Source organism: Silene latifolia, chromosome 11, assembly GCF_048544455.1.
Source record: "Silene latifolia isolate original U9 population chromosome 11, ASM4854445v1, whole genome shotgun sequence".
Taxonomy (NCBI): Eukaryota; Viridiplantae; Streptophyta; class Magnoliopsida; order Caryophyllales; family Caryophyllaceae; genus Silene; species Silene latifolia.
The window spans coordinates 100,510,123-100,582,211 of record NC_133536.1 but is presented as its reverse complement, the minus strand read 5'-3'; the positions used below and the strand labels follow the sequence as shown (position 1 = coordinate 100,582,211).

General features: G+C 40.0%; 1 pseudogene; it reads left to right on the top strand.

Moving 5' to 3' along the window:
• Positions 1 to 54,752: 54,752 nt before the first annotated feature.
• On the top strand, positions 54,753 to 54,851 carry LOC141616167 (small nucleolar RNA R71; annotated as a pseudogene).
• Positions 54,852 to 72,089: the final 17,238 nt, after the last annotated feature.

Here is a 72,089-nt window from a genome sequence, read left to right as displayed (position 1 = left end):
ACCCCTTGCCCATATTCACTTACCTTTACATTACTCAAACTCGCGATTATATCACTCGCAACATCTCACAAAACATGCTCCTTGCCTCGATAAACTCACCAATCTTCCCTTTCTTTTCCAGTATCCCTCACAACCACATATAACTCATGTCCTCCCCACCAAACTCATGTCCACCATAAGGTGCTACTCCTTACATCATAAAATTGGGTAACTTACGCATCAGGACCAACACATATGTAAAACAATGCATAAAGAAACAAAATAACATCTTTGAAATAATTATGTCATGCAGGGAGGTCAAAAAGATAAGCATAAGACCAATACAGGGGTCACTAGATCGAGTACGGCCTACTCGATCGAGTAGGTGAAGATAAGAAGCACGTATAATAAATTACCAGGGCTACTCGATCGAGTAAGTGGTACTCGATCGAGTACCAAGAAGTGTACTCGATCGAGTAAGGGTTGCTCGATCGAGTACCCTACGCAGCTCTCAACACTGTCCAATTTTCGTAAAACGGTCATATCTCACTCGTTTCTTGGTCATTTTGGACGTGTGACCTATCGTTAGAATCGTAAGAGGATAAGCTATCTTGAAATCACGTCAATATCATATATGCATCTCAAGTTATAACAGTTTAAATACAACTTCTCTGTAATCGGACAACATAACTACTTGATTTTTCCTTTCTAGCAACTTAAACAACAACAACAAAGCAAACAAAAGCGACTCGATACTTGTAATACCAGTATCCCTAATCACATGTTACTATCTACAAAAGCCAAACAATAACATCCATCATGCTCATACAATATTCAACTTATCAAACATGTACTATCCGCATGTTTTTATAACTTTACGTAAACAAAATCATAAATATATAACATCACATCCCCTAATCACATGTTGCTAATATAACCACAACATAAATTCACTTTGTCACATGGACATGCTCCAAACATAAATTCCATATCCTCATGCAATTACTAATTCCATCTTTTCCAACCAATTCATCCATCATATTCATCCAACGTATTCCTCCAACGTATTCATCCAACATATTCATCCAACATACTCATCCAACATCTTCATCCAACCTATTCATCCTACATATGCACATGAACAATAGTAAACACGTAACTGTTCCAAATCCAAAAACTAACTAAAGTAACTATAAAGTGTTTGACATAACAGCGGAAGACTTCTAAACAATTCGTGATTACTCAAGCCCAGCAATTCCTCGCGCATCCATATCATACCTGCTCACCATCCTCGAATGGATCACCACAGTTTTGAAAATAATTAAACGGGGTCAATTACTAATTACACAATATACGATAATGCAACAACAACAATACATACAATCCTCCAACACCGTCACAACACCAATCACCTGACTAGCATGAAGGTCTAGTCCTGCCAGATTACGGCCGCACCCAGTAATCCACATCGCCACTGAGGGACCGCAGTCGTTCCCACCTAAGCGCCGCTCATCTACACCGAGCGCAAACCCATGTTCCTTAATGTGCACATCCCCTCTTGTGGCGGGTTCCACAAGGGGCGAATCAGGGGCGTGAAGCCACTCCCGAAAGTGACTCCACTCAGCCGAGGGCGCACCTCCCGAACCACAGACAATAACGACAACCAACAACAACATCAACAATTACTAATTCAAATATGATATAGACAAATGCCAGTAACCAACAATCAACAACCAATCAACCAACACTATCTTAAAATCACGTAAACAATAACTGAGTAGGAAACCCTACCTGGAAATCCAATCACCACAACCGTCACAACAACAAATCAGAAACGCTCCTCTACGAATTCACCTCCCATCAATAATACAATCATACAATCACCATCTAATACTACAAATACTCCCAAAACCCCCAAATTACCCAATTAGGGTTTAAACCAAAATCAACGAAATGATATAAAAACTGTACTAGAATCTTACCCATAACGCGGCCGTCTAAACGGTGTAAAGAACTCTGGAATACGACGACTCTAGCCCTTTGATTTGATAGCAATGAGAGAAGAAGAATCGACGTTGTTTGTATTCTTTGTAAAAGGTTTAGAGAATAAGAATAAAAGTAAAAAGGAATTGTCGAAATAGGTTTATATAACTCTTCACGCATTACTATCGAACCCGGCTGAAAACCCGTAAAACACGAGTTACTCGATCGAGTAATTAGCGTACTCGATCGAGTACTGTAGATACCCAGTATATGCTGAGACTCCAACAAACACCTGATGATTATCGGACTACAACATGTTTTGGAATCGCGGCGTTTGATCGACAGTTTGTGTACAACTTTACGTCGGAAAACTTAAAACGATTTCGAAAATAAAACATTTCAAAACATTTTAAAAATACCTGGAGTGTTTAATGCATGACGACGGGGTCGCAATGACACTAACTAGAGTCAAAACCGGCACCGGACCAAAAACCGACTCAAAAATTCAAATCCCGACTCCAACAACGAGTCAAACCGAGTCAACCACAAAAAACAAACATTTCAAACCTTCTACCTTAAGTTTTCCCGGATTCATGAATGGTCAAGTACCAAACATGTGACTACAAAACCTAGGATAGAACAAATCATGATTGCGTTTGTTGTGAAAGTGACAACACAACTCGAAGAACCGCGACGTGGCTCGCGCCTCTTTGAGCAGCCCAAGTGGCCACGTCGCTCAAAACTCACACAACCACTCATTCTCCTATAAATACCCCTCAAATGCCACCCATTTGAGACTTACGCGAGTGTCCGCCCCCTTTTTTCTCCCTTAAAATTCTCAACTCGACTTCTTAAGTCACAATCCGATGCGTATTTACGACCTACCGATCGTAAACACGAGCCTTACACATTGTTTGGTACCGTCATCGTGCATTAAACCACTTGACCGACCACTTCGACCACTACACCATCACTAACCTTTTAAAACACTCTTTTTACTTACCAAAACGGTTTTAAACCGAGTTTTTTCCGATCAAACGAGTTATTACACTTACGTCGGTCACTCGCCATAACCAAACATGTAAGTATGAGGGTGTAAAAATCCTCTTTTATTATGTTTTCATTTGTTTCATGACTCTAACATGCTAAAACATGCATAATATGAACCAAAACATGGAATAAACGAGCCAAAACTGAGTTTTGGTCTGAGGCAGAAGCCCCTTAGGTCGCCAACTAGCCCGCGCCTAAACGGGGTATTCACACCAGAAGTCAACCGTGTTTGTTCTCGTCATTTACCTTAATCCATTTTTCATATTTGTAATCGGTTTTCACCATTTCAAGTATTTTCGAACCATTGTTATTTTATTTCACATGTTTTAACCATAAAACATTTTTCACCCTTGGTTCCTCATACCATGACGGTTAAATCCGTGTTTCGGTGATAATATTTAGTTAATGACACTTAGAAGGTATTTTAAAGCCTTTTATTTCATTTTTTTACATTTTCAAACAAACATATTAGTCACCAACACAAAGTCATCCTTGGTTCTACATACCATGCCCGATTTTAACCCGGGTACGATGACGAGTATCGACTAATAACATTCAAATGGACTTAAAACAATTAGTCCATAATAATTTTCACAACTATTCATGTCAAGTTTGTCAAACCGAACCCGACACCGAATATTATCAAAATAATGATGATTATTCGAGTCTAGTTCTTCAAATCAACAAATGCGGTCTAAACGACCCTTTCAAATAAAACCGGGTTCAAATACCCATTTTCAACACGTTTTATAACGTTTTCTAAAAGGTCAGATGTAATACCCCGTATTTTATATAGTCAATTAAACGGATATTATTATATATTAGTTATTATACATTTTATATTACTAATTAAGTCGGGTTAATTGCTGAGTCGATAATTACGTTAAATTATTTTACTTAACTCGCGTTGTATCGATCTAAGTTAATTGAGACGGGTTTATAGGGAATTCGAAATGTGAGCTAACCCATTTTCCCTCGACCCATTTGAGTTTACCCAATAACAGGTTCAGCCCAATTAACCCTAAACCCTAACCCTAATTATAACCTAAACACTACAAACCCTTCCCTCACCCGCCTCCCTCACGCCTCCCTCTTTCATCAGCTCCAAACTTCAACCTTCACGCAATTCGAGAGAGAGAGAGAGTGTGTGGTTGCTGAAGGCGCAGCAGGGAAGAACTAGGGGCTATTGTCAATGACCGTGGGCGGCCCTGGTGGCAGTTGTGGCGGTAGGAAAGGTAAGAGTTCAACCCTTCTCCTCTGTTTTCGCTTTTATGTCGGGTTGTTGGTGGCTGTTGCGTGTATTAGGGAGGTGATAAGGGTGGTTGGAGTAGGGGTAATGGTAATGGGTGGTTGGAGTCGCCCCTATTGGTGGTGGTTAGGTGGGTTTTAGGCGGTGGAAATGGCGGCAGGAGGTGTTATCGACAGGGGTAGTCAAACGGGTTTACATACGGGTTTTCAGGCGGGTTTAGATGGGTAGGTTTGAGGTGGCGCCACCGTGGACTTAGGGGAGGTCAAAATGGCAGTGCCACTGTGACTGTGTGCATGGCTAGACGGTGAGCAGAGTGGTGGTGGTAGGATGGAGTACTGTTGATGACGGTGGTGGCTATGGGGCTGCAAAGGAGGGGTTGTTGGTGGCGGCAACCCCTGCTAGGCGGGGTTGGCAGCTCTGGTTCGACTCGCCGGCGTGATCGACCAGGTGGGGCTTGGTTGTTGGTGGTGGGGTCGAAGTGGGGAGCAGGTGCGGTGGTTGTCGTGGTGGTTCAGGCGGTTCGTGAAGGGTGGGGGTGAGAGTAAAGGCGCGTGTTGTGTAGTCGTTATTGATTCGTTTTCTTTATTATTCAAGTTATCGTATTTAGTAGTTAATTTAACTTCCGAGTTATTTAAATAATTAGAGACGGGTTGTTGAGTTGTTCAATGTTTAATTCGGGTTTTTCGTAATCGTATAATTCGTTTAATCTTTTATTTATCATATTAGTTATTCAATTTAATTCCCGAGTCAGTTAAATAATTCAAGTCGGGTTTTGAGTCGGGTTTGTTAAAATGGAAAAGCTACTATATCGGGAAAGTCCATTTTAGGATGTTCTATTTTTAGTAACTTCTATTTTAGGAACGGGAATAGTTAAGTAATTGTTTATCATTTAATTATCTTTCAGAGGGCGAATTGTTGTGGAATATTACTGGACACCCGACTATTTGACTGCAGTACTGAGGTAGGGAAATACACTTGACCTATTATCGTTGATGTTGAATTGTGTTGACTTGTTTGGGTGTCATATGACCAAACTGTGAACGTTGACTTAATTCGTGGTTGTTGACTTACGTTATGATTCATATACTGGAAGGTGATTGACTGAATTAATCGTATTGAGTATATTATCACAACATTTGGTAACCGGCATGATTTTATGATTGATCAGTTCAATGATATATATATTGTGTTGCATTAATTTCTTTTGAGCATTCATATGCATTGGAGATGGAGGACATTATGGTGATGTGGTGTGGTGAAGATGATGTTGTGATAAGGCCCAGGCGGGTTCTGCAGGACTTGCCCTGGTGTCCTCAGCTGCGAGCTGGCAGATCGGCTATGGTCGATATATATAGTCTACCGGGGATCGGTATGGCTGGGCGTTCCGGGTTATGAGTTATGAGATATAAGTTATGAGATATGAGTTGAGATGGAGATGGAGGTGACGGAGGAGCATGCATATCATATTTTGTTGTTTCATTGTTTTTCCTACTCAACCTCGTGGTTGACCCTGTGTATTCGTGAACACCTGTGATGACCCAAATATTGGCGAGCAGACTTGACAGGTTTAAGAGATAGAACGTGAGCTTGGTGGGCGTGAGACACTGGATCGGAAGACTTAGTAGCTAGATCATCATCTAGAAGACTTTCACTTTTATTTATGTTAGTTCTTTGTAATTTGACGTAAAAGAGGTTTTGTAATAATTAAGTTAAAAATAATTATATAAATTGCCTTCAAGTTTAATTTGTTATTCACTACCTCGGGAAACCGAGATGGTAACAGTCCGGTTTATTAGGGAAGGTCTTGCTAAAGGCTCCTTCATAAACCGGGGTGTTACAAAGTGGTATCAGAGCGAACGATCCTCAGGCCTAAACCAATGAACCCAATGAACGTAGGATGTGTCTAAATAAAATGAACCCCTGGGAATAAACTGTTAGGAGCTCACAGTGTGGTTAAGAAGGCGCCCTTAATGCGTGATCTTTTGCCCTCTCAGTTTTGAACCAGGTAACCCGAGAGAAATCGAGTGAATGGGGTAGTTAGAAGGAAAACCTTGGATATAATCGAGTGGATGTACACCTTGACACCCATATATTCTAACCATGCTGCAGGACAACGTTACGGTAAGTATTTTGTATGAATGATGACGTGATCATATGATGTTGTGGAGATGAGAAATAAATTTTCGTGTTCAGGTTGATAATCAATGAAGTGTTGGATTGTGGTAATCGTGAGCGTGAAAATAATTGCGAATTGATGATACTTATCTGGATGGATGTTGAATGACGTGTTGATAGTGCTATTATGTCTAGCGATATGCGGTTATGTGATCCCGAAGCCATGCTAGTATAGTATTGTGATAGTAATCAGAAACACTATTGAATTGCATGTATCTAGTCATAGCAATCGTGATTTAGATGTAAGGAGTAGATCGAGATGCGAAGGTATTCTATGAGATAGATGTTTACGTAAGTACAAAGTGTGAGATTTAAGTTGGGATGGGTTAGTATACATAGTATGCTCATAAGAGCTTGTAACATAGTAAAGAATGACCTAGTGCTGAAACTCGTTTTGTTTGATTTTACCCTTTAATTGACCTTACTGCCATTTCTTTTCTGTTTATTGCCTATGGATGAAAATTTTATGAGAGATAGCCTCGTGAGTTATGTTCATTTGGCGTTGGTTTCATGCTTATAGGATATACGGATTAGGAGTAATAAATATTTTAGTGGGCTGTGGTCAAGAAGTTCCTGTGCAGTGATGTTTTGACCAACGATTTTGTAAAGATCCTCATTTAAATTGTGTTAATAATTTTTGCATAATTCCAACTCCATCGATCTGAAGATTCGCATACGTTTTCAAATTGATAAGCCACGAAAATTCTTGATGTCTCTATATTAAATGGTAAGTTTTGCAAACTGGCCCAAGTTTCGGACCAATTGCTATCACATACTTGTTGGACCAACTAAGTTGTAAAATTCCTTAAAAATGGAATTCTTTTGCTTTAGACCTAATTCTTTTTCCCCTGTGTTTTTAACTCTCCGTATTTTATAAAAGTAATATGAATCAAGTTTTAATCGAACGGTTATTTGATCGTGGTCTTTGGAAGTTACTACATGAATCATGACTTGTAAAATGTGCGTTCTATGTTGAGTTTTCATACAATTGTTTGGTTATTTCTTGAGCCTTACTAATGTGACCTTATAATGTTTTTTTTTATATCATGATAGTAGCACGCAGGTTCAGTAGTTATGTATCTTAACAAGTGATAAAATTAAATTTTAGTTGATAACATTGTTGGCATGATAGTATGAGTGAAATTGAATAGCGTAATTTGATTCTTAATCGAGGGTGAAATATTTTATACGAGTCCAGTTGTTTGCATATTTCATATATGTTTGGCATGTCGTAATATCTCTGGTGTGTTCATCATATTTGCATCGTGGTCGGATATATATAAATATAAAACTACATTGTCATATCTTGGTAAAGTTGATGGCGTTAAATGGTAACTTGATTGTTCTAATATACTCGCATGAATACTTATAATAATTATGTTTAAATGTTTACACATGGATGGTAGTAATGATTATGTCTAAATGTTCACACATGTAGGATGTCATCTGAGTTCTAATGTCTTTCATGTGAGTTGTGTGCCTATAGTTATACTTATTACTTTCATTGCATTAAATTATTTCAGTTGAACCTAAACCTATAACATGATAATAAACAGTGTTGTTATTCCTTATTGAATATGTTCGTTATTATATTGTCATAAAATGCTAAAGTGATTCTTGCAATTGTATGGGCGTGATATAGAGGAAACTGTTTGATGTAGCACAACATTTGGCATATCTACATTCTCGAGTCGTTACTATCAATTATATTCTAATAAAGATTGTTTATGATAACTATGTTGACAATTATAATGGGACAACCCTTTGATGATTCACATGATATGCATTGGTTTAAATGATAGTCGTTATAGTTACGTTTAATTGAGCCTACGAGTTGCCTAATTATTCAAATCGTGCAAATCAGAGAAGTTGTTCAAGTTGCTAATCTTTTATCATAGCTAGTGTTCTACAAAGTATATGATGGCAAATGTATATGTTTAAGCTAATTATACGATATCTTTTATTTTGCTGAAAATGAGTTATACTCGATTCTTTGGACACAATTGAATGATATGGTTGCTAAAATGTTAAACACATGTGTGATATGGAAGTAATGTTGTTGTTGTCATAGATCATATGTTGTTACTTTTATTGGGAAATATGTTTTCAGAATTGATATCGTGCAAACAATTTTGATAATTTAAAATATAAATTATGAGTATGTTGTTGATTGCTTAAATTCATCGGCCTAATTCGTGACCTAAACCAGTGAGTGAGTAAATGGTGGTACGGACATGTCAATAAGATCCTGTGATTGGGATGGATAGTAGTGGTAGATCTTTTTTCTGTGATATGTTTACAAATGTGAGAAGTTTCTTACATTGTTTGGTTGATTTTACTCTCGCTCGTTCATGGTCTATAATTTATCATCAAATTTGTTTAGTTGTGAAACCGTGTAAACCTTGGTTCCTTTCTTGTTGTTCTTTTAGTTTGATGTGGTGTTTTTAAGTTAAGCATGAGCTAAGTAATAAATGTTACTTGTTGACAATCAGTTAATTCCATAATTAAACCTTGTTTCGACTTTAATGTTAATGCGCAATCTCTTATTATGTGTTCTTTCCTGTTACATGTGGGTGACAGTGATTTTGTTGCATATGTATATGAAAGTTGAAAAGAGGTTACGAGGACGTAACCATGTTTCTAGTTGGGTAGGATTGTAAAATCTTAAGGTTTATGTTGCACTTGTTTGTAGATTGTAGTTTTAATCAAGTTGATGTTTCGTTGTGGGGTACCCATGCAAAGGAATTCTATATGTTTTGTTTCTACTTCTGTTAGTTGGTTGATGTGTAAAAGGAGAGTGTAGTTAAACTATTGATATTGAGATTGAGATTGGCCACTAGTATTGAGTTGTGGGGCCTTTGAGCCGAGTTATATTTACGGGAGTTATGTTTAATGGTTATTGAGTTATTTTGAGTTTGGAATCGAAATTGAGATGGAAAGATGACGGTGTTCTCAGGTGGTTATTTAGTTGTTATACATTTGTGTTCTCAGGTAGTTATAGTTGTAGTTAGTTGGGTTAAGTGAAGATGAGTTAAACTTCGGGACGAAGTTTATTTTTTTTAGGAAGGCAGAATGTAACATTTCGTGTCTGTTATGTTTAATTGATGTGTCAAAAGTGTGTTAACTGTGTTAGAAATGCGTGACGTCCGTATGTACGATAGACAATACCCCTTTCGATGTTTGAGTACGGGAGCGAACTTCGGGACGAAGTTCATTTTAAGGGGGGAAGACTGTAATACCCCGTATTTTATATAATCAATTAAACGGATATTATTATATATTAGTTATTATACATTTTATTTACTAATTAAGTCGGGTTAATTGCTGAGTCGATAATTACGTTAAATTATTTTACTTAACTCGCGTTGTATCGATCTAAGTTAATTGAGACGGGTTTATAGGGAATTCGAAATGTGAGCTAACCCATTTGCCCTCGACCCATTTGAGTTTACCCAATAACGAGTTCAGCCCAATTAACCCTAAACCCTAACCCTAATTATAACCTAAACACTACAAACCCTTCCCTCCCCGCCTCCCTCACGCCTCCCTCTTTCATCGCCTCCAAACTTTAACCTTCACGCAATTCGAGAGAGAGAGAGAGAGTGTGTGGTTGCTGACGGCGCAGCAGGGAAGAACTAGGGGCTATTGTCGACGACCGTGGGCGGCCCTGGTGGTAGCTGTGGCGGTAGGAAAGGTAAGAGTTCAACCCTTCTCCTCTGTTTTCGCTTTTATGTCGGGTTGTTGGTGGCTGTTGCGTGTCTTAGGGAGGTGATAAGGGTGGTTGGAGTAGGGGTAATGGTAATGGGTGGTTGGAGTCGCCCCTATTGGTGGTGGTTAGGTGGGTTTTAGGCGGTGGAAATGGCGGCAGGAGGTGTTGTCGACAGGGGTAGTCAAACGGGTTTACATACGGGTTTTCAGGCGGGTTTAGATGGGTAGGTTTGGGGTGGCGCCACCGTGGACTTGGGGGAGGTCGAAACGGCGGTACCACTGTGACTGTGTGCGTGGCTAGACGGTGAGCAGAGTGGTGGTGGTAGGATGGAGTATTGTTGATGACGGTGGTGGCTATGGGGGTCGCAAAGGAGGGGTCAATTGTTGGTGGCGGCAACCCCGCTAGGCGGGGTTGGCGCTCTGGTTCGACTCGCGGCGGCAGTCGACCAGGTGGGGCTTGGTTGTTGGTGGTGGGGTCGAAGTGGGGAGCAGGTGCGGTGGTTGTCGTGGTGGTTCAGGCGGTGCGTGAAGGGTGGGGGTGAGAGTAAAGACGCGTGTTGTGTAGTCGTTGTGAATTCGTTTTATTTATTATTCAAGTTATCGTATTTAGTAGTTAATTTAACTTCCGAGTTATTTAAATAATTAGAGACGGGTTGTTGTGTTGTTCAATGTTTGATTCGGGTTTTTCGTAATCGTATAATTCGTTTAATCTTTCATTTATCATATTAGTTATTCAATTTAATTCCCGAGTCAGTTAAATAATTCAAGTCGGGTTTTGAGTCAGGTTTGTTAAAATGGAAAAGCTACTATATCGGGAAAGTCCATTTTAGGAAGTTCTATTTTTAGTAACTTCTATTTTAGGAACGGGAATAGTTAAGTAATTGTTTATCATTTAATTATCTTTCAGAGGGCGAATTGTTGTGGAATATTACTGGACACCCGACTATTTGACTGCAGTACTGAGGTAGGGAAATACACTTGACCTATTATCGTTGATGTTGAATTGTGACTTGTTTGGGTGTCATATGACCAAACTGTGAACGTTGACTTGATTCGTGGTTGTTGACTTACGTTATGATTCATATACTGGAAGGTGATTGACTTAATTGATCGTATTGAGTATATTATCACAACATTTGGTAACCGACATGATTTTATGATTGATCAGTTCAATGATATATATTGTGTTGCATTAATTTCTTTTGAGCATTCATATGCATTGGAGATGGAGGACATTGTGGTGATGTGGTGTGGTAAAGATGATGTTGTGATAAGGCCCAGGCGGGTTCTGCAGGACTTACCCTGGTGTCCTCAGCTGCGAGCTGGCAGATCGGCTATGGTCGATATATATAGTCTACCGGGGATCGGTATGGCTGGGCGTTCCGGGTTATGAGTTATGAGATATGAGTTATGAGATATGAGTTGAGATGGAGATGGAGGTGACGGAGGAGCATGCATATCATATTTTGTTGTTTCATTGTTTTCCCTACTCAACCTCGTGGTTGACCCTGTGTATTCGTGAACACCTGTGATGACCCAAATATTGGCGAGCAGACCGTGGGCTAACCCACGCCTAAACAGGCTCTCCATTTCTCATTTTCAAAACCAGAGGGAGGCCCCTTACACCGCCGTCTGGCTCGCGCCTCATATAGCCGTCTGGTACTGGGCCTGTTCCCTTCCAGCATTAGTCTAGGACGATCCCGACTCCGGTTAACCCGGATATAGGACGGATCAGATGACTATTTGATTATCCAAAACCATATTTGCAAAATGCCTTACTAAGACAAATGGATCATGTTATGCACCCTAAACCTAATACGGTAAATGGATGTTTAATTTCCGTCTTGCATGCAAATCAACCATTAATCCAACTCGACATCTTATACTTGATACTTGGATTAAATCAACTGACTTAGAAAGCTCTCACATGTTAGGTTTAAATTATTGGATGCGCATTCATGCATTTAAACCGTTTTATCAACTTTTGCATTCAACCAATCAAGATCGATCAGTAGAGGCCGCTAACGCGGGCGGGATTGGGTGTCTGATTAAAGGGCTTCCCAATACGTACTTTCACCTCTTACTCAGAAACTTTGGATAGTGGACGACCTTATCCAGGGCGTACGAGAGTCATTTTAGAGATAGGATGCTAAAGAGGGACGATTTCCTTATCTTTAGTACCTATGTCAAACTCTGCTTTGTGCTTCGATTTGACCAAGGTATAAAGTGGAATTCGAACGGGTTCCTGGCATCCCACAAATGCTTGGTGGCGACCCCGAACATCTCTAATCGTTTCGAGACCTTTACCGAGACGAAACCGACCGATCTAAAACGATCCGGTCGAAAGCATTTTTACGCCGCCGAGCGTGGCTTTCAAAAAGACCGTTATACGTCCACAAATTGGCCTGGCGTGTAGGTGGCTATGTCCACAGATTGGCGACTCCGTTGGGGAGAACTAGGATACTTACGTCTTTGTGATCCCTAGATGGTGAGACTCGAACGAGATCTTGGTTCGAATGCATTAATTGATATTACGGTCACGGTCGGGTTCCTTGTCCAGGCCCACAACCTAACCCTTTTCGACCAATTGGCTCGTTTCGTCGGCGTGAGTTTTCTCATCCCCGCGTTTCGAATCCCGATTGAGTTAAGCATACCATTGACGTTACACATTTCTGTTTCGTCAAAGATCTTTCATCACTTTCGAGCACGAGGCTAGGGCACCCTCCTTACACATTTTGTTTGGATTGGTATCCCTCTCGCAAATCGGGGTTTGATCGCTTGGTGTGTAACCCACCCTTTTAAGCCAAAACCCGTGTCAGGATAATGCAAAATATAATGAAACTGTGAGTGCTTATGTGCTATCTGATCATAAGTCCTTCCGTGTCATTTTCAAACTTTCAAAAACACCCTTTTCGCGCCGTTATAATGGCCATTTCAAACCTCGGTCTTTCGCCGACCGTTGCACGCCTTTCTAGGCCGTCGTAATGACAATTTTCAAACCCGGTTTTGTATAACCATTTCAACACGCCTTTTTAGGCCGTCGTAATGACGATTTTCAAACCCGGTTTTGTATAACCATTTCAACACGCCTTTCTAGGCCGTCGTAATGACGATTTTCAAACTCGGTTTTGTATAACCATTTCAAATCACCTTTTTACGCCGTTATAATCGCCGCGTCTAGACACGGATTTTAACCCGTTTCGCGTCGACAATGGCTCTTTCAAAACCCGAGAAAAGCATACGCCCTTTTCTCGAGACACTTTTGGGATCCCGAGGACCATGCACCGTCCCCGAGACCTCCTCAAACCTTTCAAACTCGATTTTCAAAACATACAATTTTGAATTTCAAAAAACCGTCTTGGGAAACAATGCACTGTTTTTCGAGCCGACTCAAACTCAAACCGCCTTTTGCAAATAAACTTAAGGCAACCCTTTCAACTGATCGACTTGCGGAGATCTCTATCTTCGGAAGCCGCCCATTAAAGCGACAAACGAATCTTTTTGAAAATTTCTATTTTCGAAAACTTCAGTCCACCATTCCAATTCCGCCTCGTGTCTATCGAGTCAAAGCAAACGTACTTATGGGTCTTTACTTATCAGTCGTCTCACCACGAGACCCGTCCAATGGCGTCACGCCGTCATGTTGGACTCATGTCAAAGGTTCGGTCAAACACCGTCACGTCATAAATCGAGTCAGCACCGAGGGACCACACACGGTCACCCCGTCTTGTTGGGTCTGATCTCCGTCTCGTCCTTTGTGTTGTCTGCGTTCAATCTTGGAACCGTGTCGGATTGAGTTATAACGTGAGCCATTTTTCTGCCTCAGAGCCATGGCCCCGTCTTCAGCTTCGTCCAACAACAACAATGATAACAACAGAGATGTCTGGCAACCGATCGGCTAGCCACCGCTTACCGCTCTTAAGGTCACCCTGGATCGCGTCGAGACCCGTATCGACGCCCTGGAGAACAAGGACACTGGGGAACATAATACCCCACCTCTGACTGAAACTGATAAGAGGCTGAAACTCTTGGAAGAACAGCTCCTAGCCAGGGGTAACAATCTCCATCTTGAGAACAACCGAAGGTTCGAACCTGTTGGGGACCAGTTACCTGACAACTTCACCCTGACCGATGTGCCTAAGTTCAAGGGAGTGGAGGACCCACTCAACCATATCCGTGCTTTCAAAGACTACATGGCAATTAAAGGGGTCAAGCAGGAGCTTTTTACCCGGATCTTCCCATCCTCTTTGGAGCCGATTCCTCGCCAATGGTACTACTCCTTGGACCCGAAAAACCTTACTACTTGGGATGAGATCGCAGTTGAGTTTGCCAAACAGTATGCCGATAACGTCGAAATCCAGGCCAACACCTGTACTCTCGAAGTGTTAACCCAAAACGACAAGGAAGGGTTCACCGAGTTCCTGACCCGTTGGAGGAGGGTGAGTACTCAATTGGTCAGTAAGCCGAGTGAATCAACTCTGGTGGAAAAATTTATCAACAATCTCCGCCCGGTTTATGCCAACCTACTGAGGTATCAGAATATCAAAACTTTTCAAGATCTGCAGATTCTGGGGACGCGTATTGAGGACGACCTCCGAAAGGGTGTCTTAGCCAAGACCACTGGCAGAGGTTACCAGGGATCCACCTCAACCGGATCTCGCCCTTATGGTCAGACAAACAAGATTGATGAGGTTAACCTCGTCGAACCATCTGCTAAGAAAACTGAGCGCCCCCAAAGAGTGTTCACCAACATAGGGTCGACTTATGCAAGTGCCCTGAAAAGGCTCATGGACCAAGGGAAGCTACAACCGATCAGACCCACCCCGGATCCGACCGACGCCAAGAAGTCCCGATTCTGGAACCCCAATGCCTACTGCCAGTATCACCGAGGGAAAGGGCATGATACCGAAAATTGCTTCAAACTCAAGCACCTCATTCAAGACATGATTGAGAAGGGAGATTTGCCTCTACCCCCACCAACTAAACCGAACAACAAGACGAATCCTTTGGGAATTCACGCCATTTCTGATGATGAGCCGACCGTAGACCCCTCTCACCTCATCCTGCCAATTGACGACGATGTGAATGCTTTGGAAAAGGATCCTTCAGACGGAGTGTTTGTGTTTAGTGCTGCCACTATGCTCACTATGTTTCAGCAAGTTGAAGAGGCCATAGCCAGCCTCTCTAAAAGAATCACCCGACTCGACGACGCCTACTGTTGACTCATCTTCAATCCCCCAACACCGCGCCCAAGGGAGAATTCCCCAAGCATTCAAAACTACCCACCCCAGGATGGATTGCTCCCGCGACCATTCTGGCATAGACCTCACGAAAATCACCCTCAAAATAATCACCCTCAAAATAATCACCCTCAAAATAACTACCCCCAAAATAACTACCCCTATAAAAATCGCCCTCGCAAAAATATTCCCCACAAGAACTACCCACCGAGGAATACCCCTCCAAGGTATCCTCGAGACTCCGAAATTAACGGCATATGGAGGGATGATATTGAGGATGTCTATATCCTCCCAGGGAAGGAGAAGCGGACGAAAGAAATCGGACATCTCACCCGGTCCGGACGTCCTTATCGGAATCCGAACAATCCAACGGTCGTTCCAACAACGAATGACCAAATCGTCCCAGAGGTGGACACTCAACCAAAGGCCCCCGAGAACTCAATCCTAAAGCAGCTCCAGAAAGCAAAAGCCGAAATCTCAATTTGGCAACTGATCGCAACGTCTTTTGAGCATCGACAGGCCTTGCTGCAGGCCTTGGGAAAATTAACCGTGCCCTCCACCTCTTCCCCAGAAGAAATAGTGGCGCACATGACGAGAGACGCCCCTGATCTAAACAACCCGGTCGTCTTCTCCGACGAGGACATCCCTCCGTTCGGAGCCAATCATAACCTGGCCCTGTACATCACCGTACAATGCCTCTAGAAAAATATACCCATGGTCCTCGTGGATGACGGTTCCGCCGTGAATGTCATTCCTCTCAAAACTGCCCACAGGTTGGGAATTAAGGAATCTGATTTGATCCCAACGTATCAAGGAGTACGCACCTACGACGGTACTCGTCGCAAGTTCGCTGGGCTAGTCACTTTGACCGTCGCAACCGGACCATTAGAAAGACAAACCAGTTTTCAAATAGTCGACATCGACGCGTCCTTCAACATGCTCCTGGGGCGTCCCTGGATTCACGCCGTCAAGGCGGCCACATCAACTCTCCACCAGAAGATCAGGGTCCCCTTTAACAGGAAAATGATCACGATTCCCGCTTCCCCAATCAAAGCAGTTATGAGAAGAGGGATAGCCTCCCAAGCCATTGAGGAGGACGACAATGAAATGTGGAGTTTCCATGCCGTAAACGCCATAACTGATGAATTGACGCCCTCTGATTGTGACCCGTTCACCAACCTCACGGTCAACCATATTATGATGCGTCAGGGTTACTTCCCGGGTTTGCCGCTCAATCCACTAAAGGACCCATTACCTCCCTTGAAACAGGCTAAGGTCCCCAACATTCCCTTTGGGCTGGGGTACGAACCTACTGACGAAGATATCCGGGAGATGAACCTCCTAGTCCGAAAACGCAAGAAGCACGGGGTTATCCTCCGTCCCTACCATCTGACTCTCAACGGATACTTTGTCCCCGAGGGAGAGTCCGAGCTCTACCACGGTTTTCCGGAACCAATCTATGACTCTGTGGCGAAGGCTAAGTACCCGGGAGTGGAAGTCTTCCAGGACTGCTACTTTATCCCCGACAACATCGAAGCTGCATCAACTGAGTCCAAGCCGTCACCATGCCTTGACGGACAAGCCGTCACACTCCTCTTTGGGGAAGATAACGTCAAACACCTCGACTATGAGGACATCATCAACATCGCCCTGAAAGACAATCAATTTGATCCAACCGCCTTGATCTCCGATACTGACCCGGAGAAAGTTACCCAAGGCTGGAGGAAAACCATCAAGTGGACCGATCGCCAGGGCCGCATTCTCAAGATAACAACTGGAGAAGGCCCTATGTTCAAGGAGGGAAGTGAAGAAGGATCTGAGTCAGAGTCTGAGTCGGAGTCGAGTCCATCATAGCTCCTAACACTCCCGATGTCCCGCCAAGGTCCCCTTCCCACTGTTTTATCACAAAGTCGTGGCTGATTCAGAGGCTGAGTCTACTAGAGTCACCCCCACTCCCATGAAAGGTGACAACCTGGAGCCTGTTCCAGGGGCCACTTCCTCTGTTGTGTCGCCTCTGACTGACCACGAGATGTTTGTCCTTTCCGAGCTTTTTGCTCGTGTCAACTTAATGAACGCTAAGTTTGCTTTTGACTCGTCTCAATTTAACTGCAATGCAATTCTGAATGACTATGAGGAATTTGACTTGAGTGACTACCCACCTCACTTAGCCAAAGAACTTGACAAACGGGAAACCATAACCCCCATCATTGAGGAGACCGAACCTATTAACGTAGGAACCGATAATACACCTCAAGAACTTAGGATAGGGACAACCCTGGACCCCTCGGAAAGACAACAGTTCATTGACCTCCTCCACGAATACAAGGACGTGTTCGCCTGGTCTTACAAAGACATGCCTGGGATTGGCAGGGAAATTGCAGAGCACCGGATACCCATTAAACTCAGGGGCTAAACTCGTGAAATGTAAGCTACGCCGGATGCGTCCTGAGTGGGCCCTAAAAATTAAAGAAGAAGTAGACAAACAGTTCAAGGCTGGGTTCATCAAAGTGTCTGAATACTTGGATTGGGTGACCAACATTGTGCCCGTACCAAAGAAAGACGGAAGAAGTCGGTTTTGCGTCGACTTCAGGGATCTGAATACGGTGAGTCCAAAGGACGACTTCCCCTTGCCACATGTTGACATTCTGGTGGACAACACTGCCAAGCATGCTCTCCTATCCTTCATGGACGGGTATGCTGGGTACAACCAGATTAAAATGGCTGAGGAAGACATGCACAAGACTGCGTTCACTACACAGTGGGGTACATATTGCTACACGGTTATGCCTTTCGGCCTCATCAACGCCGGAGCAACCTATCAGAGAACCGCTACCACTCTCCTACATGATATGATGCACAAGGAGGTAGAGGTGTATGTCGATGACATGATTGTCAAATCAAAAGAACGGGACGGCCACATCAGCGCCCTCCGGAAATTCGTCGCTCGTCTGCGGAAATATAACATGAGACTAAATCCTCAGAAGTGTGCATTCGGTGTCACCTCCGGAAAACTCTTGGGACATGTCGTCAGCAAGAGAGGCATTGAGATTGATCCAACCAAAATCAAAGCCCTTCAACAAATGCCTCGGCCTAGGAACGAGAAGGCGATTCGGGGATTTCTCGGTCAGGTCCAATACATCAGCCGCTTCATTGCCAAGCTCACTATGATTTGTGAACCAATATTCAAAAAGCTTCGAGCCTCCGATCACACCGATTGGGACGACGACTGTCAGAAAGCCTTCGACAGGATAAAGAAAATCCTATCCAAACCTCCTGTCCTCATGCCACCTTAACCGGGGATTCCTCTATCCCTAGATCTGACTGCTACCAACACAGCCATGGGAGCAATGCTAGCACAAACAGGTGGCAACGAAGAGCGAGCCATCTACTACATCAGCAAAAAGTTCATTGAGTACGAGACAAGGTATACCCAACTGGAAAAGACATGCCTTGCCCTAGTATGGTCAACAAAGAAGCTGCGGCAATACATGCTCATCTACACGGTCCACATCTACTCCAAGATGGATCCGGTTAAATACATCTTCGAAAAACCCGTACTAAACGGAAGGCTGTCTAGATGGACACTGATGCTGTCCGAGTTTGACCTCAAGTTTGTACCCCTCAAGGTCATCAAGGGAAGAGCACTTGCTGACTTCCTGGCAGAAAATCCCGTCAGCGAGGACCCAATGACCGACACATAGTCACTTCCTGACGAAGACATCCTTTGTGCCGACTCCGACGCATGGTACCTATACTTTGATGGTGCATCTAATCTGAGAGGCTTCGGGGTAGGAATCCTTCAAATATCACCAGAGGGAGAACATGTTCCGATCTCGGTCAAGCTAGACTTCGCCGTCACCAATAATGCCGCTGAATATGAAGCATGTCTCATCGGCCTACAAGCAGCCATCACACTTGGCATCAAGAGATTGAGGGTCCACGGCGATTCCTCGCTCATCATCAATCAGGTGTCCGGATCATGGAAAATCAGATCTGACAGCCTGGCTCCCTACCAAGCAAAGATCAATCAAGAGGCCGAATTCTTCGACCAAATCGACTACTTCCACTTGCCACGAGAGGAAAATCAATTTGCTGATGCCCTGGCAAAACTTGCCGCGCTCGTCAACATATCTGACGACATGACGTCAATGCCCCTATGTGTCGAAAGACGGAGCGAGCCAGCTCACATTTGTGCTATTATCAACGACGAGGAAAGCCATGATGAACCTTGGTACTAAGCCATCCTCAATTACAAAACCAAAAACGAATTCCGTCCCAACTCTGATCAAAGAGGACAAAGAGCCATCCGTTTACTTGCATCGCAATTCGTGATAAACCAAAACCAACTCTACAAAAGAACACCCCAAGAAATTCTCCTCCTTTGCATTGACCATCACAAAGCCAAAAAAAGTCATGGGAGAGGTTCACGACGGAGAATGTGGCCCTCACATGAGTGCAATGATGCTTACACAGAAAATCATGCGGGCAAGTTACTCTTTGGACCACCATGGAAGCCGATTGCCGTAACTACGTCAAGCATTGCCACAATTGCCAAATCTTCGCCAACATACAACACATACCACCATCCCTTTTGTACACCATGACGTTACCCTGGCCTTTCTCAACCTGGGGCATCGACATCATCGGGAAAGTCAACCCGATAGGCATCAAGGGGCATTGCTTCGTCCTCATCACCATCGACTACTTCACCAAATGGGTGGAAGTGCAGTCATATGCAGTCTTGACCGCCAAACAAGTGGCCAAGTTCATTCAAAACAACATCATCTGCCGATATGGGGTACCCCATGAAATCATCAGCGACCAAGGCTCTCACTTCCGGGCGGAAACTCAAGCTTTGCTGGACAAATACAAGATCAAACGACATCGATCATCCCCCTACCGTCCCCAAACTAACAGAGCGGTGGAGGCAGCAAACAAAACTCTTGTCACCATTATCAAGAAAATGCAAGACAACTACCGCGATTGGCCGAGCAAACTCCCATTCGCACTCTGGGGATACCGAACCTCCATTCAAACACCGACAGGCGCCACACCCTTGTACCTAGCATACGGTATGGAGGCGGTTCAGCCGGTAGAGTTAGAGGTCCCTTCTGTAACACCCTCATTTTAACGTTAAATAAACATGTTAGTACCTAACAAAGAGCAATCACAAGGAGACTACAACATAAGGTCCTAAGTCTACCCATCCTACCCATCTCTCAAATTTGTTATTTTAAGGTCAAGTTATTTATATTGGGGTGCACAAACGTGCGTCGGGAGCAAATATGCTCTGATACCAACTGTGACACCCTCATTTTTAGCGTTAAATAAACACGTAAATTCTACAGAAAAACTGACAGGATATGTTTGTAATTGGTTCAACTAGATAATACCTGTAATTTTAAAAACTTTTCTAAACCATTCACAAACATTTCCTGTCATTTTTTCTGTAGAATTTACGTGTTTATTTAACGCTAAAAATGAGGGTGTCACACCTTCTCTACGCATCCTACTGGAGAGTCAAGTCCCTGAGGCGGAATGGACCCGTCGAAGGTACGAACAACTCACTCTTCTAGACGAACGGCGACTCAACGCCTTGCACAACGTCCAGTTATACCAACGACGTATACAACGGGCATTCAACAAGAAGGTTAAACCCAGAAACATCCAGGAGGGCGACTTGGTCCTCAAGTCAGTTCGAGCACCATTACCCGTCGATCCGAGGGGAAAATTCAAACCCAACTGGGCCGGGCCATACCTGGTCAAGAAAATACTTTTGGGGGGCGCAGTGAGACTGAGTGACCTAGACGGGGAGGACTTTACAAACCCGACCAACCTAGACCAACTCAAAAAATACTACCCTTGAACCCTAGCAACCAACGACCTAGCCTAGTTTTACAACTAGCAATGACCTCAACCCTTTTCAAGTCAAGTTCCTCAACGTGTTCTGATTTGAAATTGCATGTTTTATCGAGTCTAAGCTGCGGCACCTTTCCCGTTTCGAATGTCCTTTGATCTGTCAAAGGCAACGTCCATTTGCACTAAAACAAAACAACCCCTGAACTACGAGCATGGTTTGATTTCACCTCTTCAGGTGGATACGTAGGCAGTCCCTCTTATGCCTGAGGGATACAACCGCAAAACCCAATTCAAATTCACAAAACATTTCGAACTACGATCATGGTTTGATTTCACCTCTTCGTGTGAATACGTAGGCAGTCCTTTCTTTCACAAGAAGGATACAACCATTCCCACAATCAAAAAAAAAAACATTACCCACATACAAAAAACATCCCAAAAAAGGAAGAAAGGGAAAACCATTCCCTTTCCCACCAACATACAAAAAGAAGCCTTTCTCCCTTTCCACAAAGTACCACTTTCCCAAGTGCAATTGTTTAGGACGATTCAAATCGAATTGCCTTCACCAAATGGATGGAAGAAACAAGCGTTCACAATTTTCGACGCGGGCAATCCTCTTATTTAATTAATAATGGGAGGGATTACAATTTCAACAACAAATAAAGCTCGACGAGTCTACAACTTGTCAAAGCTAAGGTGTCAACTAACACACCTCACATAATAAAACTAGCACAAAACACACAACAACTAGCTAGTACAACATAATAAAAACTCATAACAATAATACAACATAATAATAAAGTGGGTAATGGAGGTCTTCACTCTTCCATTCTACCCTTGCCTTTTACTTCGGGGTACATCTTCCCCTTACTCTTCTTGTTGGCCCGCCTAGCATGGATTTCCTCCTCGGAGCGGATCCTCAACGGATCTAAGACGACGATGGCCTCCGGTCTAGCACAAGACCCCATATTCGACCCAAGACGAGCCAATGCACTGCCCATTATATTCTTGGGGCCAGAACTCCTCCTTTTCGGTGGTATCATTACATCGGGAGTAACACCATCAACATACTCCTCAAAGAAGGCGCGGCTGGCCTTGCCAACCTCTCGGTACTTCAAGTCAACAACCTCGTCCTTACGAAATTTGGATCTCTCTTCCAAAGACGGAGCTTGTGACCATTTGACATAAGTGGGACTCACCCATGTCGTGGCAACGGGGTTTGGTACCTCCCAAAGCGGCCGAGTGGCCCACCACCTTTCAAAGAACTCCACAAGCTCGGAGTTCCGGAAAACATTCTCTTGGACAAGAGTATCTTGAGCGGGCACCTTTTGTTGACGCCCCATTTGCCTCATGAGCCTTTCGGGATAAATGAAGGAAACAACCTTCAAACCCACCACCATCAAAGAACGAGGACTAGCACCCGAAGCGGGCAACCCCGTAAAGGACCTCAAGTGCCACCACGGCACCACCCAACGGATATGAGGAACACCCTCCTCCGCCAAAGGCCTCGGTGGAAGCGAAACTATCCGGGTACAACTTCTTCCTCATAGTAAGGTGACGGAAGGAGTAAGAAGAAGGATTAACCGGAGGCTCTACATACCTTAGCCTCTCCAATAGCCACACTTGGAGGATCCTCGGGGACCCGAAAGAGGGAGCTTCTCCACAAGAGCCTTCCTTGTCCAAAGCTTGGATAATCTCTCCAAGCACCAACCATGATGGATCTATACCATGCTCCATTTGCTCAATCACATGGATAAGGGTCATGCTACCATGACATCTTGGCCCCTCCTTCTTCAAGACATCAACAAAGAGGTACACATGGACAAAATGCAAGAGCCCTTCTCCTAGCCACCTCCGAGACATTAGCATCTAATCAGTTTTAAAAGATGTTGATAAGAGCTTACATGTCCACACCATGTGGAGCAAGAAGAAAGTTGACTTGGCTTGTTGATAAGCCCAATATGGAAAGGAATTTCTCCTTGTAGCACAACCGAGTCAGAGGAAGCACCGGAGCACAACCCGACCACCCACCAATGGCTCCAACTTCTTCGGCAAGAGGACAAAGCTCGCCTTTCGGGAAAACGGAAACATGGTGTTTCGAATCCCAAAACCGAGAACATGCTTCAAGAAATGAAGGTTGCACCTTGACTTGACGAAGCACCAACAATTGACCAACTCCCATGCAAGCGAGTTGATACTTTTCGGGAGACGACAAATCCCGACACCATTGTCGCAAAGCGTTCTCAAAAGCATCCATGAAATATTTTTGTGGAAGAAGAAGAGGTTTTGTAGAGATGATTTTGTGTTTTGGATGATGAAACAATGAAGCACAAACGTCCCTATTTATACAAAAATGATCCGCGCGTTTTTCAGAAAAAGGGGAGAGCTGGCTTCCATCGCCAGGCTGCTCGCGCCTCTTTGAGGTTTCTCCAGGATTCCCGCTGTTGACTTGTCTCTTTCAACATGTGTTTTCTCCTGACACCTCAAACTTCCCGCCAGGAAGCTCGCGCCTCTTCGGGATGATCCGGGACATTTTGTGTTTCCTCAAACTCACATTTCCTTGTTTTCGCGTTTTACGAAATCCGACACGGTTTCCATGACGCAGCTTTAAACATACGGATTTTTCTTTCTTTTTTTAAGGGGGGAAGGGCGAGCCGCCCCGATCCGCGATGGATCGTTTCCACGTCAGTCGAAATTCCGAAATTTTTTCGCTTTTTCGCAATTTTCCATCAAAAATCAAAATCGAAGATTGATAACACAACATCAATTTTCCTCAAAAATTCAAGCAGTCACAAACTCGAGTCTTGACCACAAAAATCAAAAATCAAATAATACTCGCAAACATCCTTTTCTAAAAATTCTTTCCTGACGGTTTGAGTTTGAATTTTTTCGAATCAATTTCAATAATTTCGATGCAATTTAATTCACGACACGAGTTAATTGCTCAAATTTTCAAATCAATTCCTTTTGAATTCCGAACGTGACGACTTGTCACGGAATTTTCAAAATTCATTTCAAAATTTCAATTTTAACTTCAAGTCATCATGGTTAATTTTGGTTTTTAATCAAATGCTTCTACGTGTTTGCGTTTATGTTTATATTCTATCTGTTGCCTGGTTTCTACACTAACGATGCAGGAACTGGTGCAAAGCAAAAGGAGAATCAAACAGCCGACAGCGCTCCTCCGAAACACAACACAAAAAAAGCCAAAAATCACAAAATAAACCACAGTCCAAAAACACATATATACAAACCGCCTTACGCAAAATACATCGACAAACGTCTATCATACAGACATCGGCCTAAAACAAACGCGTCTATTATACGTATAATCGCCTAAAACAAACTTCTATCATACAGACACTGGCCTAAAACAAACGTCTATCATACAGACACTGGCCTAAGACAACGAACTGGGGGCTATCCGCCACCTACCGAACTAAGCACTCCCTACCCTTCCGATTAGAAAAGAAAGGGAGCAACATAGGGAACAGAGGAGCAACAGTGGAAGCAAAGGTGATTACCATTATGGTAATACCCCGTTCCTGCTCCACGACAAAAAAAGAAGATAGTGCCTTGCAGACTTTGGATGATGAGGAGGCCAAGAACCATGATGCGATGCACCACTCCGATACTGAACCCCACTCATCAGCCACCCTGTCTATGAGCCACAATGAAAAGGACAAGCCGGCCATATCAGCCGCCTCTCCTCCTCTACGGAAGCATCCTCCACCACCGCCTCGAATACGGCAGCCTCCTCGGCCACTACAGCCCCTCCAGAATACTTCCTCCTCCAAAGCCTCAATGACGGACCCCATAGGTCCCGGACGTTACCCTACGATCAAAAAGCAACAACAAACAAAAAACGTCAGCCGGAATTTCGGCATTACGACGGCATAAAATAGATAAATCCAAAAAACAAAAACAACCTGCAATGCAAAACAAGGGCAATCCCGCCCGAAATCCAACCAAACCATTCACAAAAAAAACAAACACAAAAACGACTCGCCCCTCTTTTCAAGCAAAAGACGAGTCAAAATCACAACAACGGCATTTCAAAACCCATACAAGGTCCGCTTACAAACCAAAATACATTCCCGACACAATGGGGTATTTTTCTACGGCTCAAAAAGGCAATTCATACGCTAATTTGAGCCCAAACCGGTCAAAAATTCGAAAACGACCGCAAAAAGGCAAACATGATTTTATCACGCCTCAAAACGACCTAAATTACCAATAAGGTTCATTTCAAGGCAAACTGACTCAATTCAAGCCCAAACAGGCGCTTATTTGGTCAGACGTAAGACCGTCACAAAGGGCAAAAATCCAATTTTGCCCACAAATATCCAACGAAGGTCCATAAATGGCAAATACGGGTTTTCCCAACTACAATGCAACCTAGTGGGACCCACTACCCAAGCAAATAAACTTGGCATTGCAAAATGAGACGGTTTCTCGCCTCACTCACGTTTTTCGAGCATAGGGAGCGGGAACGGGGACCAAAATGCAAACTAAAAGCACCCCTATACTACAAAACAGGTTTCTAACCTAATGCAAGCATCAATTTCACTCGAAATAGGCTCAATAATAAATGCCCAATTCGATTTTTAGGGTAAAATTCGCCCTAATTCAATCAAGCTAAAGATCAACAAATTTGAACGGATTCAAGAGGAAATACTTACCTTGAGATGACATTGTTGATAGTGGCACGAGTAGAAGCTAGCAAAGGTCCTTCAAATGGCGATTTTTGCGGGTTTTTGTGTCAAAATGAAGAAGATGAAGTGAGGTTGATATGCGGACCAACCTCGCGTCTTTTACAGAAAAATAGGGAAGCCCCTTTGGTTCGCCAGGTGGCTCGCGCCTAAACCAGGCCTCCCCTTTGCTCTTTCAGTGGATTTTGGGCTTTAGCCCAATTTCCCGTGATAAACTTCAAGTTTTCATTCGACGATATATAAGGTCGTCATTTTTCTTGAAAACAAATAGTGAAAACTTAAATTCACTATTTTCGAAAGCTTTTAACGACGGCACACAAACCGTCCCTCCAATCGAATAGTGAAAATTTAAATTCACTATTTTCGAAAATTTTCAAGCAAACGGCGATTAAAACCGCCAATTTCAAAAATAATGGTGAAATCAAAATTCACCATTGCCCTTCCAAATTTCAAAAAATAATAATGGCGAAAATGCAAAAACCGCTATTTCTCCAAATTTTAAGCGACGACAATTAAAACCGTCATTTTCAAGATAATAGTTGGGAATTGAATTCCACTATTTCCATCAAATGTCAACGGCGGCACATAAACCGTCACTTCAATTAATAGTGAAGATTCCAAATTCACTATTTCCATCAAATGTCAACGGCGGCACATAAACCGTCACTTCAATTAATAGTGAAGATTCCAAATTCACTATTTCCATCAAATGTCAACGGCGGCATATAAACTGTCACTTCAAAACGCAATAGCAAACTCAAATTTGCTATTTTCCTTCAAAATTAAAACAAACGACGATCAAAACCGCCACTTCAAGTTCAAAGAAGAACGACGAATGGTGAAGATGCAAAATTCACTTTTCTTTCAAATGCCAGCAGGGGGGCTTCCTCGCGGAACCCGCTCATTCCAAAAACAGTGATAGTGAAAATCCATACTCACTATTCCCACAACGGCATCATGAGTTCGCTACTTTCAAAACAAGCCCATTCGACGCGACTACTCCCATGGTCCATTAACCGACCGTACCCATGGCTGGCGAGCCTTTGTCCGCAAGCATTCAAGGACACATCCCGAAGATGCCTCGGGTACATTTCCTTATCATGGCTGGCGAGCCTTTGTCCGCAAGCATCCAAGGACACATTCCGAAGATGCCTCGGGTACATTTCCTTATCATGGCTGGCGAGCCTTTGTCCGCAACCTTCCAAGGGCAGATCCCGAAGATGCCTCGGGTACATTTCCTTATCATGGCTGGCGAGCCTTTGTCCGCAACCTTCCAAGGACACATCCCGAAGATGCCTCGGGTACATTTCCTTATCATGGCTGGCGAGCCTTTATCCGCAACCTTCCAAGGACAGATCCCGAAGATGCCTTGGACACATTTCTTTACCACAGCTGGCGAGCCTTTGTCCGCAAAAGTGCAAGGACATATCCGAAGATGCCTCAGGTATGACTCCTTCTTATGGCTGGCGAGCCTTTGTACGTAGTCTAACGGACTTTAAACAACCCGCACGGACAGTCGACAGACTCTAAACTGTTCCCGACGACAGGTCCTTGGCTCGTACCCTCGAGTCACCTTGGCGTCGCCCTTCCCGACAGCAGGTCCTTGGCCCGAATCCTTTCGAGCCGCCTCGACGTCGCTTTGGTCTCCAGGTTGTAATCTTCGATTGACCTGGGGACTCTACTTTGACTTTCGCCCTGTCCAAGCCTCAGTCAAATTAGGGGCTCTGTAGATACCCAGTATCTGCTGAGACTCCAACAATCACCCGATGATTATCGGACTACAACATGTTTTGGAATCGCGGCGTTTGATCGACAGTTTGTGTACAACTTTACGTCGAAAAACTTAAAACGATTTCGAAAAAAAAACATTTCAAAACATTTGAAAAATACCTGGAGTGTTTAATGCACGACGACGGGGTCGCAATGACACTAACTAGAGTCAAAACCGGCACCGGACCAAAAACCGACTCAAAAATTCAAATCCCGACTCCAACAACGAGTCAAACCGAGTCAACCACAAAAAACAAACATTTCAAACCTTCTACCTTAAGTTTTCCCGGATTCATGAATGGTCAAGTACCAAACATGTGACTACAAAACCTAGGATAGAACAAATCATGATTGCGTTTGTTGTGAAAGTGACAACACAACTCGAAGAACCGCGACGTGGCTCGCGCCTCTTTGAGCAGCCCAAGTGGCCACGTCGCTCAAAACTCACACAACCACTCATTCTCCTATAAATACCCCTCAAATGCCACCCATTTGAGACTTACGCGAGTGTCCGCCCCCTCTTTTCTCCCTTAAAATTCTCGACTCGACTTCTTAAATCACAATCCGACGCGTATTTACGACCTACCGATCGTAAACACGAGCCTTACACATTTTTTGGTACCGTCATCGTGCATTAAACCACTTGACCGACCACTTCGACCACTACACCATCACTAAACTTTTAAAACACTCTTTTTACTTACCAAAACGGTTTTAAACCGAGTTTTTTCCGATCAAACGAGTTATTACACTTACGTCGGTCACTCGCCATAACCAAACATGTAAGTATGAGGGTGTAAAAATCCTCTTTTATTATGTTTTCATTTGTTTCATGACTCTAACATGCTAAAACATGCATAACATGAACCAAAACATGGAATAAACGAGCCAAAACTGATTTTTGGTCTGAGGCAGAAGCCCCTTAGGTCGCAAACTAGCCAGCGCCTAAACGGGGTATTCAGACCAGAAGTCAACCGTGTTTGTTCTCGTCATTTCCCTTAATCCATTTTTCATATTTGTAGTCGGTTTTCACCATTTCAAGTATTTTCGAACCATTGTTATTTTATTTCACATGTTTTAACCATAAAACATTTTTCACCCTTGGTTCCTCATACCATGACGGTTAAATCCGTGTTTCGGTGATAATATTTGGTTAATGACACTTAGAAGGTATTTTAAAGCCTTTTATTTCATTTCTTTACATTTTCAAACAAACATATTAGTCACCAACACAAAGTCATCCTTGGTTCTACATACCATGCCGGATTTTAACCTGGGTACGATGACGAGTATTGACTAATAACATTCAAATGGGCTTAAAACAATTAGTCCATAATCATTTTCAAAACTATTCATGTCAAGTTTGTCAAACCGAACCCGACACCGAATATTATCAAAATAATGATGATTATTCGAGTCTAGTTCTTCAAATCAACAAATGCGGTCTAAACGGCCCTTTTAAATGAAACCGGGTTCAAATAGCCATTTTCAACACGTTTTATAACGTTTTCTAAAAGTTCAGAACACGGCACATAAACCGTGGGCTAACCCGCGCCTAAACAGGCTCTCCATTTCTCATTTTCAAAACCAGAAGGAGGCCCCTTACACCGCCGGCTGGCTCGCGCCTCATATAGCCGTCTGGTACAGGGCCTGTTCCCTTCCAGCATTAGTCTAGGACGATCCCGACTCTGGTTAACCCGGATATAGGACGGATCAGATGACTATTTGATTATCCAAAACCATATTTGCAAAATGCCTTACTAAGACAAATGGATCATGTTATGCACCCTAAACCTAATACGGTAAATGGATGTTTAATTTCCGTCTTGCATGCAAATCAACCATTAATCCAACTCGACATCTTATACTTGATACTTGGATTAAATCAACCGACTTAGAAAGCTCTCACATGTTAGGTTTAAATTATTGGATGCGCATTCATGCATTTAAACCGTTTTATCAACTTTTGCATTCAACCAATCAAGATCGATCAGTAGAGGCCACTAACGCGGGCGGGATTGGGTGTCTGATTAAAGGGCTTCCCAATACGTACCTTCACCTCTTACTCAGAAACTTTGGATAGTGGACGACCTTATCCAGGGTGTACGAGAGTCATTCTAGAGATAGGATACTAAAGAGGGATGATTTCCTTATCTTTAGTACCTATGTCAAACGCTGCTTTGTGCTTCGATTTGACCGAGGTATAAAGTGGAATTCGAACGGGTTCCAGGCATCCCACAAATACTTGGTGGTGACCCCGAACATCTCTAATAATTTCGAGACCTTTACCGAGACGAAACCGACCGAGCTAAAATGATCCGGTCGAAAGCATTTTTACGCTGCCGAGCGTGGCTTTCAAAAGACTGCTATACGTCCACAGATTGGCCTTACGTGTAGGTGACTATGTCCACAAGTACCGCCTACTCGATCGAGTTGTCCCTAATCGATCGAGTACCCATCAGGCAGAACTTACTCCAGAATGCAAAACTTGATGGAAAAGTAGATCTATATACTTAACATACTCATATATGTTTTAATTTAATTTGTCATAAAATTAACTAATGATCTTATGCATGCAAACATCAATATTTAAAAGAAGAAATCGATTCCTTACATTGCATGTTTTGGATATTTGGGCACTAGTAAGGTCACCTACCTTACTTAGTTCTTGAGCTTTCCTTATGGATGAACAAAATTCAAAGGTAGAATCTCTCCCAAAGACATTTACCCAAGGAACACTCATAACAACCAACATTATTTAGATCTAGTAATAATATTAGTTTTACTATAAAATTGACACAAAATAAATTGTGTTTTTCTCTTGAATATCTCGGTCAAGAGGGAGTAATTTTTGTGAGTTTATTTCTCTAGAATTATCATAAATTATAGAGAGTTTTTGATAGATTTTCTTACACTAGAAAAATAAGATGAATAAGAATGAATGAATTATTGAAAAGAAAAACTCTTTTCTTTTCTTCTATGGTTGGCCGAAAAATTGGCCTTGGGTAGTATGCCCAATGCCTTTTATTTTTGCTCTTCTCAAAAGCTTAGGTTTGCATGGCTACGTGTTAGCTTTCATCATTGTGTTTTCCACTTAAACAATTAACACAATTTCTCCACTAACTCCCTCCATAATTTCGGCACTTTCATTATAAAATGGATGGTCCATTTTATTTTGTCATTTGTCAATTTGTCACATGTAACATGTTACATGACATGTCACAATGTAATATATTTTTAACTTATTAAAAATCAACATACTCATAAAATATGTCATTTACAAAATCGACTAGTAATTCGTAATTACTCGTACCAAAAATGTTTCCAAATTATAAATTACAACATTCTGTATTTATAATAATTTATTCATTCCGTTTCAATTGTTTCTGTAAACAATGATTTCATCTAAGTAATAAAACAATTCGATTACTTAGACCGTGTCTCATTTAATCATATTTACAATAAGATACGTAAATTATACTCACAAAATCATCCGTCAATTTTAAGCAATTTAATTAACTCGTATCGGTATACGATTAATTAAATAATAAATTAAGAGTATTTTCCTATAGGTATGACCTAAGGGGATCAACTGATCACCACCGTCGCACGACAGTAATGTCAAACTCTAGTCAGCCAATCATTACCGATATGTGTGGACCAGTTGACTGTAAAATATTACATCCCACATGTATTCTTAAAATGAGATTTAATAATGATATTTAAATCATGTGATCGCACTATTGTTGAGGACACATTTCCCAACAATCTCTCACTTGTCCTCGACAAGTGTGCGTCACCAATTCTCTTGTCCTATTACTATCTCCCACTCAATGCAAGGTGTCTTTCGGGTCGTACTTGCAAGTGATCATATCGAGAGTGGTTTCCTCGATCTGGAGAATAACTGATTGACCGGATTTATCTATCATAGATACCTTCCGAGCGTGGCCACGCATTTCCAGTTCATTACTCCTCGAGTGGCCCTGAGATATTGTTTTAACCCTGACAAGGGGGTGGACAATTCCTATCACACTTATTCCCTTCGACTAGCCACATCCATCATAACCCAAAATATGCCCATTTGACCCCATTTACGAAGGTCGTAGTAACACAAATCAAAGTTAATCTGAAACTGTGCCATCTTAGGCGAACAGTCTTTAGTCAAAAGAATCGACTCATTAGAATACTATAGCAGCTCTCGCCACGACCAGGCTATATAAATTGCCAGAACTCTATAAGCGGTCATAAAGCCCGACAAAGTGTTCCTAACAGTCTGCCTATGTGATCGACTAGTCATCTCACATGACTCTATGGCACTTGAACTTGCCATCAATCGCATCACACTCTAGTCACTTCGAGACGTCACCTCATACAAGCGACTATGGGCTAATACTATGTTAATCCGGGTTCACTTTAACGGGGTTCAACGTTGTCTCTACAACCCGTTTGGATGTAACAAAGTATAATAAAAGAGTTTTAAAGTAAAACTCGAACGGCAAATGCGATTATCACATATGAATAGTCAATGCCTGATTACTATTTCATGTTCTATAATTTAATTTGATCTTGTACGCAGTTGTTCATTTCAATTCAATTGAAATGACATGACTCATCATGTTTAGCCTTTGAGAAGGCTTTGGTTAGTAGGGTTTATCAATTTCTGGTACCTTACTCAACCTTACTACATACTCATTTTCCTTTGTAATGTATACATTTGCATTACAAAACTTTCTGAGTACGTGTCGAGATCCAATCAAGACATAGGCCCTCTAGCCTAAGAATAGCTCCCACTGGTTTCACAGTGTGCGGGACTCATCCTTCTTGCACATCTCATGATTGCAAGTGTACTCAATTTCCGTTATAAATATCTCTTTGTTCTTTATTGCCTAGAACGATTCTAGAAAATCTACTTCTTAATTAACGTTGCCACAATGGTATCATAACCATCCTAATGTGTTTTGATTATGGTTTTGTCGGAAACCATGCGCAATCTCAATTGTCAATTGTCACTTGTGTAACACCCTTACACAAAATTGCATCATAAACACTTTGCATCATAGCCTTAATGCTTCTGCAAGCACTTAAGGGTAATCTTTATGGCTTACTTGGTAAAGATTACTTAAATTCGATTTTGAAAACAATTCATCATACTCCAAGTATATGAAGTGTTATACATCATTTTCTATTTAATTGATTTGGCAGCGGAAGCAAATGGAATCAATCAAATATGTTCAATTTTAATTGAACTAGTCATGAATCTTATCTACATAAGACTTGTTATTGACACTAATATCATGTGGATTTATCTTCATAAATCCGGATATTTAAGATGTATAATAATACTCCAAAAGTCTTAAATCATTCTCGATGATCAATATGTCATTCACATATAAGACTAATTAAAATTTCCATAACTCCCACTAAAGTTCATGTATAAACACAACTTCTCGACTTATCGAGAAACGTTTTATAACATGATCAAATCATTGATTCCAACTCATCGATGTCCTACTTAAGATTCTCTCTTAAGTTTCACATTATCTTAGGATTGCAAGAATCTACTAAACTCGAGACATGTATTGAATACATTCCTTCTAATTGAAGAAGTGGGTTTTAGATTCACTCGCTATGTATTTCATAATAATGAAACACAATCCCTAAGAAGATCCAAATAGACTTAAGCATCTCAACTGGTGCAAAATCCTTTGCAACCGATCAAACCTTGAAATCTGTCTTTATTAGTGCAAAACCCTTTGTCACTAATCAAGCCTTTTATTTCGGATTCTCATGGCTCTAAGCCTTGTATTGAGTTGTGACTTAAACACTCTTATGTAAGTCATATGTTCATTACTTTCTAGAAGTAATCAACTTTGTATCAAACGATTTCTTTTGTAAGTTATAAGCTCTTTATTTTCTTAAAAGTAGCATGAATTCATCATTTTCAACAAGTGATGAATTTTAACCTCCTAGGTTTTGAAGAAACAATGTTTTACACGAAACGTCTCATGTAGCCAAGAAAGACCAGTTTCTTGCGACATAACATTCTCTGTGGCATTCTTTGTGGCTCTTGAATAATTTCTCCCACTCTGTCTTCTAGAAATAAACTTGTATTTTAGAAAGACAGTTTCACGAGCCGCAAACCCGTCGTACTCGTGATGATTGAAAAGGGAAAAATGAGCATTTGTTTCTTGTGAAAACTTACAAGCATGGTGTACCCTTACCATTTCATATCTCATATGATTCGATTTAGTGGAAAAATAATCTATACAAAATGATAAAATCCCCAAAAGGATCAAGTAACTCAAAATAACTTGATTGAAGTCCAAACCATATCGAATAGCGTTTGATTTCTTATCCAACCACACATTATTTCATAATGCGTGCTAAGAGAGATTAACTTGTGATACTATATCACATTTCCTTTGGCTTATATCAAAGTCTTCACTTTGATAAACCCATTACGACTAAATCGTGATTCCTTGAACTCTTTAAACTTCTTCAAAGATTTTTCTATTTACCTTATTAAGTGAACACATTAGCGTCAACTTAAATCGTTGGTAAAAGAAAATGATCAACCTATTTTGGATCAATGATTTACGATCTCGATCTCCTTTTTCAACCAAAAGGCACGAGATATCTTGCTTTGAATACAAGATACGCATATACCATTAACAATCTAATGGTTTCAAGAGTACTTGATAACTCTTTGCGTTCATCATTCCAAAAATTAAGGTTTAATCTTGGGTTACCAATTTGAATCTTACATCATCTACATGATATATCATTCTAGTTTGGTTTAGAATATAATCACCTTGATAATGGGCTAGCCATTCATCAAATCGTGGTGTATAGGGTCACAAAAGTGAAAACCTCTTTTGTCTCTTAACAAGTTTATATTCTTATTTAGAGTTTATGCACTTAATAGTCACAATTAAGTACCACTTTAAATCCAAAAACTAGATTGAGTACACAATTACTCTATCTCTCGACTTCATTGTTGCTAGTCGTCATTTTCTAATCATCCTATGTATCAAACATAATGATGAAAACCACCACCGGTTTCTAATATTGACGAAGTAATACTAGCAATTTATGTTTAATCAAATAAACATTTAACGAATAAGATCCCATTAGATGTCCCACAACTAACTTGTTGATTCTTCAATAATTTGGGGTAGTTTCCTTTCTCGTGTCCAACATTTAAGACAATGGAAACTTTATCGGTCGGGATTGATAGGTTTAGTATCGTCATTCTCAACAACTTTACCTTTAACATTACCTTGTATCAATTCCATTATAATCTTTACTTCTTGAACCTCGTCCTCATCTTAACGGTTTAAGAGAATGCTCCCACTTATTTCAATGAGTCTTTGCTTTGAGAAGCAAAATTGAATTCACGAAGATCACTCTTCATTTGTTCGTTTTAGTCTTAAAACTTTCATTGAAGTGGTTGCGTTATTTTGGTCAATTACGAATTCTGGACAAAACTAATTACCAAAACAATTTATCGCTTCAAGGTACTTAATTCATTTAAGTACATGAAAAACAATCCATTGTAAGTAGATGTGTTAGTCTAGAATCAATAACCTGTTTGATAATGAATAACTTTAATCTATACTCTTTACAAGAGATCCTTGGTTCATATGAGGTTTTAGAAGCAAATTCATACTTGTCTTTAGTTACGATGTTTTAATGGAGATTTGAAAAAAACGAAATGATATCGTATATGAATTGTGGTAAAGAAATAGAACAATATGATAACGGAATAGTGGAAAACTTAACATTTATCGTTTTAATAATACTTGTAAATAATATAACAAGTAAAGCATTTATATAGTGACCTCTACCCAACTATTATAAATGATTCCAAGATCCAAATTCATATTAACTTGGGCACGGTAGGGCCGATTCATCCCTTATCAATATAACTCGGTGGATTAACTATTTAATCGATTCTACTTTTAGAACTCTTGGTCGATAAAATTACTCTAATAATTATCTATAGCCCAAAACACATCCGACAAGGGCACGGTATGGCCGATGAAACCCTTATCGAAAAACTTTTGTTGAGATCAATCCAAATTTCGAATAAATGTGTCCATGATCCAAATCCACATCAACTTGGGCACGGTAGGGCCGATTTATCCCTTATCAACATGAATTCGGTGGATAGACATTTATCACCCACTTCTCCTACGTAACAAGGTTTGTACCCCGGTAGGGCCGAGTGCACTCCCTCGCGAAATAGGTTTTCATGGTTTCTACTATTTGGTAAGGCTATATCTCAATTGATTATTTTTAGCGAGAGGTCATGTCAATTTATTATCTATCACGTTTTAAGTGAACTAAAGCGGTGAACTACGATAATTATAATTGTCACGGTCGATATTCTCGATTTAAATAATAATGCATGTTTTAGTTATGGCGATTTAGCGATGCATGCGACATATAAATAAAATGCAAAGTATAAATTAAATCCTAGTATGGCCTTCCTAAAATAGAAAAACTATTTAACTATTACATATTCGGAAACCAACTCCATTGGTCCCTTGAACTTCGGTTGTGGCACGCATCTCGAGGTAACACCGTCTTTATGTATCGCCATCTTGAACAAATCCGTCTTTGGGAACTCCGTAATGAATAAAATTACATAATAAATTACATAATTTCCTCTTATACATTTGTAACTATAATAAAATAAATCTATTAAATTACAAGACGGTGATACGAGATCACAATAAAATTACAACCGAATCGATATGACCATACATTTCGGGCAATACCAATTAAAAACTAAGGCCATACTAAGTAAAAATTACATAAAATAAAATTATGACAATCATAAATAAAATGCAGCATTAAAATATGTATGAACATGCCCAATTTTATGCTAAATCGCCTTTAATTAGCCAATATCGTATATTACTCGGTTTTTACGGATTTGCGTGATTCAACATTTTATAATCACAAAAATTACATAAATTCATATTTATGTACAAGTTAATTACCCTAACTTATTAGGACTCAAAATTAGTCTCCACTAACTATTTGACCATAATTAACTCATATTTCTTAATATTGTTCATAAAAGGACTCAAAATTACAATAAAATGCTATAAACTTCAAATAAATCACAAAAATTTCAAATAAATTCAAAATTTGAAATTTAAACTCATGAACATTCTGGAAAAATACCATGATACTCATAATTTTCAAAAACTTAGGTTAAAAATTTCGAAAGTTATCGGAAAAAACAATGTTGCGGTTTATCGGATTTATCAATAAAAATCATAAAAACATGAGAAAAATTATATTCATCAACTTTTCAATTTTAGATCTGAAAAAGATAATAAAATGCAATATGTGACGTTTTTCCTTAGTCATGAAGTATGTTTTAGCAATTATTCACTAATTAAGTCACTATTTATGCTATTTTTCATCAAAAATCCATAAATCATGCATGAAGACTTCATTATAGCCTATTATTTTACACACATCTTGTAAAATTGCATGTGACAACATACTAAATTTCTATGACCAGATTCGAAATATTTCTCATATTAACCTATTTTTCATCTAAATCCGATTTTTATCATGAAAAATCCATTTTTCGAGCATAAGAACTCATAAAATTATGAAAATTTCCAGATCATCTAAAAATAATATATGTGAAAACATATCCAAAAACCACTTGATAATTCGAAGTTTAGCTAATTTTCGTCCAAAAATGACATTTTTATCATAAAAATCACATTTTAATGCCAATATTATATAAAATGAACAATAAAATCCATAAATTAACCAAAATATCCTAAATACATTTTAGGATCAGAAACTTTAACATGCAAAAATTAATTTTGTGATATATCATAATAACACAAATTATACAAGTTTTATATGTTATTCTTATAACTCGGAAAAACTTTTAACCGATTTGCATGCAAACAACCATGGCTCTGATACCGATTGATGGAAAAGTAGATCTATATACTTAACATACTCATATATGTTTTAATTTAATTTGTCATAAAATTAACTAATGATCTTATGCATGCAAACATCAATATTTAAAAGAAGAAATCGGTTCCTTACATTGCATGTTTTGGATATTTGGGCACTAGTAAGGTCACCTACCTTACTTAGTTCTTGAGCTTTCCTTATGGATGAACAAGATCCAAAGGTAGAATCTCTCTCAAAGACATATACCCAAGGAACACTCATAACAACCAACATTATTTAGATCTAGTAATAATATTAGTTTTACTATAAAATTGACACAAAATAAATTGTGTTTTTCTCTTGAATATCTCGGTTAAGAGGGAGTAATTTTTGTGAGTTTATTTCTCTAGAATTATCATAAATTATAGAGAGTTTTTGATAGATTTTCTTACACTAGAAAAATAAGATGAATAAGAATGAATGAATTATTGAAAAGAAAAACTCTTTTCTTTTCTTCTATGGTTGGCCGAAAAATTGGCCTTGGGTAGTATGCCCAATGCCTTTTATTTTTGCTCTTCTCAAAAGCTTAGGTTTGCATGGCTACTTGTTAGCTTTCATCATTGTGTTTTCCACTTAAACAATTAACACAATTTCTCCACTAACTCCCTCCATAATTTCGGCACTTTCATTATAAAATGGATGGTCCATTTTATTTTGTCATTTGTCAATTTGTCACATGTAACATGTTACATGACATGTCACAATTTAATGTATTTTTAACTTATTAAAAATCAACATACTCATAAAATATGTCATTTACAAAATCGACTAGTAATTCGTAATTACTCGTACCAAAAATGTTTCCAAATTATAAATTACAACATTCTGTATTTATAATAATTTATTCATTCCGTTTCAATTGTTTCTGTAAACAATGATTTCATCTAAGTAATAAAACAATTCGATTACTTAGACCGTGTCTCATTTAATCATATTTACAATAAGATACGTAAATAATACTCACAAAATCATCCGTCAATTTTAAGCAATTTAATTAACTCGTATCGGTATACGATTAATTAAATAATCAATTAAGAGTATTTCCCTATAGGTATGACCTAAGGGGATCAACTGATCACCACCGTCGCACGACAGTAATGTCAAACTCTAGTCAGCCAATCATTACCGATATGTGTGGACCAGTTGACTGTAAAATATTACATCCCACATGTATTCTTAAAATGAGATTTAATAATGATATTTAAATCATGTGATCGCACTATTGTTGAGGACACATTTCCCAACAAAACTAACTTAATCGACAGAGTAAGCCCTACTCGATAGAGTACCCAATAGCTCATAAATCCAAGGTATGTGAAGATAGAAAGAAATAGAACACTCATTCGACTTATGAAACATGCATGCAATCTAATGTGATAGAAATTTCTCCAACAAATATGCATTCACAATATAGACGCAAGTACAAGCACCAAGGACAATAAAGGTGGCTAATAGTTGAAGGTATAGAAATTGCTTGTGCCAAATTAAGCACGTATGGAAATGTGAGGCTAAGATGGTAGTCGCAACTTCACTTGTTAACCAAAACCAAATCTACAACATTATAAATCGTCCCAACTAGAAAATCATCTCAACTTTGACAAAATATGAGAGATAAAAGAACTGCTCTCCAACAATGCATTAGAATCTAGTAACCATCCTTTTGGTCCCTTAATAAATGACAATGAGGCAAGTCTTTTTTCTTTTTCTTATTTTTCTCTTTTGCACTTCTTTTTTTCGAATTCTTTTTTTTTCTACTTTTCTTTTTCTTTTGATTCATATTTTTCTTCCTTTTCCAGCATAAGGGATACAAAACAAGTGCTAATAAGTATTCTACTACACCCACATGACAAAAATAAGTCCCAACCCAACCCAACTACGACTGTCTCGATAAGTGTAGATACCTCGTTTCTACACCTTCTGCCAACCGCCCAGTGATGATAGGGCCGCATGTTTATCACGCGGAGCGATTTATGACATTTCATGAATTCGTCGACAAGTGATAGCTCAAACAGTTGAGTCAACCTCATGATCGTCATCTATGCGCCGATATTTTTTATTGTTTCCCAGCAGTTTCTACCAGCGTTCTGCTACCCAGAAGATTATTATTTCCCTGCAGTTTCTATTAACATTCTGCTACCTACAAGCTTTCCCCCGGAGGTTCTCAGAAAGTCCTGCCTTTGTCCCAGCGGTCTCTTCTTACATCCTGCTGTCGACATCAGAAGTTTCGTCCCTATGAAGTTCCAATTAACCTACACCTCAGGTATGGTTTCTTCTTATGGTTGGCGAGCTTTTCCACGTAGTCTAATGGACTTTAAACGACCCTAACCAATAGTCGATATACTCTAAAATGTTCCCGATGACATGTCCTTGGCTCAGACCCCTTGAGTTGCCTCGCGTCGCCATAGTCTTCAGGTTGTAATCTTCGATTTACATGAGGTCAATACTTTGAGTTTTGCCTTGTCCAAGCCTCTGTCAAAGTGGGGGCTCTGTAGATACCTCGTTTCTACACCTTCCGCCAACCATCCAATGATTATTGTGCTTCATGTTTATCACGCAAAGCGATTTATGACATTTCATAAGTTCGTCGATAAGTGATAGCTCAAACAGTCGAGTCAACCTCATGGTCATCGTCTACGCGTTGATACGGTCATTTTGACAATAATTAGAGTACATTTAGAATGTGTGTCAAGAATCGTTTCCATTTTTTAAAACAATCTTAAGCCGAGTCGGAATGTTCTAGAATATTCTAGAGTTTTACTCCTAAATATTTATTTTCTTATGATTAAATTTCGGAAATATATTCTTTACGGAATAAGGAAGCATACATCTTCCCTAATTCCTATTTAAAACCGCGGAAATCTTTCTTGCTGAGGAGGAAAGACCCCAAGAGATAGCGCAGCAGGAGCTGCGCCTCTTGGAAAGGTCACACGTCATGCTGCGCCTCTTCCTAAGCTGCGTTTTTCCCAGTTTCCAGAATATTTCAGGATTTTTTTCCTAATCCGACTTTTTCCTAAATTACTTCTCGTGATTAGTATAAATACAGGCCTCCGCCTCACATATTTTTCATGCGAGTGTCCGCCTTTCTTTCCTCCCTTTGCATTATAAGACCACGCTCTTGCTTTTCGACGCCTATGTGCTTGATCTACTGGACCACGTATGCTCAGATCATTCTGGGTACCATTCATGTTGCACAGACTGACCCACTTGACCAACTCCACTTAGTCAAGTTAATGAATCGTTTTAAATCCTTTTTCAAGGGCACATTCAATCATACATCTAGTCGAGCTATCACTAAACGACAACTTAGTTAATCTCGCTTTGTCAAACATGTAAGTCTGAGGGTGTAAATCTCATTTATTCTTGTATTTATTTTTTGTATTTCAATTAAGGTAAGGATTTATATCATAAATACGCTCAAAACCGTCTTCAAAAACATGTTTTAAAACCCTTTCTAACGCATCAGCAGAGAGACACCATCGAGAAGAAACGCAAGAGCTATTGCGCCTTCTGGAACAGTTGCATCACTTGTTGCGCCTATTCCAGAGGCTGCTTAGCTGTTGTTGCTCTTCTTCTTCTTCCTCGTGTTTCTTCATTGCTTCGTTCAAAGGTTTTTTCTCGTTTTATTTCTTATTTCCTTTGAACTTTCATCTTTTTTTTTTTTTCAGTTTCTTATTTCTTTTTATAAACTCTTTTTGACTTAAATCCCTTATAATCTAATATTTGCGGGTTTTCGTCATTTATTCAAACCCGAATTTTAAAAGGTTCGATCTTTTCCATATCAAGTCATTTGAATTCGTCTTTGTACATGCATTTTTTTTCCAGTTTTATCGAACTTTCACTTCCTTTTGCTCCATTCAAGTTTCGATCTTTGTAAATTCGACGTCGTATAATTGTAATTATTAATCTTTTGTAATATTTCGTTTTAATTTGTTCCTTTTCGCTTTATGACGATATTGGATGCATGTAATCTGTCTAATCCACTTCAATTCGAGTCATATACTAATAATCAATGTAAACTAACCAATGAATAATAATGAACAATGAGTCTGACTTTCACAGTGAGAATCTAACTCGAGAACAACCACATAAACTGATGCGCCTCTTCCAGAGGATGCAGTTTATGCTGCACCTGTTCTGAGGCGGCTTCTGCCTCTTAACTCGTCTCGCTTTGATGTAGGGTTTTTAATTAGGCCTCTATTCGTCTACTATCCTTATTATCACCCTATAATTCGACATCTTCCACTTTATCTTATTTTAATTCCTTTTTTTTTTCTTTTGAAATCTCTCCTTTTGAGCGTATTTACGACGTAAATGCAAGTATCCATTGTATTTTATTGTAATGGTAATTTCACTTCATATTGTTCTTGTATGATTTATTTCTCTTGCTTTTCACATGTAACGAATCTAATTCCAACTTCGACACAATTGAGTGCAAAATTGCTTGCCAACCCACATAGTATATATTCACATGCTAGGTTTAAAACATGTATGTTGCATCGCATGCATACAATTGATAACATATCGAGTATAAATAACTTCCCTGACCATTAGTAGAGGCCGCTATTGAGACGGGCGGGATTAGGTGTTCAAATAAAGAGCTTCCTAATACGTACCATCACCCCTTACTCAGATATATGTGAGCATCCGTGTTCATTGGCATCGCGAGAATCATTCTAGACATAGAATGCTAAGGGTAACGAACTTCTTAGTGTTTGTGTCATTACTTTGTGTCTTGACATGACATAAAGTATTCGAACGGTTCAAATTTTCCATAAAAATAGGTGGCGACTCCACAAACGCAGGCTTGCTCAAACCTTTCACGGTTTTTATACCTTTCAAATCGGTAACGGCACATAACGTGCTTTGTCTCAACCAAACTTATGTGGGAGAAGTGTCGTTGCCTCGAAATCATAACCAACGCGCGAGATGTCACGTGGCGCGGGTGGCTTGGTCCACAATAAGGTAGGCAAATTCTTGGATTGTAGCTATTAGATGGAATATAAAATGGCTACAAGGGTTCAAACGGGCTAAACAAATGGAAATGTAAGGCTTATTTGAACGGTAAGAACCGCCTTACCTCATGTACTTAGTCATATGAACGCATAATAATTAAGAAATTAATTTCACACTTATGCAGTTTGATATTACATATTCCACAAGGAGAACCACACTCAAGCCTAATTGACAATGAAACCAGTTTATTGATATTCCTGGCCTAGGAAGCTCTATAGACCTCATAATTGAAGTAGTTTACCAACATAATTTAGTTAAATCTAATCAGCATATGGCATGTCAATACGGTATAAACTTGAATTATGAGCTTCGTTTTCCATGAATAACGGGTCAAAACAATGTACATGGATAACTAAATTGGGATTCAAATGTAAAAACAATGCATATTATCATCATCGCTACTCAATTCACCAAGACTCGACCTAAAACAAAGGAAATAACATATTTTGGGATTTTGTAAAAAAATTAATTTTTATGGATTTTTATTTGTTTAAATGCACACAACATAATGTAAAGACTCCTCCTCCAAGCCTAAATGTCAGTGTCCTCAATGTGACACCTACAGCATAGCAATCATACAACAAATCACGAGCAACCTAAAGGACACATCTAACAAAAGGAAGGGGAAATAACTAGAGGTAATACAATAAAAGTAGATACAAGGAAAGAGAATACCAGGCAAAAGCTTAGGAGTTCCCCTAAACCTGCTGCAAAAAAAGGGGAAAAGAGTGACTAACTGCGTGAATAAATCATTGTCAGCAACGTTTAAGACCAAAAAAAGCAAGGGTACTCGATCGAGTCCATCACCACTCGATTGACTACACATTTGGCGAGATTGTTTTTGCACTAAAAACCAAGTGCTCACCCATGACACAATCAAAACCGCTTAACGCACGCATTAGTAAATCAAAAAGTAGCGCATGTGCTATGCACAGACTTAAGTAGCACCAATATAAAGGACAAGCAAATAAAGTTACCAATGAATAATGTTCGGGCTCGTCAAACTCAAAGTCTAATGTAAAATACGAGCATATTTGCTCGGCCTTCCAATTCATCATCTATGGGGAAAAGGTATACTGCTTTATCCATCATATGAGAATTCTCCACCTCAGAGACTCTAACGGGCTCCTCTCTAAATATATCTGCTTCCAGTGCATCTAATTCAGCTTCCAAGTTAACACTTGTAGCAAAGTTGCATACCGTCTTTGGGTGGGGCTCATCTCCATAGAGCAACTTTTCAAGCTCATCGACTTCCTCATCCCATGTTCGTGACCCATCATCGCCTATGCCTGACACCAAATTGACCTCTGAAGGATCCCGACTGAAACATAAACCAAGGCATTCATCAAAAGTAGGATCGCTAACATTAATCAGATTACAAGAAGCTTCTAAGTTAAGAGGGCGCAATGATTTCTCAAAACCAAATGTGATAGTGTCATCTCCAATATTGAATGTAAGACTCTCATGCCTAACATCTATAACCTCCCCAGTTGTGTGCAGGAATGGTCGTTCGAGAATAATACGAACTCGAGAATCATCAGCCATCTCTATTATTACAAAGTCAACTTGAATAAAGAATTTTCCGACTCTAACTGGCACATCTTCTAAGACACCCATAGGGCACTTAATAGATATGTCAGCCATTTGCAGGGTCATACTAGTACATTTAAGCTTAGTCATGTTCAGTTGTTTGCAAATTTTATACGGCATGACACTAACACTCGCTCCTAAATCACAAAGAGCATTGTCAATAGCTAATGGACTAATAGTACAAGGAATAGAAAAACTCCATGGATCCTTAAGCTTAGGTGGTGCGGGATTGTAACATCGCACTGCACTATTCAGTAAAAGCGACTGTCTCCACTTCATTAAAAGGCCTCTTCTTTATCAGTATCTCCTTTAGAAACTTCGCATAACCTTGCACTTGAGTGACCAATTCAGTAAATGGCACACTAACTTGATGATTCTTCACTACCTTCATGAACCTCCCTAACTGCTGATCAAGCTTTAACTTATGTTGTCGGTGTAAAAAAGGTAGTACAATAGCAATGGACTCGTCTTCTTTCGCTTTACTCGAAGTTTTTGAGACACCGTCATCAACCAAAGGGGTTACTCGATCGAGTACAGAGGCCATTCGATCGAGTACCCTATTATTACCAAGTGTCGTAGCTGAAAGGCGAGAAACAACAACTTCAGGGGGGGGGGGGTGTACTCGATCGAGTCCGTGACCACTTGATCGAGTACCCTTTGTAGTTCCAGCATTTTCGTCCTTCTTGATTTGTGTCTTAGCTTGGTTCAATTCGGTCTCGTCATTACTCAACTCCAGGTTGCCCAATACCTTAGGATGCATGTAGGGTACCCCCTCTTCATCAATAGGCATCTCCGGACCTTGAGAAGTACTGTCACTCCTAAAATGAATCGCATTGACTTGCTCATGTGCTTGTTTACCTTGAAGATGAAGAGTTCCGGGTTGCTTAGAAGGATTTTGGACCGCTAAGTGAGCAACTTGGGTATCCAATATCTTGTTATGAGCCATAAGTTCAAAAATTAGAGCCGCTTGCATTTGTTGAGCCATAAGACTCTATTGCAACATAGCTTTCATCACTCCTAGATAATTATTAGGAGCTTGCTGAGGTTGTATCTGCTGAAATTTTTATTGATTGAAACTGTGACCTCTTTAGTTCTGCCTAACAAATTTCCCTTGTGATTGATTACCACGATTCTGGGAATAATATATGCATTCTGCTGTGGACTCCTCTCAGTGAAGAAAGTAGAATATGGGGTTCCTTGCTTGAAAACCTGAAAAGTATGTACTTGCTCAATTGTACTCATACATCTGGCCGCAGTATGACTATCAATCCCACGTGTTTCAAAAGGCACCTCCTATTGAATGGTGTATGTGGATCAAAACTCGTCGTCAAAAGCTACCAACCAAAACAATATTTATAACTTCACGAACTACTCTTAGTAATGAGGTAAATAAAGGTCGGATCCCAAGGGACGGGTATTGATGTAGGATTCTCAATTGCAAATAGCTATGTCTTAGGGTGTCACAATTTGGGTTGAGGTGATGTGTAATCTAGACTAATCAACAAAATAAAAGTAAATTAATGAAAACAAAGCAAAGCAATTAAAAGGAGTTTGTAAGCAAATGATTAAAAGCACTAGGGTGTCATGGGTTCATAGGGGATTCATGGGAGTAGATCATACAAACATGTTCTCAATTAGATGCAAGTACTTATTGTTGTGATGGGATCGAGTTAGTGTATATCTTACGATCCCTAAGAAGGTTTGGGTCCCGGAGCCGAGTCGTCTAGACTGTACAATACCTACAAGTCGATTTAATCCTTCCTATTCAACTCTATGCATGGTCTAATGAGGCTCGAGTTGGTTTATATCTTACAAGCCTCATTGAAAAGATAAGGGATGGTCAAAAAATGCAAGGTTTCATAGTCTTACATTTCATCAAACATAACATGTGCATAGGTTGAAATCACAACAAGCAAGCAAATTAATTAAGAGAACATATTAGATTAAGCATAGATCAATCCCCACGTTTGTTTCCCCTAATTCCCCATTAACCCTAGCTAAAGAACTACTCACTCATGATCAAGTTTAGCATGCTAATAAGGTTGTCAATCATACTAACAAAGCAAAACATGATGAATAAATGAAAGTGATTAACAATAATTAAACAAGGGTAAAAAAGAATTATACCTTATAATAAAGCAAAGAATAATAGAAGTACTTGATGATTGATGGAAGGTTGTCAATCCTCCAAATAAACCCAAATAATCTTCTAATTACCCAAATAAAAGGAAGAACAATATAGAAATTAAGATGTGATTAATATTGAGAAATGTATTATAACTAAATTAAGACTAAATTAAGACTAAATTAAGATACGATTATAATAGGATTAAGAGAGTATTAAGAGTTTATTTTAATCTAGGTAGTACAATGGGGTATTTATACTAAAATTAAGTACAAGGATTAGGGTTACAAAGCGCTTAAATGACTATTAAGACCCTAAGAAAACTTGAGGAAATGCAACTCCCGAGGGACATGCGCGGATCCTCCTTACACGATCCGCTCGTCCCGTGCTAAGGGACGGGCTATTCTGTAATGAGATCTGCTCGGATCAGGGAGGAGACGCTCGGATCATAGCTCTCCAATCCGCTCGTCCTGGGATCAAGCCGCTCGGATCCTGGCACTTTGGTACACTCGGATCATGCTCGAGCCGCTCGGATCCTTGGACAGAGTTGTTCTCTTCTTTGACTCCTTAACAATCCGCAAGGATCGTGTTGGGGATGCAAGGATGTTTTCATCATTGCCCATTTCACTTTATTTATCTACTTAGGCCTCTATTATCGGTCTTCTCTTTTATGCTTAGTTATTAGATGCGATCCATTTAGCTCCATTTCGCCTCATAAATGCAAGGTTAACAATCCTTTCCTACCAAGGACACAAAACCTCAAAGAATATGCAAAATGGGAAACTAAAGATAATAAATGACCCAAATAAGTGCTAGAAAGCATGGGAATGAGGTTAATTCGGGGACTAAATGTGCTCAAATATGAGTCACATCAAACATCCCCAAACCGAACCTTTGCTCGTCCCGAGTAAAGAGGTGACTAAAACTAGGATCTTTATTTAAACTAGCCTACTAATATCACCGATATGAGGCAATTAGCGGGTCTCACTCCGCCCCTTCAACTCACAACAAGACAACCATAAGGTGGGGTGCCTTCTTGCAAGGCAAGGTGGGGCTTGCCAAAATGGCGATACATCCAAGCATTAAGCACAAAAGACAAGTAATGGATGCATCTACAAAAGAATAGCCACTTTCCTCATCTAAGTGGCAGAAATTATCTAAAAGGGAAGCAATCTAAGGTTACACACTCCATCATAGATATGGTTTCTTCAAACTAATAAGCCTAGGAGGATACCTATAAATCACCTCCATGTTGTGTCAAGTTAGGGTACCTTTGTCCTCAATCGTTAAATGCTTTCGTCAAGAGTATACTCCTTATGGTGTTAGAAACATTGTAGGATCGCAGAATTCCCCTTCTTGCCTAGACAAGAAGAAGGGTCGTCCCCTCTCCACCATGCACAAAAGTGGGTTCAATGGAAAAAGGGATCAATGTATTTTGATTTTCATGGTGGGAGTTTGCTTTTGATTTTGTTATTCCCCCCAATTTCTTGTGGCATTTGACATTTTTGAGAACAAATTCTTTTTGCCATTTCTTTGATGTTTTGGCAATTTGATGCTTGACAATTTTCAACTTTTTGCCTTTTTGAACATTTTCAAAGTCACCCTAATTTGTAACGAGGGTGCTTATATCAGAGCAAATAAAGTTCGAGTCGGGTTAATATCAGAGCAGATGAGATTTGAGTCAGGTCATAATCAGATCGGATGTCAAGGGATTAGGTCTTTATTCAAAACATTGGATATAATATGAATACCTTTTTTAAAAAAAGTAATAAATAATATTTTTTTGTATAACTCTGATATAATATTAATTCATTGAAGTCAAATGGGTAACACCCATGTACAAAAAGACACCCTAGATGTGACGCCTAGGTACATTCGGGTCATTTTGGGTTTCAATGTTAGGTTTCTGTCATCAATGTACGGGTTGAAATCGGTTCCGGTATATATCGGTTCGGATTAAAAACAATTCAGGTTGAAACAGTTCAGGTTCATTCGATTTTGGGTCTATTTCGGATATTACAAATTCGGTTCGATTTCGAATCAATTCAGGTCGATTCAGGTTTCAGGGTGAAGTTCAGTTATACCTTTCGGGTGTACGGTTAGGTGTCGATTCAGGTATTTTCGATCGGTTTTTCGGGTTTGGTATACTTTTGCCAAGTCTAATTTTAATACTTGAATTCAAATTGATAATTTTTGTGCCCATTCCATTTTTGTTGACAAAATGTGATAGAAGTGGAAGATGGTTGCATGGCTTCAAAGGTCACCTTGGAATTGACGGTGGCCAAGGAGTTATCACACCACAAGGTAATCTTGACTAGACCTTAATCCATGGGTCAAAGGATACTAGCATGACACATCCTAGGGTGTTTTAGAGGTATTCTAATGAGAAAAGTCTTAAGAAGAAAAAGTATCTACAAGGGCCTTATATACACTTGTCAAGTTTCCCAAATAAATGTTTTCACAAAATTTTTCCTAAAATGCAACTATATGCCATGATACAACTAACATTTATACAACTCTAATGCATATGCTTCTATCAACTAGTATGTCATATAAGCTAAATGCAACTCCTAAAATCACATTGGTTCATACCGCATCAATCAAAATAAAGCTACATAGTCATTAACATAGTGAGGAAAAAGGAGATTGGAAAGATCATACCATGCGGTCTTCATATTCTTCATGCCTGGGATGTGGCATAGTTGATCCAATGTAATAGGAGGATAAACAAACAAACACAAGTATATACATAATATACAATTCTACACTACAAAAGAATGAACATGTTTTTGGTATTTTCAATTTTCAATTTTTTATGGTTTTTGTTTTTATGAAAATAAAAGAACATATTTTTGCGTTTTTCAAAAAATTTCAATTTTTATCATTTTTGATTTTAAAAGTCAAGTTAGAATTTCCCATCCCCACACTACTATGGGCATTGTCCTAATGGCCAATATGATAGGAATTATGCAAGCTAAATGAGAATGCATGATTTCTACACTAATATGTAAACTACATGACATATATATAAATGATGCAATCTATTCTACTCTATATGATGCATGATTTTATTGGTTGGAGAGCTAATTTAGATTAACTCCCATTCCTTGTGTTTGAACTTCCCCAAACCGAGTAAGACACTATTTCTAGTGTAAAAGTAGGGAAGTTCATGCACAAGTATGCAATGGATGAAACTAATTATCATTTTGGATTTTCAAAAGTGGGAACAATAAATGAGACACCTCAATGGAACCGAGGTGGGAGTCCTTTGAGTGTTGCTAGGACTCAAAACAAATGATCAAGATTAAAATTTTTAAAACAAGAGACATAAACAAAGCTAAAGGAGGTTTAGGAAACTCACAATGGAATAGGTTGAAGTCAAGTAATCAACCCCGCATATGTGGCATCCTCCAAATAGCTTGTCAACCATCAATTGTCGCTCATTGCGACATCCTCATCACTATCATCAACTTCTTCTTCATCATCCTCATTATTTACCTCCATTGACCCGGAGGCTTCACCACTCTCATCGTCATTTGAACTTTGCTCTTCCTCCTCTTCTTCTTCTCGACAAGAATGACTACCTTCTCCATCTTCAATAACGATCTCCTTCCCCCTAGCAACTCGACTATCCATGTTGGCATCTTTAGAAGCACTTGGGAAGAATACCTCCTTATCCACCCAACTAGGTAAAGGACATGAAGGATCAAGGAGTCCTTGCCTAGCTAGATGTAGTAGGGGCGGATATTGAGCACGATAAGCATTCACCCGATCTTCATGAGCTACCTTATGCATATGTTGCATTAGTTGGGTCAAATAGTCGTTGCCTACCATGACATTAGAGCCACTTGGTTTGAATTCTTGGTAGGCAAATGGATATGGTGGAGTCACAATGGAGGAGGAGGAGGGCTTTGCATTGGATTCCCTATGTTGCTTGATGATCATTTCGGCTTCCTCGGAGACAGGTAGAAGGTAGTCGGGTCTACAGACGGAGATACGGCAAATCTTGCTACGCAAGACAAAGGACTTAGCTTCTTTGATGAGCCACTCATACTTGTTGTCAAGATTGTCATTCTTGACCCAATGGGATTTGTTGATCATAGTGGCCATATCAAGGAGGTTGCTCCCTTTAACCGGTTTGTAGGTTTTATCTTTGTTGAAATCCGGGTTAAAGTGGTTGGCTAACCTCGTTACTAAGCCTTCGTTGATAATGAATGCCGCTCCTTCTTTCCCATTATCAATTTCAAGCCACTGATCAAGTAAAAGTTGAAGGATGTTGTACTCTTTGGTGAACTTTCCATTGATATTCATGGTAGACTCAATGTAGACAAAATCAAGCTCGGTAAAGTGATTGGTGCCTTTTATTGCAATCAAAGTATTGCCCACAAACTTGTGCCATACTCTTATGCCCGGACGGTGAACATATAGAACATGGCACTCCCGAAAAGAGTCAAATTTTCGCCCGGTAATCGCTTTCCAAAGGGGTGCGGCATCATATTTTAAAGGCTTCTTTGTATAATGATAATGTTGTAAAAGACCAAACACTTCACCAAACTCACTCAAAGCCATTCTTCTACTCTTGTTCTCAAGACGGAATTCAACAAATTTTTGAGTCTCTATCTTAAACACCTTCAAGGAGCTTATGAACTCCATGGTTAGTGAAGGGTAAGTCAATTCTACCATTTCAAAGAGGGTTAACAACCTCATGGACTCGAAAAATTTCCTAGTTCTCTCAAGCACACCCAACTTTTCTAAGGCACCTTGACATATAAACTTGGTAACCACAATAGTCTTCCTAGTAATGGATAAAAATGCATTCCTATGAGCATCGGTTAAGAAAGTTACCTCCGGCAATTGTTCTATAACCAGAGTAGGTGTGGTAGCTTCCTCAATAGGAGTTGCGATTTCTTGGATTTCTACCCTTGGTTGTACCACTACCAAAGCCTTTGATGCATGAAGAGCTTGTTGCCTCTTTGATAAATTTGGGTTTTTGGGTGCCTTGTTTCCGCCTTTTGTTCTTGCCATTATGTTCTCCTTCTCAAATTTGTATTAACAAACCAATATTGTGCTTGAATGCTCCTTCTTTCCTCAAACTTCAATCAATTCCCAATCAATTTTAGGATTTTCGAATTTGTACCCAAACCCTAGAAAATTGATTCAATTTGTGAGGATTTCGATGTTTAGATGGTCTTTTGTTGATAAAGGAGTGGTTTAATCTTGATTTGAGCAAGTTTTGTTTTGGTGGTGGTGATTTGGGTTGAGAAATTGGTGTTTTTGAATGAGGGGATTGAGGGTTTTGAGGGAGAAAAGATGTGTGTTTTTGTTTTTAAAAGATAGAAATGATTTGGGAAGGAAGGGATGATTCCCGTGTTTTTGTTAAATAGCAGCAGGGGACGCTCGGATTCAACACGGGACGCGTGGATTTGCAGACAGTACATCCTGAATTTGCCAACCCGTGCCAGGACGCGCGGATCCACCTCAGCTCGAGCAGATTGCTTCTGAGGACGCTCGGATCCTCCTGGGGACGTGCGGATTTTCAAACAGCGTGAACTCATGAAATTGAAGCGTGCTAGGACGCTCGGATTAGTCTCAAGACGAGCGGCTCATAGTCTGGGACGAGCATCTTACTGATGATCTGCTCAGATTCTGATACATGACGCTTTCTTCAATTCCAGCTTTCCCAGGACCCACGTCCTAAGGCCGGGACGCTCGGATCGTCTTCAGGGATGCCCGGATTATCATCAGCTCCCACGGGCTCAGGTCTGCCCGTGGGGTTTCCTTTTCCCCATATCATTCTTTCTTCCTTTCCTTTCGTTAAATGCCGTGGGTGCACTACAAAGGCTTGGTTAGCCTAGGCACTTGCCATCACCACACTAGATCAAACACTACACATCAAAACACGTTAAAATACCTCCCTCACTTACTCATGTCAAAAATCTTGATCAAAGCATAAAATTGCAAATCCAAAAATGACAAAGATGCAATAAAGGAAATAAAATGCTAGTTAAAGGGTTAGAATATTTACAAATGGTGGTTTAGGGAGGACTCCACCAAACTCTCATTCCTTGATGAGATGTCAAGGGGGCAAAGCCAAGGTGTCGTTGATGTTGCTCAACACCTTGTTGAAGTAGTCGAAGGCTTGCTGATTTTCATTATAAAGATCTTGCATAGATCTTTGTGCATTGTTCTCTTCATGGTGGTGACCCGAGTCAAGATGATGACAAGGATCGACAAAGCCTTGGTCTAAGGTCATAGCATTGCAAATGTAGGGATTGACTAATCCTTCAAATTCGTCATCCCATAGACCACAAAATTCATTATCTTATTCCCCAATGATGTCATGAGTTGACAAGAGCAACTCCTCTTTCTTGTTGTCATGGCCAATGAGGCCTTCTTTATTACTTGTCATGATTGGTGGTGACCTATTCAAGCTCTCATTGTTTTTGAAATTTCCTTGCTCTTCGGATAGAGCTACTTGAAGGTTATCCACTTTCTTCTTCCATATGGGTGGTGTTTCTTTACCCATAGCTTGATCCTTGCATAGAGATTCTAACTTCTTCCTATCACTTTCTCGGCTATAATGATCGATCATGAAGCATGGCTCATGTAGTCGGGGAGATCTCATTGTTTTGTCAAGATTGAAAGTGACTGTCTCATCCCCCACTTCAAGTGTGAGCTCTCCATGTTTCACATCAATGACCGCTCCCGCGGTATGAAAGAAAGGTCTTCCTGAAATTATAGAAATGTTGGAATCCTCCTCCATGTCTACAATGACAAAGTCTACCGGGATGAAGAATTTGCCAATTCTCATGGGCACATCCTCCCATACCCCTAAAGGTATTTTTGTAGATTGATCTGCCATTTGAAGAGTAATATTGGTGCATTTGAGCTCTCCCATTCCTAGCCTTTTGCACGCCGAGTATGGCATGACACTTACACTTGCTCTAAGGTCACATAATGCTTTGTTGATTGTAGTGTCGCCAATGGTGCATGGAATAGAAAAACTTCCCAGATCTTTGAGTTTTGGAGGGGAACTTCCTTGTAGAATAGCACTACTCACTTTGGTAAAGGCAATAGTCTCTAGCTTTCGGATGGATTTCTTCTTGGTAAGAATGTCCTTCATGTACTTTGCATAGGCCGGAACATGATCGATCAATTCCGTGAATGGGATTGAGACTTTTAAGTTCTTCACAATTTCCATGAACTTTCCAAGTTATTCATCAAACTTAGGCTTAGCTTGACGACTTGGGAATAGAAGTCTAATCACAATAGGCTCTTTTTCCTTAGCCGTCTCTTCATTCTTCTTCTTTGAAACTTCATTGGTAGAAGGATCTACCTCCTTAGAGTTGTCCATAACTCTTTGCTTGTCACTAGCATCCACAACATCTTCATCAATTGGCCTCTTCGGCCCTTAATATCTTGTACCACTCCTCAAATGGATGACATTCACCGTCTCACGTCTTGGAGGATTATTTTGAGGTGGTAATTTACCCTTTTGTCTTTGAGAGCTAGAAGATGCTAATTGAGTCATTTGGGTTTCCAACATCTTGGTGTGGGCTAGTATGTTGTTGATGGTGATATCTTTGGCTTGGCAATCTTTTTGCATTTGGGTGAAGAATTCTTGTTGGTTCTTTTGCATTTGGAGGACCGCTTTTTGAACATCAAAGCTTTAGTCATTGGATTGGTTGTAGGAAGGTTGATTTTGATAACCTTGACTTTAGTTGAAAAAGGGTCTTTGAGCTTGATTTCTCATTGGAGGTGGGGTGTATGTTGGTTGGAGGTTTTGAACATTTTGGCTCTTGTATGAAAGATTTGGATGAAATTTGGTATTCTCATTATAGTAGTTGGAATAAGGGGTACCACTCTAGTATGCTTAGAAAGCATTCACTTGTTCATTTGTTCCCCTACATGAACTTTGGTCATGTCCCAAAGTTCCACAACTCTCACATACTCCACTTGGAATTGAGGATGATGCCACCATAGCATTAACATATTGTTTGGGTGATTTGGAAGCTTCATCAAGCTTAGCCATGGCCTTCTCAAACTTCAAATTGATGGTGTCAATATGAGCACTTAGTTGAGCACCCAATTGTGTGATGGAATCTACCTCATGCCTTCCTCCTCTAGTGGCCTTTCGAGGCCTACAATATTGGGAATTATGAACCGCCATCTCTTCGATTTTGGCCCATGTTTGATTGTCATCAACTTCGGTGAACATCCCATTGGACCCCATATTGAGAATATTGCGGGAATCTTCATATAGACCGTTCCATAATTGTTGCACAAGGAACCACTCACTAAGCCCATGGTGTGGACAAGAACGACAAGTGTCCTTAAATCTCTCCCATGCTTCATACAATGATTTTTCATCCCTTTGTTTGAACTCGGTGATTTGGGCTCTCAACATATTAGTCTTCTCCGGAGGATAGAATTTCTTGTAAAAGGCAAGTGCTAGCTTCTTCCATGAATCAATACCAAGGGTAGCCTTGTCTAGGCTCTTCAACCATTGCTTTGTGGTACCGATCAAAGAAAAAGGAAACAATACCCATCGGATTTGGTCTTGAGTAACTCCGGTTTGAGAAATTGCATCACAATAGTCACAAAAAGTCTCCATATGTGAATGAGGATCTTCACTAGGCATCCCTCCAAATTGACTTCTCTCAACTAATTGTATGAATGCGGATTTGGCAATGAAATTACCGGTTAAATGTGGTGGTGTAGGAGTACCATTTGTTTGGTTCTCCTCGGTTGGTACGGAATGTGATGAAAATGTAGGCATTGTGGGTTGATTTTGTGGAGGGTTTGGAATTGGGTTATCCTCTCCTTCTCTTGCAAAAGGGTTGGTAAACTCAATGTTATTTGGTTGAATGTCCACAATCTCTCCAATACCTACAACTCTTGAAGTACCTCTAGTAACTCTTCTATTGTTGGTTAAGGTCCTTTCAATATCGAAATCAATAGGTATAAAATTACCTTGTGATCACCTAGTCATGCAAAATATCAAACAACTCGAAAACAATTAGAACAACCTTCAAGAGATTGACTTCCCCAAGTTAAAGAAAGACACAACTAAAAACAATTAATGAAAATCAAATCAATTTAACACCGTCCCCGACAACGGTGCCATTTTTGTTGTCGATCAAAACTCGTCGTCAAAAGCTACCAACCAAAACAATATTTATAACTTCACGAACTACCCTTAGTAAAGAGGTAAGTAAAGGTCGGATCCCAAGGGACGGGTATTGAAGTAGGATTCTCAATTGTAAATAGCTATGTCTTAGGGTGTCACAATTTGGGTTGAGGTGATGTGTAATCTAGACTAATCAACAAAATGAAAGTAAATTAATGAAAACAAAGCAAAGCAATTAAAAGGAGTTTGTAAGCAAATGATTAAAAGCACTAGGGTGTCATGGGTTCATAGGGGATTCATGGGAGTAGATCATACAAACATGTTCTCAATTAGATGCTAGCACTTATTGTTGTGATGGGATCGAGTTAGTGTATATCTTACAATCCCTAAGAAGGTTTGGGTCCCGGAGCCGAGTCGTCTAGACTGTACAACACCTACAAGTCGACTTTATCCTTCCTATTCAACTCTATGCATGGTCTAATGAAGCTCAAGTTGGTTTATATCTTATAAGCCGCATTGAAAAGATAAGGGGTGGTAAAAAAATGCAAGGTTTCATAGTCTCACATTTCATCAATCATAACATGTCCATAGGTTGAAATCACAAGAAGCAAGCAAATTAATTAAGAGAACATATTAGATTAAGCATAGATCAATCCCTATGTTTGTTTTCCCTAATTCCCCATTAACCCTAGCTAAAGAACTACTCACTCATAATCAAGTTTAGCATGCTAATAAGGTTGTCAATCATACTAACAAAGCAAAACATGATGAATAAATGAAAGTGATTAACAATAATTAAACAAGGGTAAAAAGGAATTATACCTATGGAGATGTCCAAATAATAAAGCAAAGAATAATAGAAGTACTTGATGATTGATGGAAGGTTGTCAATCCTCCAAATAAACACAAATAATCTTCTAATTACCCAAATAAAAGGAAGAACAATAGAGAAATTAAGATGTGATTAATATTGAGAAATGTATTATAACTAAATTAAGACTAAATTAAGATGAGATTATGATAGGATTAAGAGAGTATTAAGAGTTCATTTTATTCTAGGTAGTACAATGGGGTATTTATACTAAAATTAAGTACAAGGATTAGGGTTACTAAGGGCTTAAATGACTATTTAGACCCTAAGAAAACTTGAGGAAATGCAACTCCCGAGGGACATGCGCGGATCCTCCTTGCTAGTCCTGCCTCGATCCGCTCGTCCCGTGCTGAGGCACGGGCTGTTCTGTAATGAGATCCGCTCGGATCAGGGAGGGGACGCTCGGATCATATTACTCCAATCCGCTCATCCTGGGATCAGCCGCTCGGATCCTTGCACTTTGGTACGCTCGGATCATGCTCGGGCCGCTCGGATCCTTAGACAGAGTTGTTCTCTTGTTTGGCTCCTTAACAATCCGCAAGGATCATGTTGGGGATGCAAGGATCTTTTCATCATTGCCCATTTCACTTCATTTATCTACTTAGGCCTATAGTGTCGGTCTTCTCTTTGATGCTTGGTCATTATATGCGATCCATTTAGCTCCATTTCGCCTCATAAATGCAAGGTTAGCAATCCTTTCCTACCAAGGACACAAAACCTCAAAGAATATGCAAAATGGGAAACTAAAGATAATAAATGACCCAAATAAGTGCTAGAAAGCATGGGAACGAGGTTAATTCGGGGACTAAATGTGCTCAAATATGAGTCACGTCATTGAACCATGATATGAAGCGTTTGCTGCTTTCCCAAGGACTAGGATGTCTTCAATTCGGCTATCTGGGCCGCCAAGGCCTCCAACTGTGCTGCAACTGCACTATCTGAACCACTCCTTCTCGTACTTCCTCTTGGGTTACCATACTTAGCAGTGTGAGTATCCATCTCATCTATTAATTTCCAAGCAGTGTCATTATTAGTGTCGTTTTGGAATCTCCCATTGGCAGAGGAGACAGGTAGGGCTTGGTGATCATCATATAATCCATTGTAGAATTGGTTGCAAAGAAACCAGATCTGAAAGCCATGGTGGGGAACAAAATGAACCAATCTTTTGAAGTGAACCCATGCCTCATTAAGGTCTTTAGTACGACCTTGTTTAAAACTTTTAATCTGGCTTCTTAATATATTAGTCTTCTGGGTGGAAAGTACCTCTTGTAGAATGCAAGAGCTAAGGAATTGCAATCAGTAACACCATTGGCATCCATGTCCAAGTCTCTGAGCCATTCAGCCGCTCCATCACACAAGGAAAACAGGAAGAGGACTTGCTTTACTTGATCTTGAGTTACTCCCGCAGTCAGTGGAATGGACCAACATTAATCAGTAAACTGGTTTGTCCTCTTCTACGGATTGATATTCTGCAAATGTAAAAAGCTTGGTCGGTCCGCTTTGAGCTTAGATTTCGGTTACTTGTCGTTAGGAGCACCTACACAAAAACAATATTTATAACTTCACAAACAACTCTACTATTAGTAAAGAGGCAAGTAAAGGTCGGATCCCAAGGGACGGGTATTGATGTAGGATTTTCGATTGCAAGTAGTGGTGTCTAGGGGTGTCTTAATTTAGGTTGAGATGAGAAGATCACTAAACTAAATAACAATAAAAGTAAACAAGCAAGATGACTAAAATGAGATGTAAACAATTGATTAAAAGCACTAGGGTGTCATGGGTTCATACGGGATTCATGGGAATTGATCATACAAACATATTCTCAAATTATAAGCAAGCAATTATTGTTGTGATAGGATCGAGTTGGTTTATATCTTACAATCCTAGGAAGGTTTGGGTCCCGGAGCCGAATCGATTAGATTGTACAACACCTACAAGTCGACTTAATCCTCCCTACTCAACTATATGCATGGTCTAATGAGACTCGAGTTGGTTTATGTCTTACAAGTCTCATTGAAAAGGTAAGTGATGGGTAAAAAAAATGCAAGGATTCATAGGCTCGCATTTCATCAAACATAACATGTGCATAAATTGAGATCACAACAAGCAAGCAAATAAATTATGAAAACATATTAAATTAAGCATGAATCATCCCCCATGTTGGTTTCTCTAATTGCCCATTAACCCTAGTTAAGGAAACTACTCACTCATTATCAAGTTTAACATGTTAACAAGGTTGTCAATCATATTAACAAAGCAAAACATGATGAATAAATGAAGATGATTGACAATAATTAAAAAGGGGTTAAGAGAATTATACCTAATGATGATTCCAAAATAATAATGCAAAGAATAATAGAAGTACTTGATGATTGATGGAAGGTTGTCAATCTCCCAATAAACCCAAATAATCTTCAATTACCCAAAATAAAAGATGAACAATAGAGAAATTAAGGAAATGAGATTTGTATTAATATTTGATTAGAAGTTGATTACAAGATTAAAGAGAGATTAGAATAATATAAACTACACTAAAGATTGATAAGAAGAACATGATAATCTAATTAGACTAATGGGGTATTTATAGTGGGGATTAGGTGCACAAATCAGGGTTACTAAGGGCTTAAATGACGATTAAGTCCTTGAGGAATCGCTCCTCTCAAGAAAAGATGCGAGTCTCCTTTTAGCTAGTCTTCCAAAAATATGCGCATCTCGAATGAAGAAAGAAGAGGACGTGTCTCTCTGGAGGACAATCCGAGCGTCCAAGGGTCGGGACGGGCGGATCGAGGAGCTTCTGGATGAGCGGCCTGGTGGTTTGGACGAGCGTCCTGGGGAGCTGCTGGACGAGCGTCCCGAGGGGTGAGACGAGCGGATCTCAGCTCAGCTTCCATTTCTTCTTTTCTTCTCTTCTTCTTCCAAAAATCCTCCGGGATTTTGTCGGGGATGCAAGGATCTTCTTCATCATCACCCATCTACTACATTATGTACAAAGGCCTTCTAGTCTTGTCTTCTCTTTGATGCTTGGTCATTAGATTCGATCAATTTAGCTCTATTTTGCCATGAAAATGCAATGTTTGCACTCCTCTCCTACCAAGGAAACAAAACCTCAAAGAATATGCAAAACAAAGGACTAAAGATAGTAAATGACCCAAATATGCACTAAAACTCATAGGAACGAGGCTAATTCGGGGACTAAATATGCTTAAATATTGATCACATCAAATATCCCCAAACCGAACCTTTGCTCGTCCCGAGTAAAGAGGTGACAAAACTAGGACCCTTATTTAAACTATCCTACTAATGTAGCCGATATGAGACAATTAGCGGGTCTCACTCCGCCCCTTCAACTCACAACAAGACAACCATGAGGTAGGATGCCTTCTTGCAAGGCAAGGTGGGTCTTGCCAAAATGGCGACACATCCAATCATTAAAGCACACAAAATCAAGTAATGGATGCATCTACAAAAAGAATAGCCACTTTCCTCATCTAAGTAGCGAAAATTATCTAAAGGGGAAGCAATTCAAGGATACACACTCCTTCATAGATATGGTTTCTTCAAACTACTAAGCCTAGAAGGATACCAATAAATCACCTCCAAGTTGTGTCAAGCTAGGGTACCTTTGTCCTCAATCGTCAAATGCTTTTGTCAAGAATAGACTCCCTATGGTGTTAGAAACACTGGAGGATCGCGGAATTCCCCTTCTTGCCTAGACAAGAAGAAGGGTCGTCCCCTCTCTACCATGCACAAAAATGGATACGATGGATAAAGGGATCAATAGTACTTGAATTTCATGTGGGAGTTTGCTTTTGTTGTTGTTTTCCCCCCAATTTCTTGTGACATATAACATTTGAGAACACTTTATTTTTGCCATTTCTTTTAATTTTTGGCATTTCAATACTTGACAATTTTTCAACTTTTGCATTTCTTCTGAACATTTTCAAAGTCACCCCAATTAGTAACGAGGGTGCCTTATTTTTGAAGCATAGGAGTTTTCATTTTTGTTACTCCTCTTTTCTTTTGATGCATTTGCAAACTTTTTGATTTTTCATTTCATTTCTTGAACTCAAATTTTGAATACTTTTTGTGCCTATTCCCTTTGATGACAAAATGTGGTAGAACATGGATGAATGATGGTTGCATGGTTTCAAGGGTCACCTTGGAATAAACGGTAGCCAAGGAGTTATCACACCACAAGGTAATCTTGACTAGGCCTTAATCCATGGGTCAAAGGATACTAGCATGACACATCCTAGGGTGTTTTACAAGTATTCTAACAAGCAAAGTCTTGAGATGAAAAAGCATCTACTAGGGCCTATATACACTTGTCAAGCTTCCCAAATAGATGGTTTCACAAAATTTTTCCTAAATACAAACTATATGCCATGATGCAACTAACATTTATACATCCTAATGCATATGCTTCTACCAACTAATATGCCAAATAATCTAAATGCAAGTCCTAAATTCACATTGTTTACACCGCATCAATCAAAATAAAGCCACATAGTCATTAACATAGAGAGGAGAAAGGAGATTGGAAAGATCATACCATGCGGTCTTCAATATCCTCATGTCTCGGATGTGGCGTAGTCAATCAATGTGAACAAGGATGAACAAACACAATATATACAAAACAATATATACAAGTCTATACTACAAAGGAAATGAACTTGTTTTTGGATTTTCAATTTTTCAATTTTTTTAGATTTTTCGAAATTTTTGATTTTTTTTTGGATTTTGAATAAAAGTCAAGTTAGAATTTCTCATCCCCACACTAGTATGGGCATTGTCCTCAATGGCCAATACGATAGGAAATTATGCAATGAATATGCATGATTTCTAAACTAAATGCAAACTATACTAAGCTATACTACATGATGTATGTGTTTTTGTTATGGCGGAGAGCATAATTTAAATTAGCTCCCAATGCATATGCATGGACTTCCCCAAACGAAAATAGACATTATTTCTAATGTCATGAATTTCGGGGGAGTTTATGCACAAGGAATGCAATGCATGAAACTAAAGATTGTCATTTTGGATTTTACAAGTCGGGAACAAAGATATAGAACACCTTAATGAAGCCAAGGTGTTAGTCTTCCAATGTTGCTAGGACTCCACAAAATAAATGATCAAAACAAATATGGTACAACATATTATGAAAGCATTAAATTTTTTACATGAAAGTTAAAGAGAGAAGGGATAAAAGGGAACTTCACTTAAGCCGTGATGGGTGCCTCTTGCCCGCTCCATCAAGCTATGAAGAGATCTCTAGAGATCGCCATCATCCCCCTATAAGTCACTATCCCAAGCCTCTTTGGATGCATCACTTGCATTGAAGTTCATGAACTCATCTCCTTCACTATTGAGCTCCACTGTATCTCCTTCATAAGATTTATCACTCCCTTCGCCTTCTTGCCCATTTCCTCCTTCATTGGCCCTTGCCGAGTTTGGGAAGAGAATGTCCATTTGGGCCCAAGAGGGAAACATTCCCTCCTCGCTAACCTTCCCTTGTTGAACCAAATGGTGGAATTGTGGGTATAGAGCATAATAGCTATCCACGGCGGCTTCATATTGACGGAGATGCATGTCTTGGAGAATTCCCGTCATAAAATCATCTCGGGGAAGGATGAATGGGTTAGGGTGATTGTATGGTTGGTATTGAAAAGGGTAGGGAGGTATCTTGATCTTTTCATTTTGTTGTTGTGGCTCGTTTTATTGTTGTTGGGTTTGTGGCGGTGCTTGATTTGCTTGGTTCGGGTTTGTGAGGATGAGGTATGACGGGATTGGGGATAGAGGGCCCCTCCTTGGTGAAATTCTCGGTAAACCGTTCATTGGAAAGTAGATAGGATTGCTCCCTTTTGTTATCCATTTGATTTTCTTTTCAAAACCCTCGTAGGTTATCCAATGATGTTGCACAAGGATTAGCTCCTCATTTATCCTTGTATTTCCCGGAAGGGGAGTGTACTCATTGTTCTCTTTAAACCTTGGATTGAAGTGTTTTGCGAGTCTTGTAATGAGTCCTCCATTGACGATATGCTTCATCCCATCATCGTCCCCATTTCGAAACTTAGCCCATTTCTCAAGGAGTACAAGTGGTGCATTAAAATGATATCCACTTCTTCCTTGGATCTCAAGATATGATTCCATGAATACGTGATCAAGCTCATTCACAATTGCCGGGTCTCGGAGTGCAAGAATAGTTCCGGATAAGAACCGGTAAGTGAGCCTTAGAATAGGGTTTTGGATGTGAAATGCCAAACATTCCTTGATATACAAAAAGTCTCGACCCGTCATGGCTCTCCAAAATGGTGCCACACTATACTTCTTAGGTCTTGATGTTCGGGTAGGCGAAACATCCAAACCGAGTAGATTTGCAAACTCAACAAGAGTCATCATCCTTGTTACATTCTCCAATCTAAACTCTATGCAAATCGTTTTGTTCAAAGTTGTGATCTTTAAGAAACTTAGGAACTCAAGAACAAGAGGTCGGTAGGTTTGCCCATGTAAGTGAAACAAGGTAGAAAGACCAAATAACTCAAAAAGGGCTTCCGTTTGATGGTATATTCCAAGCTTTCTTAATGTTTCATGGCATAGAAATTTGGTAGGCAGAATTTTCTTATCAAGTAGTCGGTGAAAGACAAGCCTTTCAACATCGTTCACAAACTCAATGTTGGAAAAATCGTCAAGCTTGGTGAGATCCACAATCTCTTCATGTTCCCTCCTTAGAGTGTTGATGTGAGAAGTAGATGAGCTTGCTCTCACTCTTGGTCTTCTTCTTTCCCTAAATGAAGATCCTCTTGGTCCCATTCTTTGATTGTAGATTTGGAATTTGATTTGTTGAAAGATGGAGATGATCTTTGTGAAGTAGATCTTGCTTTTTAATCTTTGTGAAACCCTAGAATTTGGGGGTTTTTGTTTTTGTGGAGTGAAGGAGTGCTTGAGATATATTTTGGAGTCATAAGGGAGGGGGTTTTTATATTGTAAGTGGAAAGAAGGATGCGGTGTCACAAGTTGTGTGGTGGGGGAGAGATTTGATTGCGAAAATTGAGGAAAAAAAAAGACGCAGGGGGACGAGCGGATTCGTCATCGGGACGCTCGGATTTCTGGGTGTTGGGACGAGCGGATTCCACGTGGGACGCTCGGATTCTCTTACAAAGAGTAGTTCCAGATTTTGAAGAAGCCAGGACGAGCGTCTTCAGGTCGGGACGAGCGTCTTCCAATAGTAGGACGAGCAGATTCTACGTGGGATGCTCGGATTTTCTTACAGTGAGAAATCCCAGAAATTATTGCTAACAAGACGAGCGGATTCCCAATGTGACGGGCGTATGGAACAAGACGAGCGGATTAGCACTTGAAACGCTCGGATTTCAGGTCAGAACAAAACAGCTGCTTGTCAGCTGTCGTAGGACGAGCGGATTCACAGGGCGACGCTCGGATTCTCTTACAGAGAGAAATTCCAGATTTTGAAGTAGCCAGGACGAGCATCTTCCAATAGTAGGACGAGCGACTTCTCTTGGGGACGCTCGGATTTTCTTACAGTGAGAAATCCCAGAAAATATTGCTAACAAGACGAGCGTATTTCCAACGCGACGGGCGTCCGGAACAAGACGAGCGGATTAGCACTTGAGACGCTCGGATTTCAGGTCAGAACAAAACAGCTGCTTGTCAGCTGTCATAGGACGAGCAGATTCACAGGGCGACGCTCGGATTCTTTGTTTGGACGAGCGTCTTCCTCTCGGGACGCTCGGATTCCTCCTGTCTTTCTTTCACTCGGATAGAAATATTTCCCACACTTGAAAACTAGTTCCTTCATTCATCAAAATAATTAATGACCCTCCCTCACTTACTCTCATGGAAAGAATCATGTTTATGATAGAAATGCAATAAAATTAAAAGTACAAGTAAGAAGGGTTAGTATATTTACAAGTGGTGGTTTAGGGAGGACTCCACCAAACTCTCCTTTTGATGATCTCTTCAAGGATGAGGAGGCCCGAGGTAGGTTACCTCGACCTCTCCAATAAATGCTCTCTTATAATATGGCTTCAATCTTTGGCCATTGACCTTGAATTTGCTTCCATCTTCCGATTTGATCTCAAAGTCTCCATACTTTCCTACCTCGGTGATCACATAAGGACCCATCCACCTAGAGTTCAACTTCCCGGGAAAAAGTCGATATGGGGAATTGAATAGAAGGACTTTATCTCCTTTGTGCAAGGCCTTTTGCTTGATTCTCTTGTCATGAAGCAACTTTGTCCTTTCCTTGTAAATCTTGGCGTTCTCATAAGATTGTAGTCGGAATTCTTCCAACTCTTGGATTTGTATCATCCTCCTTTGGCCACCTAATTTGAGATCAAGGTTGAGAGCTTTGATTGCCCAAAAAGCTTTGTATTCTAACTCAATTGGCAAGTGGCATGCTTTCCCATAGACAAGTTTGTAAGGGGAAGATCCTATGGGAGTCTTATAGGCCGTCCTATAAGCCCAAAGAGCGTCGTTAAGCTTCATGCTCCAATCTTTACGAGTCTTGTTTACAACTTTCTCAAGAATTTGCTTGATCTCTCTATTTGAAACTTCAACTTGACCGCTTGTTTGAGGATGGTATCCTAAGCCGGTTCTATGTTGAACACCATATTTGGTCAAAAGGGATGTGAGCTTCTTTTCGTGAAAATGTGTTCCTCCATCACTTATGATTGCTCTAGGGACTCCGAATCTTGGGAAGATTATTTTCTTAAATAGCTTAGTAACCGTTTTTGCATCATCGGTTGGGGTGGCAATTTCCTCCACCCATTTTGAGACGTAGTCTATGACCACAAGGATATATTTGTTTCCTTTGGATGTCACGAACGGCCCTTGGTAGTCGATCCCCCAAACGTCAAAGATCTCCACCTCTAGTATGCCTCTTTGTGGCATTTCATTCCTCCAAGAGATATTCCCCGTCCTTTGACAAGCATCACAAAGAAGGATGAATTCCCTCGCATCTTGGAACATCGTAGGCCAATAGAAGCCCGATTGAAGAATTTTTGCAATGGTTCTCCTTACTCCATGGTGTCCACCGTAAGGTGATGAGTGGCATCCTTCCAAAACTCCTTGAATCTCCCATTGAGGGATGCACCTTCGGTAGAGCCCATCACTAAACTCCTTGTAAAGATTTGGGTCATCCCAAAAATACCTCTTTACTTCGAATAAGAACCTCTTTCTTTGGTTGTAGTTTATGTTTGGAGGGAGTACTCTTCCAATAATATAGTTGGCATAATCGGAAAACCATGGGGTGATATATCTCTTAAGTTGTGTTTGAATAGCCATCAAGATATCATCGGGGAAAGAGTCATTGATCGGTGTTTCTCCTTCCACATCATGAAACCGGATCCTTGACCAGTGATCCGCCACTACATTCATGGCTCCCTTTTTATCTCTTATTTCCAAGTCGAATTCTTGAAGAAGCAAAATTCATCTCAACAACCTTGATTTTGCCTCTTTCTTTATCAAGAGATGTCGAAGGGCACGGTGATCCGAAAAGACAATCACTTTGGATCCAAGTAAGTAGGAACGGAATTTGTCCAAAGCATAGACAATGGCAAGAAGCTCTTTCTCGGTGATATCATAGTTCACTTGGGAAGAATCAAGAGTCTTGCTTATATAGTAGATAGCATGTAGAGCTCTCCCTACTCGTTGGCCAAGAACCGCTCCAACGGCGTAGTTACTAGCATCACACATAATCTCGAACGGTAGTTCCCAATTTGGTGGTTGAATGATCGGTGCCGAGATTAGTGCTTCCTTGATTCTATTAAAGGCTTCAACACACTCATCAGTGAAATGGAATTGGGCATCTTTAAGTAAGAGTTGAGTGAGGGGTTTCGCGATTTTTGAGAAATCTTTTATGAAACGGCGATAGAAACCCACGTGACTGAGAAAACTTCTCACCCCTCTAACATTAACGGGAGGTGGGAGTTTTTCTATCACCTCAACCTTAGCTTTATCGACCTCGATGCCCTTTTCCGAGATTAAATCACCCAAAACAATTCCTTCATTGACCATGAAGTGACACTTTTCCCAATTTAAAACGAGACTAACATCTTCACATTTTTGCAATACAAGAGAAAGATTATGCAAACATGAGTCAAAGCCTTTTCCATAAACGCTAAAATCATCCATAAAAACTTCCATTATGGTCTCTAGGTAGTCGGAGAAGACACTCATCATGCATCTTTGAAAAGTAGTGGGGGCATTACACAAGCCAAAAGGCATCCTACTATATGCAAAAGTACCATAAGGACATGTGAAGGTGGTCTTGTGTTGGTCATCCGGGTGTATAGGGATTTGAAAGAATCCCGAATACCCGTCAAGGTAGCAAAAGAACTTGTTGGAGGCTAGCCTCTCAAGCATTTGGTCAATGAATGGTAGGGAGAAATGATCCTTCTTGTGGCGGAATTCAATTTTCGATAGTCAATACACATACGCCAACCGGTGATCTTCCTTGTGGGTATTAGCTCATTCTTTTCATTTGTCACTACCGTGGTACCTCCTTTCTTAGGTACCACTTGAACGGGGCTAACCCACAAAGAGTCCGATATGGTATATATGATTCCCGCATCAAGTAATTTCATAACCTCTCCTTTAACAACTTCTTGCATGTGGGGGTTTAATCTCCTTTGAGATTGGATGGTAGGTCTATGGTCCTCCTCTAGATGAATTCTATGCATACAAATGTTCATCACATCAAGCAATTTTCCCAATTGGTTTCCATCAAGTTTGTCATTAACAATCACGGGGTTGGTCTTAGGTTCATCAAGATAAGCATATTTCAAATTTGGCGGAAGGGGTTTTAAAGTTGGGACTTGTACCTCACTTTCCTCCTTTGAAGGTTCATTGAGAACTTGCTCCATTTCTATTAGACACTCCATTCTCATGGCATATTCAACTTGTTCTTCAAGCTCATTAATCTCATCATACTCACATTCCATGACAAATTCTTCTTGCTCTTCGGTTTGTATGATGTCTTCTATGATTGCTTGCTCTTGTTCCATAGGTTGATATGCTTCCACAAGGATGTTATGTACTAATTCAGATTGCTCATGAGTAAGTTCTTTATTAGCTAGAGCGGCCTCAAGAAGATCTACCTCCAACTCCCAATGCATATTTTTGGCCTCACTTGCTTCCAAGGCTTCCAATGCTTGCATGGGGTCTTTGAAGAAAGGTATACTCAAGTGGTCCTCAACAAAACAATCTATAATATCCATCTTGCAAAATATCGATCAACTTGAAAATAATTAGAACAAACCTTGAGGAGTTTTACTTCCCCAAGGCAAAGAAAGACACAACTAATAACAATCAAAGAAAATCAAATCAAGTTAACACCGTCCCCGGCAACGGCGCCATTTTTGGTCGGTCCGCTTTGAGCTTAGATTTCGGTTACTTGTCGTTAGGAGCACCTAGACCAAAACAATATTTATAACTTTACAAACAACTCTACTATTAATAAAGAGGCAAGTAAAGGTCGGATCCCAAGGGACGGGTATTGATGTAGATTTTCGATTGCAAGTAGTGGTGTCTAGGGGTGTCACAATTTGGGTTGAGATGAGAAGATCACTAAACTAAATAACAATAAAAGTAAACAAGCAAGATGACTAAAATGAGATGTAAACAATTGATTAAAAGCACTAGGGTGTCATGGGTTCATAGGGGATTCATGGGACTTGATCATACAAACATATTCTCAAATTATAAGCAAGCAATTATTGTTGTGATAGGATCGAGTTGGTTTATATCTTACAATCCTAGGAAGGTTTGGGTCCCGGAGCCGAATCGATTAGATTGTACAACACCTACAAGTCGACTTAATCCTCCCTACTCAACTATATGCATGGTCTAATGAGACTCGAGTTGGTTTATGTCTTACAAGTCTCATTGAAAAGGTAAGTGATGGGTAAAAAAAATGCAAGGATTCATAGGCTCGCATTTAATCAAACATAACATGTGCATAAGTTGAGATCACAACAAGCAAGCAAATAAGTTATTGAAACATATTAAATTAAGCATTAATCATCCCCCATGTTGGTTTCCCCTAATTACCCATTAACCCTAGTTAAGGAAACTACTCACTCATTATCAAGTTTAACATGTTAACACAGTTGTCAATCATATTAACAAAGCAAAACATGATGAATAAATGAAGATGATTGATAATAATTAAAAAGGGGTTAAGAGAATTATACCTAATGATGATTCCAAAATAATAATGCAAAGAATAATAAAAGTACTTGATGATTGATGGAAGGTTGTCAATCTCCCAATAAACCCAAATAATCTTCAATTACCCAAAATAAAAGATGAACAATAGAGAAATTAAGGAAATGAGATTTGTATTAATATTTGATTAGAAGTTGATTACAAGATTAAAGAGAGTTTAGAATAATATAAACTACACTAAAGATTGATAAGAAGAACATGATAATCTAATTAGACTAATGGGGTATTTATAGTGGGGATTATGTGCAAAAATTAGGGTTACTAAGGGCTTAAATGACGATTAAGTCCTTGAGGAATCGCTCCTCTCAAGAAAAGATGCGGGTCTCCTTTTAGCTAGTCTTCCAAAAATATGCGCATCTCGAATGAAGAAAGAAGAGGACGTGTCTCTCTGGAGGACAATCCGAGCATCCAAGGGTCGGGACGGGCGGATTGGGGAGCTTCTGGACGAGCGGCCTGGTGGTTTGGACGAGCATCCTGGGGAGCTGCTGGACGAGCGTCCCGAGGGATGAGACGAGCAGATCTCAGCTCAGCTTCCATTTCTTCTTTTCTTCTCTTCTTCTTCCAACAATCCTCCGGGATTTTGTCGGGGATGCAAGGATCTTCTTCATCATTGCCCATCTACTACATTATGTACAAAGGCCTTCTAGTATTGTCTTCTCTTTGATGCTTGGTCATTAGATTCGATCAATTTAGCTCTATTTTGCCATGAAAATGCAAGGTTTGCACTCCTCTCCTACCAAGGAAACAAAACCTCAAAGAATATGCAAAACAAAGGACTAAAGATAGTAAATGACCCAAATATGCACTAAAAAGCATAGGAACGAGGCTAATTCGAAGACTAAATAATATGCTTAAATATTGATCACATCAAAGCTCGTAAATAGCGTCAAGTGTACTCAAGCCTTCCACCTGACTGATTTTTCATTGAAGGTTTCGTCTATAATGGAAAGTCGTCTCTGGTTCGGAATAAAAGGGTACGATCTTCGGCCTGTCAGACCTGGGCATACACGAAAACAACAAGAAAAATATCTAAGAAGGGTCGAATTCACAGGGACGCGGTAATTGTTTTAGTTTGTTTTATCTAAGTCTGTCTTAAAATAACAGTTTTCTTAAAGGATTTGATTGGCTTACTAAAACTAATTTGCAATAAAGTAAATAACAAATTCAATAAGATTAAAAGGTCAAGAGATCAGATTCACTATGTAGTTATCCGGGGCTAAGCTTTGATTCATTAACAAAGAAATTTATGTTGTTTAAGGTTGTTGACATGGGCCCACCTTCGACGACCACCCAATCTGTGGACATGGCAGCGGTCTTTTGAAAGCCACGCTCGGCGGCGTAAAAAGGTATGCTTTTGACCGGATCGTTTTTAGATCGGTCAGTTTCGTCTCGCAAGGGTCTCGAAACGATGCAAGAGATGTTCAGAGTCGCCACCAAGCAATTGTAGTTATCGGTGTTTGACATAGGTACTAAAGATAAGGAGTCATCCCTCTTTAGCATCCTATCTCTAGAATGACTCTTGTTTGCCCTGGATAAGGTCGTCCACTATCCAAAGTTTCTGAGTAAGAGGTGAGGGTACGTATTGGGAAGCCCTTTAATTGGACACCCAGTCCCGCCCGCGGTAGTGGCCTATACTGATCGATCTTGGTTGGTTAAACGCAAAAGTTGATAAAATGGGTAAATGCATGAATGCGCATCCACAAGTTTAAAACCTAACATGTGAGCTTTCTATGTCAGTTGTTTTATCCAAATATCAAATAATTGATGTCAGGTTGGATTTAGTGTTGACTTGCATGCAGGACGGAAATTAAACATCCATTTACCGAGTTAGGTTTATGGTGCATAACGTGATCCATTTGTCTTAGAAAGGCATTTTGCAAATACAAAGTAAGCTATAGGATGTTTGTAAAATGATTTGTAAGAGGGTATTTGAACCCGTCTTTGTTTGAAAAGGTCGTTTAGACCGCTTTTGTGTTAGATTGAAGTACGAGACTTGAATAATCATTATTGTATTAACGATATTCGATGTCGGGTTCGATTTTGCAAGCTTGACATGAATAGTTTTGAAAAATGATTATGAAGTAACTGTATTAAGTTTATTTGTTTATAATTAGTCAATGTTCGTCATCGTACTAAGGTTTAAAACCGACATGGTATGTGGAACCAAGAATGATTTTGCATGTATGACTAATATAATAGTTTTAAAATGAAAAGAAATGAAATAAAAGGTTTTAAAATACCTTTTAAAATGTAATTAACCAAATATTATCACCGAAACACGGATTAAACCGTCATGATATAAGGAACCAAGGGCGAAAATGTTTTATGGTTAAAAAGTTTATCATAAAAATGATTTGAAATGGTAAACACCGGTTGTAAAATGAAAAGAAAAATGGAAAGAACAAACTCACACCCCTATTGAGGCGCGAGGGACCTAGTGGTGACTAAGGCCTTCTGTTTCCGGTCAAAACTTGGTTTTGGCTCATTCGATCCGTATTTTGGACCATTTTATGCAAGTTTTAGCATGTTAAGGTCATAAAACAGATAAAAAGACATGAAAGAAGAGGATTATTACACCCTCATACTTACATGCTAGGTTTGAGACGAGAAATTGACGAAAGTGTAACAACTTGTTAGGTCGTAAAACTCGGTTGAAAACCGTTTTAGCAATGTAAAGAGTGTTTTGTTTAGTTTAGTGAGTGTGTAGCTGGTCGAGATGGTCGGTCAAGTGATTTAATGCACGATGATGGTACCAAACAATGTGTATGGCTTGTATTTTCGATCGGTAGTCGAAAACACGTGTCGGTTTGTGACTTAAGAAGTCGAGTCTAGAATTTTAAGGGAGAAAAGAGGGGGCGGGCACTCGCGTACCTTCAAATGGTGGTATTTGAGAGGTATTTATAGAAGATTGAGTGGTTGTGTGCGTTTTGAGCGACGTGGCCGCATGGGCTACGCGAAGAGGCGCGGGTCTTCAAGCTGTTTTGTCACTATCACGCAATTGAAATCATGATTTGTTCTATCCTAGGTTTTGGATGACATGATCGTAGTACTTGACCATCAAGTATACCGGGTATACTTAACATGGAAGCTTTGTGATGTATTTTTTTGTGTTTGACTCGTTGTTGGAGTTGGGATTTGAAATTTTGAGTCGGTTTTTGGTCTGGTGTCGGTTTTGACTCTAGTTAATGTCATTGCGATCCCGTTATCGTGCATTAAGCACTCAAGGTACTTTTGAAAAGTTTGGAAAATGTTTTGTTTTCGAAATCGTTTTGAGTTTTCCGACCTATAGTTATACAAAATTGTCGATTAAACGTATCGATTCCTAAGCATGTTGTAGTCCGATAATCATCGGATGTTTGTTGGAGACTCAACAAATACTTGGTATCT